Here is a 72089-nt window from a genome sequence, read left to right as displayed (position 1 = left end):
CAAATGATGATTTTCAAGAGCAAATACACGAGTATCGTTATCCTAAATATATCGAAATTATCGTAGGCGTTCCTACAATATTTGAAGAGTCCCCTCGATATCTTTAGGATCCAATCATCACATCCTGATTTGGTGCTTATGGGACTTAATTGAAAGCATTCCTAGACGAACGAAAAAAAAATTTTCAAATCGGTTCATAAATGACGGAGTTCTGAGGTAACAAACATAAAAAAAAATACAACCGAATTGATAACCTTCTCCTTTTCTTGAAGTCTGTTTCCAATCTAAGAATAATCAGTAAAAGTAAGCGAATCATGCCAAATAATACCCCGCAAAGAGCCTTTGGACAATGTAAATAGGTAAGTAGATAGTAGCGATTCAATTTCACGCATCCTTAGAACTAAATAATGATATGTCCAGGGACTCCCGGGTGTAGGAACAACCTGCCATCAGTGTCTGTCAAAAGGTCTTGCTTAAATCGAATTACGATTGATCCTGTGTTGGGACTCCGAACCACTGGACCGTGTCACATTGAAATTGTTTCTTGTTAAAGTAACCCCAGATACATATCGATGTTCAAATATGCCTACTTTATATGGATTTGGTTTGTTGTTCTGCACGCTATTTCTTAACTTCGTTCCTGCCATTTCTAGGAAGTAACGATTTTACGTTTAACGAATTAAATTTTATTCCAACTCCTTGAAATTTTGCTTTACTAAAATAACTGAATATAAAGTTAAATATCAATACCGAGAATTCTTTGGTTGGGTAGTAGGATAGTTCAATCAACAATAACATCGATTTAATGTCTTACGCTTTGAAAATTTTCTCCTGATATAATTCGACTTGTAAAATAAACATTTTCTCTAAATTAAATTACTCTATGTTAGGTATATTTACGAACCAATCGTTAAAAAAAACGTGAAAAGTGAGCCAAATATCTATGCGGACGCAGAAGATTATTCTGTCTGTACATTTACTGACGAAACGCTATTATCAGCGTTAGTTTATTAGTTAAATTATTTTCAGTCTGCTCATACCTTTTCTTAAAACTGGCTCAACCAACCAAAGCAAAGCGCTTCAAAAACCAATAGAGCCACAACCAATAGGTACGCCAGGATTCACAGCGAGTCTTTTAACTTCCGTTTTATGGTTGGTTTATCTCGTGTGTATTCAAGCTTAATGAAGAGGATTATTTGCAAAATAACGCTGTAAATTTCGCAGAAGCGCACACGTGGGAGACATCGCTCTTCCACGACAGAGGACTATTTGATTGCGTCTGCAGAACATTTATTTCTCTTTATTCTTTGAACGGGTTGCTTTTGCCTGGAACAACCACCGCGCTGAGACGCGGCTCATCTTCAAAATTAACTAAACAGGCTTTTAATAAAATTAATGAGAAAGTTTTCGTCTTTTGTATATAACTAGATAGCTGGAATACACAGGAACTTTTATACCGTCCGATAATTAATTTGCTGACTTACTCGCAGAAACAATTTCATTAATTGTGATCTTTGTTATTTTAATAGCAAAGTCTTCTTAGACGGCTGCCCAAAGAAAAATATTTTTTGTCAAGCAACTATGAAGTTCCATTTGAGCATGACGGTAATGGGACTTTTGGGACAATAATATGATAAAAATATTAGTGCCACTTGTCCCATGGGACTACTGGGACGTAATCGTCTCAGTTGTCCCATCAATGGGACAACTCAATGGGACTAGTGGGATAGACGGGAATTTACCTACGAGTACTAAACAATAGACCACTGTCTTCAACGTGTAATTTATTTTGACCTTTTCAAATCCTTACACTGAAAAGTAGTATCTAAGAATATTTAGAGGCAAGCTGGTCGTAAAGAGTTACAGCGTAGTACAAAGACTCATATCACACTCCGTAGTTTTCGTGCTATTCTTGTGCCTTCCTGATAAAATACTCTTAGAGCTTTACTTACTCCATTTATAACACCTCTATATTATTACTCTACACTTTATGTAATAATTCATTGTTTAAATAAATATAATAATAAGATAAGACTATAGAATCTATAGTACAGATACTAATATACGTGCTAGTTACTAGCACGAGGATAGGTATGCTACTAATGAGCAAATGTTATATGTTATTATGTGTGTTTACGATTCGCTCTTAGGTACCTAGCACATGTAATACCTTATAGAAAGCTAAAACTGGCTTATATTAGTAAATACTAATTTCTCTACATGCCGATGTTTTATAATGCACTAGCTCTTACCTGCGGCATCTTACGTGTAAACAAACATTATTAGCATTAGAATTGATATTTCGCAATTTCGCTAAAATTCCCATGGGAATTCAATAAAACTATATCGTAGATTTCATTTAGGTCGCATAAAAATACTCGCGCCTAATTTCACGTCTCTAATCCTTGTGGTTGAAATTTCGCCCCGATCCCGAGCCTTCTTGTAGATTTTCTTGGTATAGGTAGGCCTATTTTCTGTATGCTTCTCAAATTATCTAGGTCCAGTTATTTCAAAGTTAAAGCAAGGGGAAAATGGTAACTTTTTTGCCTGTTTTTTTTTGCTTAAAAATTTCAAATAATGTTAAGATTGGTTTTTTGGATCTTTTTGTATTTTTTATTTCAATTCCAAATTTTTACTTTTACGGTCATCCCGTAAAACCTAAATCATATAATAAATATTTACAGGTGGTAGGACCTTGTGCATGGTCCGCCCGGATTGCTACCACCATCTTGCTCGCTAATCCTGCCGTGAAGCAGCAGTGCTTGCACTGTTGTGTTTCGGCGTGGAGAGTAAGACAGCCGGTGAAATTACTGGCACATGAGGTATCACATCTTAGGCCTCTAGGTTGGCAACGCATCTGCAATACCCCTGGTGTTGCTGATGTTTATGGGCGGTGGTGATCTCTTACCATCAGGAGACCCACATGCTCGTTTGCCATCCATTCGAATAAAAAAAAAAAAAAAGTAAAAATTTGGAATTGAAATAAAAAATACAAAAAGATTCCAAAAAAACCAATCTTAATTTGATTGCTTAGTAACGATATCTCTTGTCCGGGTGAGCGGTTAGTTCCAATGGAATGCCGAAAAAAGTTTCTCGATGAGGGCTACGGCATAGATGTCGCTAGCGTCGCTGCTTAAGTGACTAAGAAACAAAAACAAGCTGAGATATGAGGTGCATAGGGAAATTCGTGTCGGTACCGTTGACCATCAGTGGTGTAGCGGTATAGCACGCGGTACGGATTACCGAGGACCTGGGTTCGATTCCCAGTGATGGTCTTATTTTTCTGTTTTTTCTGTGCATCTATATTTCAGTTTATATTTTCAATTCAAATAATGTTCTTAAAATTATACAAATATTATAATGTATTTGAAATTTCGCCATCAAGGCCCCCTCGTTTGGAGACGCCTGCACCTGCGAAGTAATTTGATAGGGTGCGTGAAGTTCCCATTTCGCACTGGGCCTGCATGGCAACCACGGCACATCTCACTCATTCTGAGAGGAGTCCTTGTGCCCTGCAGTGCGACGTATACCGGCCGAGATGAGATTCTGGATTGTTATAATAATAATAATAAGAAATAAATTTAATTTCAGTTTTTTTTACTATCTTCTATATTTTGATTAGTGGATACATTTAATGCTTAAATCTTATATTACTAAAAACTTAAAAAGATAGCTGTCAACTAGTAACACCTATAGCCTTCCTCGCCTTGTGCCGTACGAGGGAGCAGTAGATAACACACTTAGCAAGCGTCCTCAAGATGCTGTTGCTGCTACCGCGCACACGATGGAGAAGAGAGGCGGCCTTCTTCCGCATGATGATAGCGTTACGTTCTTAAACCCTATATTCGACGGTGACTATTAACAGAGTCGTATCTACAATTTGGCCATTTTGGGGTTATTACGTCTAAGTCAATATAAAACAGTATATTTTGACTTTGGCACAATAATAGCAGATCCGACTCAGTCACTGTCAAATATTGTCTTTGCAGAAGACATAGCAAATAGCGATTATTGAATTCAATTTATTGACACGTCTCCGATATTAAAGTTAAGTGCCTGTTTGAATGTAACATGTATTGAGATACATTTTCGCTCAATACAAATATTTATTGCCGTCATACAAGCGATAATACACGAACTTCATAAATGAGATTAATGCCGCGTGCGTATGAGTTTCGAAACAATCAAGTTTTTAGGAGGCGACATAAACGCGCCTGCGGCAAACTTTGATGGCGAACGATATATTAATATTTTGCTCGTAACATGTACGAGACCCGATATTTTAAAATGTAGTAAGGTAAGGGTACTTTGATTCTTATGAAATTTGGCAGGTGCTAGGACCTTGTGCAAGGTCCGCCCGGATTGCTACCACCATCTTGCTCGCTAATCCTGCCGTGAAGCAGCAGTGCTTGCACTGTTGTGTTAAGAGGAGGGTAAGACAGCCGGTGAAATTACTGGCACTTGAGGTATCCCATCTTAGGCCTCTAGGTTGGCAACGCATCTGCAATACCCCTGGTGTTGCAGATGTTTATAGGCGGTGGTGATCTCTTACCATCAGGAGACCCACTTGCTCGTTTGCCATCCAGTCGAATAAAAAAAACCCACTTATAGAAAGGTCTATAAAAACTCGTAAAAACAAAGAAAATCTCAGTCTACAAAATCCTAGCTTTGTTTGAGATAAAATATAGGGAGGTACAGTGACAAATCAAACGTTTGTTTCTTCTATTTATTTTGTATCTTTATTATTATTATTGTTTTTTATAGATAAAATAAAGGGCTACCTATTATTATTGGAGACTAGAAAAATATATCAATATAAATTATTGGTAGACTAGACGGATATTTAATAATGTGTACCTACGCAGACCCACAGGCGGTCGTGAACATTAATTGTTGAGTCACTATGGAACGCTATCACATTAATATTGCCAATCCTTAGTTAAACTATCGCAAGCTATATCTCACTGTGACAAATATCAGCGCAACAGTCCAAGTTGTTGATGAAACGTACCTACTACAATAACTAATACAGATAAAGATAAAATTTAGAATAGGGGAATTGGCTAATATAGAGTACTCTTGACATAGTATTAAAAAGTCACTTGCCGTCTGTACGTTTAGATTTTTAAACTAATTTAAATGCGGTTTTTGCCATCAGTTAGATATTTTTTTTACAGAAGGTTTATTATTTATACTTATAATAACGACGCGCCCAGGCTTCGCGTGGGTGTAGTTTTTGGGAAATGGAGTTAAAAAATGTGAAGTACCTTTGACCATTTATTAAAAAAAAAGAATTGAATCCATGTAGCCTTTACCCGTGGCTCATTTTGCCACCATTAGGTCTCGTATTTAAATTTGGGGATATTACCAAATTCCCATGGCGATGTCAAAAAATACATTTGTCTTCATTTACGTTGAATGAATTCCCAGCAACATTTCATGTCTATAGACTTAGAAAGAAAGAAAGAAAGAAGACATTTATTTACTAATACGGAAGACACACAAATACAACAAAATTTACACATTTACACACAAATAAACCAAAAAACCGCTAGCGCTGATTTTCCGTCAGAACCGTAGAAGTGGTCATCATCATCACCATCAACCAGAAGACGTCCACTCCTGAAGAAAGGCCTCCCTCTTAGAACGCCACAATGAACGACAACTCGCCACTTGCATCCACCGGTTTCCCGCAACTCTCACGAAGCAATAATAATAGAAAAAATAATAATACTAGAAGTGGTAATACGTAACAAAATCACGAATTAGTTTCGAAATAGTTACCCCGGTTTACCACTCTATAGGTTAACTCCTCTATAATATCTACCTACCTTCTATTTCAGACCATATTTTCTGAGTCTTACATTCAACTTCGGCTCACTAGATCTTTCAGATCAGTCTTACTTGAATATGGACTTCAAATCATATTAATGACAAAATGCAAGTGAAGCGTTGGATTTCCATTTCACGATCGGAGTGAATTTTCCACAATGTCTGCACTCTGGCCATAAAGTAATTATGACGGGATTTGCTTTAAGGTTATTGTTAACGCCTAAAGCCACCTAGCGACTGCTTGCGCAAACTTGGATGACGGCAGGATGAGGGGAGCGGCGGGGGAGGAAATTCGACGATTGTTATTCGCTTATTAGGTTACACTGAGATACATTGTTTCCTTATTTTTAAAGATAAATTAATTGTTAGTCAAAAGTAATCATTGAAGGCTCCACAATAGTCTCCAAATATTCAAAATGAAGGAAGACCAGCTTGGGTGCATAAGGATAAGTAGGAAAAGTTATTTTAGCACCCCATATCTGATGTTTTAGTGGGGGGTGGTCAGCTATCTAGTCAAGTACAACATTATGTATGTATACACCGATTTTATTGTTAGCGGTATAAGGCAGCGTTTTTTAACCTTTTTCAGTCAGCGGAACCCTAGAAAATCAAGCACAATTTCAAGGAAAGTTTGGTCAATTTTTTTTATTCAAATGTCCATAGATAAGACGGCGGACCCTCAGGGGCTGCAGGCCACAGGTTACGAAACACTGGTATAAGGTATATATATAGATCTTTTTGATCGTCTGGTAAAGGGTCGCTATTTTGAAATGTTAGCCTCAACGGCCATCAGTGCTTCAAGCAATGTGTAAGACTGTGCAATGATACTTAAGTTTGGCAATTCTTCGGCCTATATTATCTTTAGTTGAACTCGGATCTCCTGACTTTTGATTTGAATTGCAGAGAAACTCCACTCTTTGATCATGATGATGATGATTTTAGGTAAGTAACAAGTACACCGCACACAGAGTCATATTCAGACTCAAGTTGAAATCGGTCACATTGGTACAAAGTTGTACCAAAATATTGTCTCAAAGAATATGAAGCACCCACCAAAATATTTCTCACTCTAGTTGCTTGACATATTTTTTTGACAGAGGGTTATCACACGTTACCATCTCCTGTAATAGTTGCTCTGTGTTTGCCAGATATTCAGCATTTAATATTCATGTCTAGCACCACGGCAGATTTGCTTCCTTAGCCAGAAATTAGATATTCGCTTCTCAGCAGGAACTTGGGCATTAGCTTCTGAATACTCAAGTTTGGCCTCACCGAATATCTACAAGATTTTATGGCCTATAATTCTTTGGGCCCATTGATTTCGCAATTTGGATCAAGTACAGATTCGTATTAATTAACGACTCCGTGTCAAATGAATTGTAGGTACCTACTTTATCTTAGTTGATTCGGAAGTTTATATATTAAACTAACTAGTCAATTATTTACTAGAGTTCTATATATCTTATGTAGGGTGACGGCACCAATCATGGACATGTTAAGCACCATTCATGAACTTTACCACTTATGATCATAAGTTATCTGCACATAAGCGTTATTAGTTTTTAGAAAAAACGGCCAAGAGCGTGTCGGACACGCCCAAACAGGGTTCCTTAGGCATTACGAAAAAAATAAGTAATATATTTCTAAGGATTTCGTATTTTATACGGAATCTTCCAAGTTTAGGTATATTTTATACCTTAGGCTGCTATTAGCCTTAGCCGTTATAGTTTTCCTAGAAAGTTTGATATATACTTACTACCATTCTGATATTTTTAAAAATTTTCCACCGATCGGTTTAGATTTTAGAGGAAGGGCGCTCGATTTTAATGAAAATTTTCACTTTCAAGTCAAGTTGAATTTTGTATTGTACCATTTTGTCGGCATAGTTTACATATATATCCGTGCAAAATTACAACTTTATAGCATTGATAGTCCCCGAGCAAAGCCGCGGACGGACGGACAGACAGACAGACGGACAGACATGGCGAAATTATAAAGGTTCCGTTTTTGCCATTTTGGCTCCGGAACCAGTAGCGTTCGTTTCTTAATATTGGGTTAGCGGAAAAAATATTCCATTATTGGTTTCTGTCCATGACTGGTGCCCTCACCCAACTGTTAAAAAATCTTTGACATTGTTTTTATATTATCTTAACGATTGCTTATAAACCTACGATCCATGTAATTCATCAGTCATTTTAATACCATGTTCCTGTAAGCCTTCTTTCAATTTTATACAAAAATTCAAATATGACAGCGACAAGGTACTAGTAAAGTGTAAATATATCTTTAACCTCGACCGTACATTACTTCTTACACCTTTCCGATGCTATTTGGAACGTAGGAGTCCTTATTTGTAATATTTTCGACTGATGGCACCACATGCTCTATTGGCGTATACCTATGCAAGCGATCAAGTTGTTCAAGTGGGTTGGTCGGGATGCTATAATTGGATTTAACTTCATTGGCACCGTAAGCGAAGAACCAGTATCCTTAAAATCCCAACAAATTATTTTCTTGATTAAAATATCTTAAATAATATAATAAAATTAGGTTTCGGCAAAATATTTTCAAAAGAATCAACATGTGGTTCAAATCAATTTGTTTGTTGACCAAGATTGATTACCAGAATGATGGGTACCTAATATCAACGAATAATTCGTCCTTTTCGCATCGTCACCGACCGATCATCAATTATAAAGATGCATTTGCTATTATTCCTATCATGTCTTGGTTTTGGACGAACTGGATAAATGTTTGTCTAGATTTCAATATTTTATCTTCGAGAGTGCAGTCATGCTCTTATGAAACCTTATCCTAACAAAAACATGTCGTAAAAAACATGAGAAATCACTTATCAAATTGAGTATCTCTTACTAAGTCATCTTATCAGTACTTCGGGCTCCTTTGGTGTACATTAAGGCTTCAGGTACTGCAGAATTTTGTTCTTGATGTTTGTTTGACTTAATATTTCATGGAGCTTCTTTTTTCTTCTGAATGTACGCGTAGTCGCGTACATGTGTGTTATGCTTTAGTTTTTTTTTTGTTGATAACGGATCTCCGCAAAGTAACGCCTGATTCAATAATTTATACTCCTGAGGTCATATCTCACATGCAATTTATGAAAATAGATTGCATAAATATAATTTCAATAACAACAGAAGTAGGTCAATTATCTGTTCTTAAGAAAGTATTTAATTGAGATTTTCTGCACGAAAATGGAAATTAACTTTCAACAAAAGGATTTTCCTTCATAATTACTCTGAAACCCGTTTACCTTGAAGTTAAAAACAAAATAATATCCAGTTTTTTATGAATTCCATAACAAGAAAAACCTTAAAGGGAGTCAGAGTTAGGTGAATTAAAACTTCGTCAATTTAACTTTTCACGCCCCACGATTTCTTTTAAAGTTTAGTTAGAAGGTAACTTAAATAAGTAAAAAAAAATTAAAGTCATATAAACGTGTGAGCAACTAGATAAGTTAACTAAAAACAACGTTTGAATGCGGCAACTTAATATTGTATAAGAACGATGTAATTTGAAGGATGCTTGAGAAAGTCACTATAACTTACCTAATTTTGAAAAAATAAAACAGAACTGCGATACACAAATGTATCACAAAAATAACTTTTCTTCATGTTCAATAAAGAGTTATTGTATTATATTGTACATTCATAAAATTATATACAGATAACTAAGCAACAACTTCTATTTTTTTCACAATTAGATATTGTAAACTTTAGCTGGTCAGTAACTCACCAACTAAGAAGTTTTGCGTACTTAACACGCACCTACAGATGTACACAGGTACAATACAATGATTGTAGGTACATGCATACATACATACTTTACATACCTTGAATCGGGTAAAAATTAACATTTCTTCGTTTCCCGTAAACCTAAGTAAATCAATGCTTTTGACTCACATTTTTAATTTTAAGAGTCAGTGATTCACAGTAGAATAGGTTATGTACGTTAGTTTAATAAGTCATTTAATAATATTACATAAAATTCTTAAAATTCAACCAGAATTTGTTTCTGTGTAAAACAAATGGTGTTTTTTAGTTATTTTATTTTGTAAGAAATTAACGTTACGTATGTGATCCAGTCATTATTTATTTCTAAAACAACTTCGAAAAAGATTTTAATTAAAAATTTAACAAAAATTACTTTGTTTGAAACAAACAGGTGAATTAGCATTTAACTTTTCACGCCCCACGATTTCAGTTTAAAAAAATTAAAGTCATATAAACGTGTGAGTTTTCATAAGTCCTAGCTAAGCCTTTGTAAATCATGAAATCAAAATTCAACCTTTATAAGTTTTGTTAAAAATGTAATTTGTTATTTAAGCTTTTCCTGTACCTACATTTTGTTGCATTGTCAACCAAACTACATAACTATTCGATATACGTACCTATAAAGTTTCAAGTCGATGTCATAAATCGTTGAAGAGTTCCTTCGTGTATCCTGGCTGAATCACCGAATTGCAAATTTTAAAACTATAACTTACCTACATACGAGCTTCGAAATTCAAATAAAAACACACAAGTGCCTAGACCCATACTTCTGTCACTGCGATACACAATTCTGATAAAATATTAGAGTGTGGTACAAAAAATGAACCTAACCTATGTACTAAGAATTTAAAAAAACTTCTAACTAAACTACGTTCTACATCCCTCTTTTTCTCTCTCTATACACATGTTTTTTCTGTACTGCTTACTATGTGTTGATGTTCAATAAAGAGTTATTGTATTATATTGTACATTCATAAAATTATATACAGATAACTAAGCAACAACTTCTATTTTTTTCACAATTTTTAGATATTGTAAACTTTAGCTGGTCAGTAACTTTGGCACGATCAAACCGGAACGCAGTGGAAAGACGTATTCAATGCCGTTACCATGGCTAAAACCACTATAAGCTCGACCTACAGAACATTCTTTTCACAATAAATGCCCTTGACTTCCTTGATGAGTTGAGTACACAGGTACAATACAATGATAGCTAACTGAGACAACGTTGTACTTCGGTTCAGCTTACGGCGGCTTATAGGCATCGCATAAAACATACCCACTTTCCTAGCATTTTGAATCCTTGTAAGTGATTTGCATACCTCTGAGCAGGCTCCCAGGTGGAGAAGCTAACCGTACCTCAGGGCTCAAAGCTTAGGTTTTATCTCAGACAAGCATCCCTTTCCAACAAGTACGTGTGCGCAAAAGAGATGAATGCCTTATGCCCGCGACGAACGGCGGTGGGCTACGGGGGATACAGGTTGAATATGCACGCGTTGTAGTGCATCTCAGAGGCTCATTCCATTATTTAGTAGGTGCTTACCTCGGCTTGGCTGCTTGTTAGGTTAACCGCGAAAGTGCAGATGGCTGTCGTATTAATCTCTGTCTTAGGACCTGATTTGGGAGCCATTCACTGCACTTTCGGCTTATATCTGTTTTAGTAATAGCATTTTGTAAATTATTCATGCTATCATCGTTCTACAAGTAGTTGGCATTTAATGCCAGTCAGAATAATGGCATCACTATAATAATAATTACTGATAGAAGTTCCAAATCTGCCTTCTCAAGTGAATTCAACCTAATGTAAATAGTTGTTATCATGATTATGGTGCTAAATGGTGTTAGTAAAACTTTATAATATTGTGACTTAAGGTAAAACTAGGTAGAGCTGAGATGGGAAGGTAGCGTTACTGTTTTTGATGGAACCTAGTCATTATTTGGTTCTATTTGCGAAAAAAAGCTGAAACATAATAACAAGCCAAACACCGAAAAAGGCCGTTTGTGACTTGTTAAATCCCTTTAAAGTTAGAAAAAAAAAAACAAGAAACTGCCTTCCCTGCCAAATAGACCGCGTCTTGATACCCAACACTCAAATTCCAACGGTCTTTTTAAGCCCCCAAATAAAAGTGTTTTAACTTAATGTTATTTATCATTATGAGGCTGACAAATCTGTTTTAAGCCTGTAAATGGGCGAGCGTATTTTCCGAAGGGTACTGTAGGGTACCGAAATAGCGTTCGCTTAAGTTTACCCTTCTTTGTCGGTTGCCGGTAAAATGTTACCCACATTACCGTCGGTTGAGTATCCTCATTTATAAATTGAACTTTCTGACCGCCTTAAAAAGGCTTTAATTTAAAAGCTTTTGCGCGAATTCAAATTAAAATAAATCGTTTCTAATATATCACTTTTGCGATATTAGGTATAAAACGAGAGACCTATTTTAATGAATGATTAATTTTCAACAGTATTTGAAGTTATCTCAATATTCAATTGAGAATCTAAAGAATTCTGACTTAGGTTTATCTAGCTTCTGCCCTTGACTTCGTCCGCACAGAATTCAAATTCGAGGTAAGGCTCATGCTCATGGCTCACACGAAGGTACCGAATAATAAAAATTTTCACTCCCTATTTCATTCCCTTTTTTTTTCTGACACCATTGAAATTCCAATTTTTTTAAAACTTAACTCTAAATTTTACGTTTCTAATTTGAAAACTTCAAAACAATAAACTATTATTGGACCACTCCTACTACTAAATAGCTTCTGGTTTAACCTCAAAAAATCATCTTAAACATGGTAGCAATAACTATTCCGACGAACTATGTACATCCTCTTTTGTTTGAAGTCGGTTTCGATGAACTGGCTTGAGATAAACGCATGTTTAACGACTATCGAAGTTTTCGTAGCAGCACGGTCCGAATCGACAGCAACTGTTTTCTAACGATTTGCAATTGCACACTGCCGAATTCCCACGAGCCTACGCGCCAACTCCACCCGTTAACGCAACCACTAATATACATATATTGTACATACACATCGCGTATGCGAATACAAGGGTACTGTACTCGTAATGTCCTTAATTTGAAGCGTGAATTCGGCGTGAGAGCTCTGACACATTAGGCGCACATTAGGGACATCATGGGCACATTCGCGCTTTTACTCAGAAAGGCATCCTTCTTTATTAAAATTTGTAATTTACATGAAGGGCTAGTCCCGAAAGCGTGAGATGCTTCGTTCGGTACCTTACGAGATGTGTTGCGCATTTTGGCGGTTCCTCGAAAACTTCTCTTATGTAAAGCCGTGACTTTACATGAGCTCAAATTAATGTAACTTAGCTTATGATATTACACGTACCTACTCAGCTTAGGGATACTCATTAGGGTAAAAATACAGTGAAATTTCGGGTAAACCGAATATGCGCCGTACAGTTTTAAATAAAACATTATTTTTGTTTTTTTTTCAACCATTTGGTCTCGTTCGGGCTCCAGACAGCTGAGTTAGTCTCCAGGTAGTTTTTATAAAGCTACCTTACGTAATAAATAAGAAAAGCACACGACATGATGCAGTTTAACCTTTTTCAGTCAACTAGTTTCGAACACTTTCCATAATCTATGAAACAGAAATACATAGGTCGAACAAATCGATATTTTGTAGATTTTTGTTGAAAGCTAATGTAATCGTAAACATTGCTAAATATTCATGCATTATTGTGTATGACCAGAATTAGGATGTGGGTTGACATTATCCCATGGCCTTATTAGAGTTTAACTGTGTGGGAGCTATTTTTCCCATGGCCCGGTAAATTGTCTTGTCATGTCATAAAAACTCACGTAAGTAATAAAACAGTTTTTGTGTTCAACCTAGAACGAATTCATGTACCAAAGAGACCCAAAATCTAATCGGGCCATGGGAAGAATAGTTCCCACACAGGAAAATTCTAGCCAGGCAATGTGATAGAGTCATCCCACATCCTAATTCTAGTCCTATCACAAGGATGCAGGAGTATTTAGCAAAATATATGATTATATTACCTTACAATCATTAAAATCATGAAAATAACAAAAAATGGTTCGATATATCTGCTTGTGTTTTTCTTAAATTCAGTAAAGTGTTCGAATTTGTAAACAAACCACTAACATCACTGGTCAAGTGGATTTAAACGGCTGCTAAAGATATTTTATTGGATTTTAAAGCGTGTCATGAATGAAGATCATAAAATAATGTTTTCAGTGATTGATATAATGTTTCGTAGGAGATTTGGAGTTAACCTTGACTATTATAACCGATATAAGATGTGGGTGGAATATATCCCTTGGCCTGATCAAGAATATAATAAGACAAAATCTAGTATGACAGTTCATTACTTAGACAGGCGATGGGATAACCGTAACCCACATATTTATTTCTGGTTTAAAGGAAGATCTCCGACTTTCATAAATACATTTTTTACAAGGCGTTCAATACGGTTGCAACAGCATATAAAGTACGTATTAAGACACGCTGGTTCTTCGGGGCCTGGTAAAGGGTTAACGCAACGTTGATAAATACAACAATGTAATTTTTGGGACCCTATAGTTAATTTAGTAAAATCTCGATATTTTTATTCAACTGCCGGGTCTAGTGTATGCGAAGCCACGGGTGAAATCTAGTGATCGATAATAATCGTTGACCAGAATTTCGTTCTTATTTATACTAAAACATGGATATATTTTTTTATAACGACATTCATGGTATAATTTTCTTGTTTGGTTTATTAGGCAATGTCACTGAAGCAACAATCTTTGACAATATTTGAAATTTGGATAAAATGGTGCTCATAAGACTGGTCTATGTAAATATAAAATCCAGATTTATTGGTCACTAAGGGTTTTCTTTTACTCAATAATATAATACTACAAGGAAAATCAAAATCAACCCATCAGAACATTATTCATTTTACACAGAATCTTCAATTTTGCACTAAACCAAAACAAGTTAAGACATCAAAAGTGAAGTATTCTTATATTTTAATAATTTTAGATCCATATTACCCATAATTTTAATTAAGTATTCGGGCCAAGCCTCATTATGAAAATAAATTTACCTCCGTCGCTTATTACATAACAGATTTGGGCCCGTAATAATAATGTCTCCTTTGAATTACTTAAACAAGGAGTTTACGAACGTTAAAAGCCATTAAAAATATAATTTATTAAATCTAAATAACATTAAAGAAAAATTAGTTCATAGGTCAAATTCTTGGAACCTACATTGATATTATTTAATCAAATTAAATTGAAATATAAACAAGGCATTTTCGTACACACAAAATACAATCTCGCATTATCAAGCCACAGCCAACCATAGGGTTTTTTTGAACTATAGGGAACAATAAAGGAATCACATAGTTATGATCATTCACGTTTTCCTTTACAGTAAAGTCTAGCAGCGATAGAGGGCGTGACAGGCCAACGTTTATGAAAAAAAAGCTTATTCTTGACAAATAAAATATTGACCCCTCTTGACGTACGGAACTCTGGCAGAAAAATAAATGTTACGAATTACCCACTAGTTCAAAATGCAGTCCTTCATATTCCCTCGAACGTCTCTCGGCTTTGAGGTTATGAATAATATTCATACTTAACTATTCTTTTCCGTCGGAATCCCTAACGAAACCCCTTTTGTTTGAAATGAGAAAGTAGATTGAATTGTGTTTGCGTCAATTCGCAAATCTGATTTTATCTTGGTAAAAGCATATTGCGATGATGCGATAGTCAAACTTTTTGTTACAACAGTACATCGTCTTTACTTAGAATGCCATTATGTTTGCATATTTTAGGATTATTAGGGATGGAGGAAAGTTGGTTGAAAAATAAGGTACCATTATGACTAATAGAAGCTACTTACACATGTGCCAAGTAAATTGGTTCCTCCAGTTCTTTCATTTTTTTGGCGTAATTCACGTTCGACTAGCTGCAAAGAAAAGGTACCCTTCAATGCGGAGAGAGATGCAGAGTGAGACAGGTACCTTTTCTTTGCAGCTAAGTACCTATACCTAAGCATAACTGTCTTTGTCAAGAAACATAAACATGATACTACAGTTAAGACCATGACGTAATTTTTAGGTCCATAAAATTCTTGTGCATCCATGAGGATTAAGTAGAATTCCTGAATTCAAAATGTCGCGACAAATTACTGGTGAAATACACTAGCAAAAGCACGGGTAAAATCGAAATACGGCTAATATCCGCTAGACGAAGGAGGTTAAAACCACCGCTACTAACTGTCCGCGTTGCTTGATGGGCAACATGTTCTAAGAAATGTTTATAATTATTTTTTCATCACACTTGCTTGTAAACAGAGTCCCAACATGCAGGCTACCTTGGTTGCAAGCTCCCAAATAAAACCCTCGACCTTAATGTGCTTGTCATGAAACCCGTGGTCGGTAAATGAGTCATTGCCCGGCGCGGAGCTGGCGCTGTCAAGAGCGTAGTCAGCGGTATCGGAAATTTAAAAAAAAAATATTAGTTCTTCTTTTACAAATATACAATGTTACTCGCAGTCGAATGTGACATCGACTCATTGAAGCCTTCGACTTCTAATAGACTCGTTCGTAATTCCTTATTTACCGCCCTTAAGACACAATGTACTATAATCACCGAACTCCCGCGGAAACTGTGCGACATTACTTGAATAAAAACTATCTTAGGTCTATTTCGAGAATCAAGCGCAACTGTTTAGGCAAAAATTGAACACAAATAGAGCAACAAATTGAAAAACTTTGATATTATTATGTATTAATGACACACACACCCCGCTTATTGGTAAGAAATTGACGCTCTTGAACGAGTAATAAGTAACAACGCCGGCACCAACTTTATCTCATAAATCATCAATCTGAGGCAATTCTGCACAAGAACAAAACAACGTTAAATCATGGAACTCGTTGGTGTATTAATAACTACAATTTGGAACTCTGCAGATGGATTAGCCTAAAAGAAGATATGAAAGAAAGAAGAAAAAGTTAGTTCAATGATCAATCTTTAGGGGCAAAGAAAAATCTGGTCTTTGGTTAGTGAGATCTTTATTATGGGCACTATGTAGCCATTTGTGAGAACTTTTATTTATATTGTGAATATTGAGTTCATTCTGTTTGTTTTTATGTATCGACTGCGCTCACTTTTTATATTTCGGGAGCTGATTAAAGGTAATCCCGTTGGAAATATATGTCTAATAGTCGTTTTGTAACGTCGTGCAAGATACACAAACTATACAGGGTGTCCAACGGCTGTGCCGCATTTAGGAAAAGTATATACATATAATCTATAACATAAAAGTGAACCACCAGACCGGAAAAAAAACGAGACAGAGCAGGATGGCGCTCTACAACACTATTCTGACACGTTTCTCCCATACAACGCATTATTTTTCTAGAATTTTAGAGCAATTCGATTCTTTGACCTTGGGAATCGCGAAAAACTTGAGAAAACATGATATTGGGTGTGTACATTTTGTATAAAAATAAAATCACGAGTTCTCTATTACCTATGCCAGTGTTGCCATTCAGGAAAAAATAAATCTATTCATTATCCTGCATTGCAGTCTGTAAAGCTCTTTAACCCACTCATTGCCGCGCGCCAGATTACGTACTTTGCTGCGATGCCGACGCTTCTGCAGAACAGACGCCCATCGGCGTCAGCGACATTCAGGGAAAGCTAAATTAGACCCCATCGGCGTTTTCGACACTCCAGTTGCAGATTTGTAGATATGCATAAGAAACAGTGTTCGTAAATCTTTAGTGATTTTTTTATTATCACTGTTTTTGTACAGAAGTAATGAATAATGTATTTTGTCAGAAAAGTAATTAACTCCTACTTATTATATTATAATTATAAATGCGAAAGTTTACTTTTTATATTATAAATGCGAAATTTTGTGTGTGTGTGTGTGTGTGTGTGTATGTTTGTTACTCCTTCACGCTAAAACGGCTGGACGGATTTGCATGAAATTTGGTACGTAGATAGCTGAACATCTGGAATAACTCATAGGCTACTTTTTATCCCGATATTTTCACGAGATAGCGATAAAATCTGGAAATGACAGCCGCTAGCTTAGAGTCATGAAATTTGGTATGTGTAGCTGGATGTCTGAAATAACACATAGGCTACTTTTATTCCAATATTCCCACGGGATAGTTGTTCTAAACACAACACCTCAACGAAGATTACGATATAAATTTTGGGATATCCCGCGGGAATTTTGTAAAATCTCGGAATTTCAATTGTAACTACCAGATCGAATAGTTTACGCGTGCGAAGCCGCGGGTAGATTATATATAATATTGTAGATAGACAATTTTACTGTAAGAGCAGTTGGTTGAAAGAAAAATTCATTTTTATTTTTAAAACAATTTAAGCTGCATTTCAAAGAGTTTTAACAATCCTCCGGCTGAACCAGGGCAATTGAACCTGCCAAATAGTAAACAAAAACATCTGTAATTTGCGGTACTGATCAAAAGCTCAATCATAAGGATTCATTTTTTTCTGATAGCATAGCATCTTACAAAGGAAACACCATGAAATTTTGATATTTATAATTTGAGAAAAAATTATACAATTGCATTTTTTTACTATTTAGTGGGTCCCGGTTTAGACAGGGTATTTTTCAATAAAACTTTGAAAGCAGTTTAAATTGTTTTAAAATTAAAATGAAGTCTTCTATCAGTAAAATTGTCTATCTATAATATTTAAGATACTTTCCTTCCAAGTGGCATAGCCGTAGGACACCCTCTATAACATAGCAAGGTTTTGCTATTTTTGTATTTTATTTTATTTTATTTAGCTGTAGCAGCATGCCAAGATATTAATATCCTATAATATGCCTTTTATTGAAACGTGAGAACGTGACTGACTAATAACAATGCAGCACTTTACGGCCGCCGCATTCGTCGCTGTGAAAGTATCATTACTGAGAAGAGAAGACGCTGGCACTGCGGAAATGTAGCTAGTTCAGAATTGTATAAAAATAGTGAAAAGTAATTTTAAAAGTATTTGACTATTTTACTTTAAGAGAGGAAAGAAATTTTCAACAAATTACTACTTTATATTACTATTTATATTGCTACGTTATAGCTAAGTAGACAAATGAGCACGTGTGTCACCTGATGGCAAGCCGTCTTCGTTTTCGCCGTCCATTATGCTATACGTACCGCTACTCCGTGAGAGTGAGAGTTATTCCTGCGTTCTCAACTTTTCTTGGTACCTCTTACTTACACGTCGAGTCAAGGTTCACATCACTGTAAACTTACTGGAGACATTTAGGGTTCAATATTTTCCTTAAACTACAGTCTATGATCTCCTGAAAGGCTTTCATGGTTATTCTGAACAACCAGTATAACTTAAAAATTGGTCATCGAGACAAATAACAACAAAGAAAATCATACCTAATCCCAAAAATCAATAAATTTAATACGGCCTAAGTTAAAGTAGGTACACCGATCAAGAAACTCTTATAATTGCTCACAAAAATCACCGTAGCACAACTTTTCTACTAAATACTATAACCACAATTAAACTACCGTTCACAAACTGTTCTCCTGATATAGCCAGTGCATGGTTAAAACATCACATCTGGAGAAAGATAATAGCAACAGCACATTAAAATTTACATCTTTAAACTGCCATGTTTAAACATGAAACCAAACGACCAATTACATCCTTGCTTCAAACGCGAGTCGGTCACGTTTTTGCTTCGTCAGCGACCACTTCGGAGATACTGCATAAGCACTGGAACAACGCCAAATGTTTATAAATGCAGCGGAGAGTAACGAGCGGATTCTTCGGAGTACCTATCGGTGTAATTGTGCATTCTGATGCGGCAACAATTAAAATTCCAGTATTTTTGCTTAAATTTAAATCTATGCCAAACACGAGCTTTGCAATTTCCTACAACCTACAAAAAAAACGTGAGTAAAAAAAAGAAAAAGCGGCAATAAGTCGCTTGTCATTATCCTGAAGCTACAACAGGCTTCTCTCAAACTACGCCATTGAACCCGAGCTTCATCAGCATGTTCTCAATCCAAGTGCTGGTAAGCATCTTACCTTCCACGTAAACTTAGTCTGTGTCACAGAGTACTTTTATGTGGTCCGCCTAACACGTTATGCTTGTAAGTGGTGGCGTGTTAAAATATTTCTACTCAGTGTATATGCCACAAAATGTTTATCCCACAACCTGTACCCAATAAGTGCAAAACTAATTCATACCCATGCATATTGTGCTCCTGAATAATAAAGCTGAAGCTGAAATACACCAGTGCCATTTGAATGCGTGACACGTAACCAGGGCGCGGTGCACCGTTCAACATACAGTTTTTATTTCCTGCTCCATTCAGGCGACAAACAAACATTCGTACTTTCTTTATAACGTACAACGCATGTAATATTAAAATGCTTACAAACTTGAATATAGGAGCAAGTTTGAAAAGTTTATGAGTTGAGGTTCCGCGTGGAATTCAGTTCCTGGCAAGAGGCACGTTCGCCACTGGGAAAAGACTTGGTTGAGAAACGGACGTGGACTGGAGTGAAGTTTTGAGTACACTCAAACTTTTGCTGTTGCGTGTTTGCGTAATGTAAAAGGTAAAATAGATGGGGATGACCTCGTATAATCGAAGATGCTCATTAGAAAGAAAGAAAAAAAGGGTTTATTAACGGTCCCAACAGTCCCACCACCAAACACAAAAACAAAACACCGTAAATCGTATGAAATACATAAATTACGCGAAGTTTTTAAAAAAGGAATGAAAATGAGCTGCGGTCTAATGTTGCAGTATCAACCCTGCACAAAAACAAAATAAACATCGAACAATAGATACTTACTGTTAACTACTTGAAAATAATAAAAGTCAAAACATTAAATAACCAGTTCAAAATTTGCTTATTGATTGGTTTGGGCATTACATTGAGGAGGTTCATATAAATCAACTACACCATTATCTGGCTTCTCCGATTTTTTTTCAAATTAGGGTAGTTTTTAAAATATGTTCTACGGTTCTACCAATAAAAACATGCATGCATTATGATAACTGGTAAACTGAAAAGTATGCATGTGAATGTTTTTTTTGTATAGATCGTTCTCGGTCTACCCTCATGCTTGGGCGTTGACTGTTTCTACTTTCACTACCATTTGAGTCTCACATTCACCTTATCACTCTGTGCAACCGAAATGGACTCAGGATCAGGTGAGGTCAACACAAAGAAATCACAGGATTCCAAACATTCAACAGTCACAACTCATATAATTTAAATTATATTTTTTCTATTACAAATATAAAATTTTACTTGCAAATGTGATGAAAAACATTGTATGTCGCACGGGCGGTACTACAATTACGAACATCGACTCATTAAAGCCCTCAGTCTTCGACTTCGGGCTTCTAATAGACTCTCGTTCGTAATTCCTTATTTACCGCCCTTAAGACACAATGTACTATTCTGAATTTCAACCGCTTAACTAGTCTTAAAGTAAGATTTTTTTGGCGAGATGACCTTCAGGCTGTATTTATAACTCAATTCAGTGACAGTTCCCGATTTAATAAAATGTTAAGCAGATTTGAGTGTCATTATTTTTGACTGCAGAAATGTGCTTTATAATTCTGCAGGCGATCTGTTTATTCTACCTACATCCTATAACAAGTAATCGAATAAATAAGACTTTATTGGAAAGCTTGTTAACCTCTAAAATAGAAATTTAGAAATAAAAAAAATACATCTCATTCTTGAGTAGCTTCATATTAACAAAAGAACAACTTAAAATACTACAGACTGCGGGTTTCAAGGAATCCTGCAAATTAAATTGGTATCCTGAAGAGAAAATAAACGAAGCCAGCTAAAGATGTGCACCACAATTCCCCAGGGCATGCTTCCCTGCTTTCTACACCCACGCTTCTTATAACGAGAACTTTCTAATATTTTTTTTCTGATTCAACTCACTTCTAAACAAGTGGTAGAAATATCAAGAAACTACTTATTAAGGGTAACTCATTCTAAATGCTAAAACCTTTAAAAATAAAGATTAACTTGGTGAATTATACAAGGTGCTAACAAATTAAGTACCAATATTTAGGAGACGTTAAATTAGATCAAAACAATTAACTTTAAATAAAGATTAAGAAAACGTATATACGATATTTTTCTTTTAATTTCTTGGAAATAATAAATAAATTATAATTCCGCCCAAACATAATCTGCCTGTGTATTTGAGTGACAAGATATTTAACCCCTCGTGAGGAAACCTGTAAACAACTGTGAAGTAATTCAATGGTATGTGTGAAGTTCCCAATCTTCACTGGGTCCGTGTGGGAACTACGGGCCAAGCCCTCTCATTCTGAGAGGAGGCCTGTACCCAGCAGTGGGACGTAAATAGGCTATGATGATGATGATGATGATGATGATGATAAATATCTCACTTTCTGTCAAGTAAAACGTCGTTTATCATAACCGTTAACGATTGGCGCGAAAACTTTTTTTTAAATAATGGCTCTGTCCATTGGAGGACAATTTTGCCAGTGTCTAATGTAGTAGGTTTTGCCGTTGTACGGTAAAAAAAAACTACAAAATTTGTTTGTGGCTGTTTACACCTGATTGCCTTGGTCTTGGACGAAGATTTTACTTTATGCACTAGAACATAAAAAGTCATTTTATGTCGCCTAGATCCATTATAAACACGAACTTTACGAGCATGAGAGGTGAAAAATATATTTATATATGGGTATTTTTAAACATGAACTGAATGAAGCGCGCTCAGGGACGCATAACGTTAACAAATTGCGGCAATTTCCAATGTGTAACACATTTCGATGGCAATTTACCCGTTCGGAATGACGCTCAAGTGCCTCCAACGGGCGCTTTTCGTTTTCATATGTCATCAGAAAGAATGTTTTTTTACTTCGTTATTTTAAATTGGAAGGCTACTTGTAATTAAAGAGAAGAGTGCACAGTGTGGGACCAAATCACTAACCAATTCGTGTAGCACAAGAAGTGCAACAACAAATTCGATTGCAATTGTTTTATTTCTACATTTATTTTGGCTCAACGGATCAACCTCTAGTATTATGAAAAAAGTAAGTTTGCGATAGTCGATGAGCTCTCTTTGTCCGTCACTCTGTTTGCACATGGGAAGGTACAGTCGGCCCAGGAAAATGATGAGCACTTTAGTACTTTGTCAAATAAAACCAGATCAAGGCAGAGTGGTACGCGTGATGAAATAGGTTGTCAATGTCAATGTGATATGATTTTATGGTGCATATCATTTTCATGGGTCGACTGTACATGCCATCAAATTTTGTTATCGATTTCATCGACCTCCATCACGATCTTGAGATTAAACGTTACTCTACTTTGAAATAAGTTCTAATAGCTCTATGGCGTTCATGTTGAAAGTAGAAATTTAAATTGTATGCTGCCAGTCACAATTGTCTTAAAATCTAGGTTTTATTGTGCACTCTTCGTTGCTATTGGGTATCTATTACGCTTGGCCACGGTGTTGGCAACTAATTGATATTAAGAAGAATAAGTTTTGAACTTCTTTGTAATTTGCAGTTTTACATTAAGTTAATTATTTTTAATTTCCTAATAGAACAACAAAGAAATAGACATCTTGAGTTTTGTTTCTCAATGAAAGAAAATCGCGTCATAATATACTATCTAAAGATTTTTAAATAAGAGCGATGTTTGAGTGGAATCAAGTGTTTGAATAATACAACCTATAGTTTAATCTTATATTTTATGCAACCCATAAAAAACTTACTTTTTATACCTACATTTCATCTCATTCAGAATGCATCTAAATCTCAGTGAAAAGCCAGACAAGTTTTAATCAATTGAAATTTTCACGAGTACCTAGATCTGACAAATAAAATTTGCTACAATGAAGTGCAAAATAACAAGCATTTTCTATGAATATTTTGGAGAGGAAAAATGTCTGCCATGAATCAGGAGTATTTTTTCCGGACTATAAATCACTAAGGTTTTTTTGTTGATACATCCCTTTCAGCATGGGCGGGAATCACGTCGATTCTACGGCAAATGTGCGAACAATGTTTTTCTAAGCCATGGTTTTAAAATAGGTAGGCGCAAAGTAAAAGAGTTTCTCGGCTCGTCAGTGAAAGTCCTGATTAAGGTGTTTGGACAAGATTTAGAATAGTTTCAACTACTGTATCTCTAGTGTTAGATAAATCGGGGAATATGTCCACTGGGCACTTGGGGATTTTCGTAACAGATTGCTCATCTACCACCAAATGTGGTGATTGGTGACTAATCACTGACGATTACAATTATAATGTTACTAAACCGTGAAGATAAAATAAAAAAACTAAGTCATGTCCGATCTAGATTTGAACTCTAAACCTCCAGTTTACAAGTCCAGCACTATATACCGTTGAGCCACCATGCTGATGGCAGAGCTATCGAAAATACTTATCTATCTTTTTGCGTGCGAAATTTTCACTATAAAAATCATTAATAAATGTGAACAGTGATAACACTTTTGGAAAGTAAAATTTGCTAAAAATATTTTGCTCAAAAAGGCAGTACACCAATGTATCTATCTTCTCATGCTAGTGCAAAAAAACAGGTCACCTCAGGTGCTAGCACCGAATTATACCTTCGTTATGACTTCAAATATGAGTAAAATTTAAATATGAGATGTAGGTGCCTGAAATAGCAGAATTTTAAGACTGACTTTTCATTACATGTAGCATGGAACTCGTATGAACTACTTGTTGATAAGTTAAAACCAACATGTTGAATCAACGAGCTTTCCTGGTTTAATTTTGCAGTGGTTTAGGTTTTTTTTTATTTATTCAGCAAAACTCTTATAGAATTACGCGTAGACATGCTTTACATAATAATATAATTAGTTTTGGTTTTAATAAAGTTTTTGAAGACAAAGGGATAATTAGGAGATAGTGGCGATTAATTTGATACAGACCATACTGATTACTGATACTTTGATTACACTGACCGGCTCATAAATATTGTGTGAGAAGGACAACCGCAGCTACCAAAAATTTCATAAAATAAACTAGCTTCCAGCCCAAGCTAAGCACGGGCGTACCTACTAATTAAGAAAATTAGATCAAATATTTCCTTAGAAGCATTTTGCCTGTCATGGACTCACTTATTATATGGTTATTTTTTAACCCTTCACTTTTCTGTATTTTTTTTATAAATTGTATTCGTACATAACTTATCTTGACAAGCAGAACCTAAAAGTGGGACGTATAAAGACTGAGATGAGATGCATTGGCTTGGCTATTGAACACCCAAATGTTTTCACTGAATGTAGGCAATTGGCGACCCAGGATGGATTGCTGTGGAGCTTTTGGGGAGGCAGCCGTGGCCGTCTACGTATCAGCTGATATGATTGATCGTGCAGTCCTTCCGAGAAAGAAAGTTTTTCTTGGCCATATCAAAAAATGTAATAGTTAGTAACCACTTCTAGAATTAAAAAGGGTCGCTCGACTAATGCTTAAATAAATAAATCTTTTAATTATATGTGTTTTATGTACAATCAAAAATTACACAAATCACCAAAAAAAAGTAACAGATTGCGTCCTTATACTTATAATAAACTTTTCATCTATTTAAATGAAAAACAATTGCAAAATATATGGCGGTGCATCGTGCCAGATTACTGGCCTCTTTGAATATAATATAGGTATTTAAGTAGGTCTGAATGAAAGAAAATGTATAAAAGAGAAAATGAGTAGGTACACCCATGAAAAGGAGGCACTTCAGTTGGTTTTTATAAATTTTTGTTTTGCGTATTTTTTTTTGGGTATGTTTGTTTACTATATATGTTGCATATGATTTCAGATATTCCTTATATGCATATTGGTATATGCCAAAATGGTCATATATAACTTCATGATTTCTACGAAAAATGTACGAAACCAGCAAATGTAATATAAAGTAAATTTTACTTATTAATAAAAGGAAAATGAAACACACAGTCTTCGCATGTAAAAGTTATAAGCATCTGTTACATAAACAAACAGTCATCGATCATTTTCTAATTAACATAAGCTAAATGAATTGCTAAAGCCGGGCACAATACAATACATATCATGAAATTCACTATATAATTTTACGATGTACAGATTTCAACCAACTTCTCGTGCTCAGATTAACTTCATATTTGTTACAGGATATGGCTCCAATGACAATGCGATAATGGAAGGACCAATATAACTTCATTTCTACGAAAAATCTACGAAACCAGCATGTTTACTCTTTTTTAAATATTTGGTTACAGTCAAATTTACTTATTAATAGAAAGGCCATTCATGCCAAAAATGAACCGTACACAGTCTTCGCATGTAAAAGTTATAATACAAACAGATGGGTCTGGCAAGAACATGAATAACATCCCATCGATCATTATTAGCAAACAGAGATTAATTAAGCCAAAGCTAAATGAATTCACTAAAGCCGGGAGTTGATATATCACTCTATACAGTGCCATACATTACTTGCCTCACTACAGATTAATATTGCTTACAGAGTGCGTCGTGTGTCACTTTGTGATCCATTTTAGTCAGTCTATTCCTAAGTCTATTCATATCATATTTTTAAGCGGAATAAGTTTATGATTCTTATATGTGTTCGCAAGAATTTTGATCATGTTAGATTCAGCATCGGTATTGTCATTGGTTTTCATGAAAAAAATAATCCCGAGCATCAATACTAGCCGAAACGGTAATAGGCTGCGACACAATACTATCATACACATTCTGTTCGGGTCGAGGACACCATGTGAACGTGAGTTAGACATGATTTCGAACTCTTTTTCTGGGTCATGTCTATAACAAAGTGTCGAAAATACCCGAGTGACGCGGGACATCGACATAGGTAACCGAAGCTTATTGGTTTTTAAATAGAAAAAAAAGTAAAGTACTTACGAATATTTATATTTTTAGCTAATTGGGAACCCTAGCGCTGAATTTGGAAACGAAATAGCAAAACATGCTGAACACAAAACAAATTGAAATTAATACATTTCACTTATCTGTCGATGTCTCGACATAATTAAACTGAACTTAAATTGACTATGCTCGTTTATACTTAACTAAAGTTTTATGTCATCTAGTGTATATTTCTACGAAACTAGAATTCAAATACCAATAGTTGTTTTTTTATTAGATTCGTTATCATTAAAAACAAATACTGCTCACAAACGAAATCATAATATATAACATACATAATTATATAATGACATTATGATAATGAGCTCGCGTTATTCCGACGCAGTTGCATGCATAAAGACAACGGTTATACACAAAAATCGGTCAATCGGACTCGCGCATGAAGGGTTCCGCACCTCCTCCTCCGCACCTCCGCACCTCCTGTTTCAGTAATAGTTTTTTGTAAAAAATTCTAATACAAGCATTTTTGCTGGCGGTACTTTTTGCCCCTGGTTACCAAAGTAGGTAGTCGTCAAGATGAATCAAATGAGACCAAAATCGATGCAGTCGTGTCGTTTTATTACAGAGTTCCTATGGCCAACATCTAACTTCATCATCAGATCAACTCTACGTCATAATAATATTGCATTGTCATCGGATTTATACATGCATGCAAAATTTCAGCTCAATCGGTTGAAGATATCCACTTCAAATTTAAGTTAAAATATAATTTCCACCCGAACAAACATAACTAGTTCCATTACATTACAAGTTAATAAAAACATATCACCAAAATGTAAGCACTAGGTGCAAGTATTTTGAATAAAAAACAATTTTTAATTCTCATCCTCTTTGGCTGTCGCCCTCTCGGAGGCTGAATAGCGCTTCAGACTCTTGCCATGCGCAGCAGCAAAAAAAAAATAACTTGTCAGTTTGGTTCATACGCGGGAAATTCAGTGACTTCGTATGTTGTGTAATTAAATAATAAGAAGCTCGACTAGTGTGAATAAATTTTAAACTGTATTATAAACCTTGTAAATAGTCTTAAATTCTTAGTATGATTTTTTTTAGTGTAAAAAACAACAGGTAAACATAGTGATTATACGGTGTGGATTTGGCGAGCGCTTTATCAAAGTTGCTACCTTCATTGAGGTTTGTGGTTCATAAATTGCTTTATTAATTTTGCACCAAAACGAATAAAGCACACAATCAGACAGTCACTATATTATATTATCGAAGTTTTATAAAACATCATTAAAATCGCAAACTTAAAAGGTAAATATTCAACCGAAATGAAACCGTTTAGCAACCAAAAAACGCTGAAAAAAAACACGTTTCTTGTATGACGACCCCCTTTAATTTGTAAGTTTACTTTAATTTTAGTATTTGTTGTTATAGCGGCCACATTAATACATAATCTGTGAAAATTTCAAGTGTCTAACTTTTACGGCTTAAGAGATAGAGCCCTGTGACAGACGGACAGACAGACAGATAGACAGACAGACAGACAGACAGGCAGGCAGACAGCGGAGTCTCAGTAATAGGGTCCCGTTGGCACCCTTTGGGTACGGAACCCTGAAAACGGTTATTACGGTCTCCATCCTACCCATAAAAATATGCTTATTTAGACTTAGTAGTACACTTATCTCTTATCTCATACGGTGAATATTTAGTGTCTTTAATATTTAAGCGGTTTCTAAAAGTAAATCGAACATTTTCTTAGTTCCACATTCGAGTAATGGATAGCTCCTGATATATCAGATTAATGTTTGGCTTCATGTAATGAAGGACGTATCTGACTCGTTAGCTAAATAGCTTAGATGGATTACAGGCTTCTATTTTCTGAAGATAAGTGAGTATTATGTTACCCGTCGCTTGAGTCGGTAATTATTTACCGAAATCTAAGATTATTGACAATTTAAGATTGTTTTTTGGAATCTTTTTGTATTTTTAAATTTAATTCCAAATTTTTACTTTTACGGTCATCCCGTAAAACCTAAATTGAAAATAATAAATAATATAAATAATAATAATAATAAATTTTCAATTTAGGATTTACGGGATGACCGTAAAAGTAAAAATTTGGAATTGAATTTAAAAATACAAAAAGATTCCAAAAAACAAACTTTACTTTGATTGCTTAGTAACGACATCTCTTGTCCGGGTGAGCGGTTAGTTCCAATCGAGTGCCGAAAAAAGTTTCTCGATGACGGGCTACGGTATAGATGTCGCTAGCGTCACTGCTTAAGTGGCTAAAATAAGAAACAAACAAGCTGAGATATGAGGTGCATAGGGGAAATTCGTGTCTGTACCGTTGACCATCAGTGGTGTAGCGGTATAGCACGCGGTACGGAATACCGAAGACCTGGGTTCGATTCCCAGTGATGGTCTTATTTTTCTGGTTTTTCTGTGCATCTATTTCAGTTTGTATTTTCAATTGACAATTTAGTTTCAGCTGTTTTTTTTTATTCCTGTGTTTATTTTTTTCTCTAGTGTTTCTTGTTTTAATAGTACAGGATGTAAATAATTTATAAAAGTTTCGATTTTTTGACAACAGATGGCAGCTGCTACCGAAAGGGTAATAGGATAATGGAAAGAAATCAGACGTTACTTTGCGTAGGTCAAAATGTACCTTTATGATCATGTAGGTAGCTCGAAATTTTCACATACACTACTTTCAGTCCCAAAATCAAAAATCAACGTTTTCAACCCCTGACGCAAAAAGAGGGGTGTTATAAGTTTGACCGCTATGTGTGTCTGTGTGTTTGTGTGTGTGTGTCTGTCTGTCTGTGGCGCACCGTAGCACTTAAACGGGTGAACCGATTTGAATGCGGTTCTTTTTATTTGAAAGCAGGTTTTCTAGGGAAGGTTCTTAGAAATATTTCATCAAAATCGGTTCAGCCGTTTTTAAGTTATTGAATTTTGAATTGACAAAGTCGGGGGTTTCCAACTTTTTGTTGCTTTGGTTATTTTTTAGGTTGGTTTTTACTTGTTGCTTGTTCGTCGATCGATACGAGACAGCCAAGCGAATTAGCTCATTGAAGTATAAAGTAGGCAGGCCATATACGAGTAGCATGAACGGCTGTTAGGGCCGAAACGTCAAGCGCAGCGTAGGACGTCCACCAACGAGATGGACGGATGACCTGGTTAAAGCCGCGGGTTAAAGGTGGATGCAGGCCGCGTCTAACCGAAGCAGCTGGAGGTCTATGGGGAAGACCTACGTCTAACAGTGAACGTTCTACGACTGATGGCTGATATGACGATGATTATAAAATCGGTACGAAACCCTTAGAGCGCAGCTCTGACTGGCACTTGGTCCGTTTTCTCTATACTGCAAGTAAAATATCCTGTGCAATCACTTTTAGACGCCATCTTCGGGGAGTCTGGCGCGCATTGGAACGTACAATTTTCAGTCACAAAACTAATTTCGTCTAACGTTCCAGCAAAATGGGTATTTGGTAAAGTCGGGGAAGGTTGAGTAAACCGTTCTACATGGAAATTTAGGTAGATAAATTTTCTATGCTATCTGTAACTTGTTTGATCGCTTTGGTTAAAGTTGGCGTAGTTGAAATTTTAAACGTCTCGAAGATCGGTCGGATATATGCCCAGAACTATTTTTGGTCTCCGATTTCTTCTTTAGCACAGACGTCACAAATAAGCATTTTTTTTGTAAAATCGCGCGTTAGCTGATGCCTATTTTTCGGGACAAAAACGATCCACTTCGCATATATGGGTATAAACTTAATCAATGGAGGTAAGGACTTGAAATTTAATAATCATCTTCACTAGCCAGAGAACTTCCACTGCTGAACAAAGACCTTAGAACGCGACAGCGAACGTCACTTGCATCCACCGCTTGTCCGCATCTCTCGTGATGTTGTCAGCGCACCTTTTACCTATATCCGTTTACGAGCGATATAGCTATCTCGATGATGATATTTGGCAGATATTTCCAAGAGAAAAATTTGTACTCAGGTTCATTTCATTTATTTATTTGCATTAAATGTGGTTAACACACACACACACACACACACACACACACAGTTGGCACATGAGTATGCATATGATGGTCACCGCAACCCGTTTGCACAACAAGTGCTTTAGTTATAAAATAAGAAATTTTAACAAAACTTTTTATGGTTAGGCGTACAAAATGTAATTTAATGTTGAAGAAAAACGGAATATATTTCAAAAAAAGATAATGGGACCAACGTGAGATGAGTCAGACTTTAGTAATAAAGTTGCAAGCAGAAAATGGCTTCATTACAACCCGAACCCGACCCAATTTTCAGGAGCGTAATAAAAACGGATTTAAAATCGTCACACCATTGCGTGGTTTCTAATCCGTTCATTTTCTAACCGCACTGCGTCATGTTGAACCAGAAAACGTTACATCACGTAGAACTCTTCTACGATTTTAATGTTCACTTCGTTAGGAAAGGGTTCACTTTACGTTGTGGATACCTTCGGGGTAATTACTCCACTAGTTAAATGGAAAACGGTCTAGGTTCTGCCTAATGGCTATTGTTAGCTAATTATCACCTTTTAATGAACTGTGTTAGCACGAGACACCAGACTGTTTTATCGTTAACGTTGATAGTGAACTTACTCGGAAATAACTTGGCAATTTTAGACAGTTAATGAGTAAATACACACTTAATTATATATCTCCAAAACTACTGCACCAATTTTGATAAAACTTGCACTATTTCTTAAGTTGGACTATCCCTAGTCCAAATAAATTTGTATGTATGTTTCAATGTATGTATATTTTGTATCTCTTAAACTATAAATGGCATTTTATAGTTTAAGAGATACAAAGTATACAAACATTGAAACATACATACAGACACTTATGAACTTACAAAAAAACAAAACACAAAAACTATGAAACTACACTGGTCCTTGACATCCTCCTTTTTTTGAAGTCGATTAAAGTATGGTATGCGGTCGTGATGTGAATGCCCGCACGTTATAGGTACAACATGGAAGTTAATTAGTGATTTTAGTTTATTTATGATTCATCATCATCCATCATCATCATCATCTCAGCCGCAGAACGTCCACTGTTGGATATAGGCATCCCCTATAGACCTCCAGTTGCTTCGATTCATTCAATCATTCAATTATTTTTTCTCGATGATTCATTCAATTATTTAAATTATTTAACACAACACTTAGAAGATGAACTAGGCTTAAACGATCTGGGAAGGAATACAGACTTCTGAAACTTACCTGACATGAGAACCGTTCGGAAACTCATCTAATATTCTCAAAGTAAACATAAAGTTATCTAGTACCTACAGGTTATTCTGAACTTTCTATTCTCGGGCAGACAACCAAGCAGGGGTTGTCTGAAATAGAAGTGACGTAAAGTTTCATTATGGACGTAGGGGTAGATCTATATTTGATTCATTTTAGCATACAGAATTTGGTGAATTTTAAGTATGGAGGTTCACCTTGGCGTTAACTTAATTTACAAGGTATTTAAGATACGTTATGCAAAATGGATCACAACGTATCAGATACGGCATATTGTATGATAGTGTATCTTTTCACGTCAAACCTAAATGTTCATGATACTCGTCGGTTTTCATTATTCATCACATCAGTTCCACTATCGTCACTTTGTTCTTGTTAGACAAATACGTCACTTTGTCAGAAAAACGACGCTATGCATCAAGTGTTTTTTTTTTGTCAATTATTTAGATCCATTTTCTGAGTCATTGTGTCCTTTAGTTCCATCTACAAGTATATGACGGAGATACGATAAGCTAAAGTGATACATATTTGGATCTACCTAGGGGGTAAATCCTGGCTTGTAAGATTAATTACCAGAGCGGAATTTCCGCGGTATTTTTGATCTGTCAAAGTGACTGCTCACTTCTCGACTCTACCTCATGTCGATATATATGACTTGAAATTAGATTGTCATAAACTTATCATGTTATAATTCATTGAATCAGGCGTAACTTTGCGGAGGTCCATATCAATGAACTAAAAGAATTTCTATTTTTTTTATCATAAGGTCGCGGGTGAACAAAGGAATTATTTTAGTTCATTATCATGTTATGTAGAGCGTTCTTTTTCCGAATACAAATGGATATTTGACTGTAAAAGAAGCAGTTTAAAACCGGAAAATATGGAAACAAATCAGAGACAATAATGGAACACTAAGCTTGTTTTCCAATAAAATTTCAAAATAAAAACTGAACTGAATTTATTAAATTAGACATTGTTTATTTATTTATTTATTTCATTCGGTACAATTACATATTGTAAACAACACAGAGGAAATGAACATACATAAATGGAAACAATTACAGTGTCTACAATACAATTACAATTGTACTCAACATTCATGCACACAAATTTTTAAACTAAATAAGAACTACAAAAGATAATTTGCCAAGTATTATCTATTAATTGTTCATTTCATATGTCTATTTCACATTTCAACTGCTCAAAAGTTAATTGGAAGAGATCGTTCTTTAACTTAAGGCCGCTTGTATACCTCTACTTTCATTTAGTATCCTATGTTGTGTATGTGATATACTTATGTATAGCTGAAGTCGATAAGTAAGAAGTCAATATCACCGGTCAAAAGTGCCAAAAAAACTCCGCTCTCTGTTAATTACAGATTTTGATCACGTCTTCGTTCGTAGATCGGGCAGTCGCATTTAAATTCCGGGATTTTACTAAATTATTATTACCAAAAAAATGTATCGTGATTCGATCGATTATTGCAAAATCGAGAATTTGCTAGAAGCCGGTATACAGAAGTAGTAAGCTTATATTTTCTGAGAAAATGATCATGACCTTGCGACTAAAGTGGTACATTAAATATTAAGTAGTTCGCAATTTGCATCCCACTACTCGTAATGGAATTATACGGAAGTCCACACAATGACAACGAAAACAAAAGTTTAGGTATCAATATAATCAAGAATCCTTTCACAATCCTACCCGTTAATTTTTTAGAGCAATCAACGACTAATGTCAATGTTTGTTTCGGTTTGGTAGTATGGTGAACGGTTATATTGGTCTGAGGACGAGTTCTGCTTGAATTTTAATATGTATGTTTAATTCAAATTCAAATTCATCATCATCATCTCAGCCGTAGGACGTCCACTGTTGGACATATGCCTCCCCCATAGACCTCTAGTCGCTACCCGCCGATGAGAATGAGTTTCTGCTTGAATTTATTATGTATATTTAATTCAAATTCAAATTATATCGTAACATACTTTTTTATAAGTAAATCAATGATAATGACAAGTAAAAGAAAACAATCCAATGTCACAGACACGACACCTCCGCCGCAAATTTGGATGATGTGGAGCTTCTCATCTTAATTTCAGTTTTAGTTGTAGGATGCATTCTTCAGGCGTATGACGTTGTTAAGTTTCCGTATCAATATCTTGCGAATGTAATTCTATTTCGCTTTGAAGATTATCTAATTTTTTATGATAATTTTCTAGGCTTTTTAGCCGTTGATCGTAGGTGATTGCAACTGCGTATACTCTGTGAGCTCTTAAAAAAACCTTCGGATTTTAGAAGCATGTTTCGGGTATAGACAATGACACGCGATCGTGATATGCGGTTCTGTTCTGTTATCAACTTGCAAAACTTTTCTAAGTTACCATAAAAAGTTATGGAAATAATAACCATCTGTGCAAAATAAACCCTACTGTATTAATATTACGCATCTCTATCTTTTTAAAATTTTAATACAATATGACTTTTTGTCATAATACAAATAAAACAAAATCAGCATTTTCGAATTCTTCCATCTTCAATTTAAAGAGAGAACACCCTGCCTTAACACACTACTTTTATTTGGAAGTATATAGAGCTCTTGTTATACTGTATCTACTTCTCTTGGGTATGTCAAATGATATTGTTGATCTGCTTTCGTTTAATATCTTTTTAATGTACTGTTTGAAACCCCCGTTGCTTCTATAACTCGGTCTTGAACCTTATTAAAATATTTACGATCAACGCTTTTCTTAAAACTTGCAGCTTCTTAACAAAATATTTATAATATACATTATAAACAATTTCCCGTGATTGTCTATTTACAGAAATACCCTGTTTAAGTTGACTCCCCATGAAAATCAGTTTCCGAAAAATAAAACACTAAATAAATATGTAAGTGGTGGTTTTAACTGCTCTAAGTATATAAATCAATGAAAACACAACGATTGCACTCTTCGCGTGATGGATTGCTACTAAGTCAAAAAGACAATTGTCATTTTCTACTAACGAATCCTTCCGATTTCCCCCGAAACCAGAAGGTTTTTCTAAGAGCTCACGGATTGTAAGTTGCTGCTGTAGTTTTGTAAGTTGTCCGCGAATTGATGATGCGCGTAAGCGATTAAGATGTGTTAGTTTTGCCTCCGTCGTCGTCATTTATTATGCATATTTAATTCATATTCAAATTATATGTAACATATTTTAATAAGCAAACCAATCATAATGACAAGTAAAAGAAAACAATCCAATGTCATAGACACGACAAATTTGAAACGCGTTATTGTTGTGTGGTGGTGGCGATAGTTGGGTTTGTGTGATGTGTGTTCTTACCCTGAGAGCTGCATGAATACATCTGTTGCATACACGTAGCTATCATAAGGTCGCGGGTGAGCAAAGTAACTTTTTATGCTGGTTGATATTTTTATACGATATTCAGAGTGGTCAGCGTCATCACCAATTGAACTTACGTTTAATCAGAATTAATAAAACCAGTCGCAAAACACCGTTAATTAATTATCCTGGCAGTGAAAATTTACGATCAGCACGTGTTGCTAATTACGGGCGGTCGGACAGCTGTAACAACCGCATACGCAAATTGATAAGTAGAAAAACTGTTATTTTGATTGGTATTCAAACCTCTTGTTATCCGTACGAAACTAAGTTATATTACCAGCCCTTATTCTGTCGTCATACGGAAAAAACACGCATCTGAGACTTTTTCCCGAAACTGAGTAACATATAATAAAATTTAAAAATGCGCCATTCTTTTACCGAGTCTAAATATGCATGCGATAATTATAATTTCGAAGAAAAAAACGTCAGATGTGTCTTTATTTCCGTGTGGCGGTAGTATTATTCACTCCTGAACTTTTTATCTACGTTCAGTTGCAATAGGTAGGCATAATAAAAATTAAAAACATGAGTAACCAGTTGAAAGTATGTTTATTGTTGTTCAAAATGCACTGTGAAACAGGTTTATTATCGCTGTCAATATTGAGCAAACCCAGTTCCTGGTCTATTTGAGGTCGCCCAGTCACGAATTACAAATTGTGTTGTATCAGATTTAGTTTGAAACACCCATTACACTATACATAATATCATAATATGATTTTTTTTGTTTTCCTTATGAGTCCGTCTTAGTCGAGTTCATAAACTTGTAAACAAAATTTTAATCAAAAATATCTGAACACGACTCTATTGTTAACGGCGTAGAAGTGTGTTCAGCTATTTTTGATCAAATTTTTGCCCACAAGTTTATGAACGTATCAACATGTTTTAAAAGTTTAAAATTTTTTTACTGATCTGATTTTGTACTAAGCTCTAATAGTGACATTATTGATATAAAAAAGTACAATAATATTGCGTTATTTACCGTAACCTGTTTTACTAAAAAAGGTCAAGTTATACTTACTGTATGTTTGAGGGACTACGTGTTAAACTCTTATATTGAAGAATGTAGCGATAAAATATAATTACCTACTTAATGTAAATGTAATAATCGATTTGGAGGTGTTACTACAGTTATTAGAAACATAAGTGAGAGCTTGTTGGGTTTCTACAGTTCCAGCATAGTGGGTTTTAAAGAGAGCCACATGCCTGTTTCTAAATAACTAAGTACGAAAAATCAAGTAAATACAAATTAATTGTCTTGTAACATTTACCTTGACCAAATTCTTTCCTTTTTGTAAGGTACTTAAGTAAAGACTTAATGAAAATTAATGAATATAATAAAGGTTTTTTATTTCGCTTGTCCGACCCTAGCAGGAACTTTCGCAGATTTGCTGCGTAACTACATACTTACCTACACATGCGTGTTGATTGCATTTAAAATTAATGTAAATAGAAAATAAAGTACTCAGCTGATGAAAAGTTAACAATACGACAAAAGTAGTGTAGTCGTCATGTATGATGCAGTAATTATATGAAATAATTAAGATTTAAAAAGTCATTGAACCAGTAAGTTGCATCTGGCCTCATCTATTTGCTCTCTCTATCAGATGAGATAGGGGGCACACGCATGCAAAGAACCCGCTAGAAGAACTTTCTTTCTTGGTCTACCTCGGTCTCAATACCTAGTTGACTACACTGAATCATGAAGCAATGGAGAGAGCTATGCTTGGACTTTATTTTCGCAATAGAGTCCGGAATACGGAAATTCGCCGAAGAACTAAAGTCACCGACATAGCTGGTAAAATATGCAAGTTGAAGTGGCAATGGGCGGGCCACATCGCTCGAAGAACAGATAACCGTTAGGGGAAGAATAGTCTTCGAGTGGCGACCACGAACCGGAAGACGAAGCGTTGGCAGGCCTCCCACCAGGTGGACTGACGACATCGTGAGAGTTGCGGGAAACCGGTGGATGCAAGTGACGAGTTGTCGTTCATTGTGGCGTTCTAAGGGGGAGGCCTTTGTTCAGCAGTGGACGTCTTTCGGCTGATGATGATGATGACGATGATGACAATGAGTCAAGCACTATAGCATATTACGTATCATAACAACTAGGTATGTATATTATGTACCAGAAAACGTCTGACGGTAGCGTCATGTCAAATTGTACTTAATGATCTTCATTTTTCCTGAATCAGAACAATCAAAATAAATTTCACAAAATTGGCAAAACATATGGTCACAAATAAAATTATAAATCATTCAGGGTCACTCGAATAATACTACATTTATTTTGTACGAATAAATTAACTTAAATAACGGAAAGTAAGGTGATCTACTCTATGTACTATCAGCCAAATTATGTGGTCTACCGTCCTAAAGTTGATAATTGTTTGCATGTCATAGAACAATAATGCCAATAGACGTGTCTGTCAACTTGAAAGTTCGACTTTAGCGACATGTTCATTTGATAAGAACTTGTTTAAGAATTGATAGACCACTTATTTGGCTGATGGTACGTCCCCTGGAAAATATGTCTAAGATCTCATTGCTCTAAAAATTAAACTAAATAAATTATACTCCTATCTGACGTGCTCATACGCAGTAGATGACACCTCGCTGTCACTTCGATTATCAATGACAAAAAATCAAGGATGGCTACTAATGGGACCACTATTTGATTGCCCCATCGGCACTCGAACATTTACCTCATACAACATATTTTAAATTATTTTCTATAGTTTATTGAACTGCGCCGGTGATGGCTTCTTAATAAAATCGAAATTGATGCGTCGCGTGCGCACTATCTCGCGGTAGTTGATTGCTGACTGTTTCGGCGTGCGGGTCTTTTCTGGACTATCAAAATCCACATAGTATAAGCCAAACTTGGATCTGAAACAAAATTGGTTTATTGAGAAACTATAGGAAGGCAGCATCAAAATGTTACTATCCTCAGGGGTCATAATACGTGAGAGCAGGTCCCCATAAGTTTTGTACCCTAACCCTAACCTAATCTAACCTACACCAACAAGATGCTTGATTGTCATCATTCCAGCATATATACGTCCCACCCACTGCCGGGCACAGGCCTCCTTTTAGAATGAGAGTGTTTGAACCATATTTTCCATGCGGGTCTGGTGCGGATTGGGAACTTCACACACACCATTTAATGTGCAGGTTCCACGATGTTTTCCTTCACTAGTGGTAAATTTCAAATTTAATTTAGTACATGAATTTCATAAAATTTAGAGGTGTGAGCCTAAATTTGAACCCAAGATTCTCTGCTTGAGAGCTTAGGCCAATATGTCAAACCACTACTACACCACCACGTTTCTTTACAAGCTCTTTGTATTATACCAAGTAAAGACTGTAAATTCATATTTAAAATTCAATATAGACAAGTGTCTTAGCCGACTTTCGAAATCACACTATTAAAATTAACAGGTGTGATTTCGAAAGTCGGTTCCCTGTGGATTTTATAAATGTATGTAACAGGGCACAGGTGACTACAAATGCGAAATACATTTGTGACTTCAAGAGATCGGTGTAACAGAAGTTTCATGTCAATTATATTTGTGTGTGTGTATGTATTCCTGACGAAACTTGTTGTGGATTAGTAGTACCTATTTTTAGTTTGTTTATTCCTTCATTTTTTGATTAAAGAGCCACTAAAGTATACTCTACAGTATTAGGCAAAAATGTCGACCTGTTGCCTTTCCACGTTTAAATAAGACCTTTATAAAATCCTCTTAATTGTATCACATGCACATCTGTTCTTCAATATTCTGTTTAGATCAGTTAGCCATATACCTAATTATAAATAATACAATAACCAGTTCCGGCCCTTTTTATTCATAGCTAATTTACGAAAACAGAAGTTTGATTACAGCCAGTATTTAACTGTGTGTGATCCAAACTCATCCACGAGGAGTTTCTATATGAACCATGCACCTTTTCCATTAATTATACAAAATCGTGACGCACGTCACATCAATTACAACTGGATGAATATTATTACAGCCGTAATTGTAATTGTTCATTTATGCCACGCCAATGGCGAGGCAGTAGAAATAGTTATTACGCCCGAGTGCTTAATAAACGTCAAGCATAAATGATCAATATCAATAGAGCAGTAACAATAGGCATCTAGATTTCGAAGTTCATTAATGTTTTGTCAATAATATAATTCTAGTAATACAATAGCCCTTTTATGTAACTGATAACATAATTCTTTATTCTCTTTATGTTAGCGAAATACCAGGGTCATGTTCGGCATAAACTTTTATCTGTACCTATTGGTAGCAAAAGACAAGGGTTTCGGTTCGTTAAAAAATGTTATTCATCAGATAGTTGCAAAAGCGTGTGGTCTGCTCTCCACGAATTAGCATCGCTATTTAACGAGAACACGCTGTTAGCCTCTTGGACACAGCGCATGGGGGCCATTTCTAGATTTTATTTAGTCTTAAGCAACAAGTTTTAGGGTTCATTTATTTTTACGATGACTTTTCACTCTACTACTCTACTCTGTTTTGTAGGATTTTAACACATTGAATAACATTTTCAGTGGACTTGATCTTGGTGATTGGTTATCCCTGAAAACAGGCTACGTTGTTAATAAACACACATTAATGTTACACAACCTTTGATGTTAATGTGTGTGCCTCGTGTATTGTTTTTAACCCCCGACGCTAAAGAGGGGTGTTATAAGTTTGACCGCTATGTGTGTCTGTGTGTCTGTGTCTGTGTGTGTGTGTGTGTGTGTGTGTGTGTGTGTGTGTGTGTGTGTGTGTGTGTCTGTCTGTCTATCTGTGGCACCGTATCTCTTCAACGGATGGACCGATTAGAATGCGGTTTTTTTTAGTTGAAAGCAGGTTTTCTAACTATGGTTCTTAGATATGTTTTATCAAAATCGGTTTAGCCGTTTTTCAGATATTGATCTTTGAAGTGACAAAGTCGGGGGTTTTTCAACATTTTGTTGGTTAGGTTATAGTAACAGATCTGCTAAAATGCCATAGAATGGAAAGTAGGTACAATTAATTGTTCCCAAACTGTATCAAAATCAAAAACTAGACTCTTAATTGACATAATAGTTATAGTACCTACCTTTCGACTGGGAGCCCACTATGGTGTTAAGTGTTTGAACGGCAGCCGCCCAACCGTATGTACCCTGCACTCGTGTCAATCTAGTTTGCATTCATCGAACAGTATAGGTACGACCGGCATACCTATTTAGTGAAATACTAGCTAACGTCTGCGGCTTCATTCTAGTCACAGAACTCGCAATTCTAAGTTGAGTCAGAGACTCGTCGATATAATACATTTTTATTTATATTAATACTTAGTCATCTTCATCCATCATCATCATCATCATCATGATCATGACTTGTCAGCCGAAAGACGTCCACTGGTGGACATAGGCCTCCCCCGAGGCTCTCCACTCAGACTAGTCTGAATATTTAGTTCCGACTATTAACCATTTACCTACTGGAATTATGATCCGCTTAATATGCCAGTCTGTGTTAAAATTAACTCCTGTATTTTTCTCTTAAATTCAGCATTTGGTGAAGTGGAACTGATGATGAAGACCACATTTGACCAACGGAGCTACTAGGTACTCAATAACAAGTACCGCCTTCACAGGTTGAATTTCAATTACTTTAACACAATTGCTAAGCAATTTATGCTCATCGTAATGCATATTATGGTGAAATAGAAAGGGTGGTGAAGCACCAGGACTCATCAATAATGAACGTCACTGCATCGGAAAAATCAATCTTTCGTAAAAGGTGACGAGCAGTTGACATTAAACTATTGTATCTTAGATTATTTACACTAAAAAGCGTGAAAAAAAAAACATTTCAATGATTTTATTTTCGGCTCGTTCGTTCGATTTTCGATGGTCTACTAACTAGACTCTAGTTGGTATGATTCTCGTGCGTAAAGCTACAAAAGGAGCGGGTAAGTTGAAGTAGCAATGGGTTGGTTACATCGCTTGAATAACGGATAACTGTTGAAGGAGAAAGGTTCTGAAGTACATAGTGACCGCGAACTGGAAGACACAGATTTTGCAGGACTTCCTCTAGATGGAATGACGGAATCGCAAGAGTTGCGGGCAACCGCTGAATATAGGTGACAATTTGTCACATGTGGTTATGTTCTAAGATAGATCATTATGGTATAGTATAGTGGGAGGTACATACGAGTATATACACATTTGAAGATACAACAAATGCAAGAGGTGAAACAAAGAAGTTGTGAATCAAATACTTACACGTAACCATCCTTCCATTCAAAATCATCCATCAGGGTCCAAGCAAAATATCCTTGGACGTTACAACCGTCTTCGTAGATGGCCATCAGCATCTGAGCCATGTATTCGTTGTAATAAGAAACGCGTAGGTAATCATTGATACCGCCGAAATCACTCATACCGTTCTCAGTTATTATGATTGGAATTTCTTTTCCATATTGGTTGGTCACCCAGTTGATGAGTTTCCGGAAACCTTGCGGGTATATCTGGAATACGTATAAATAAATATTATGGGACAATTGACACCAATGAAGCAAAGCTTACGGCTACGGTCCAAGCCCTCTTATTCTGAGAGGAGGCCTGTGCCCAGCAGTGGGAGGTATGTGTGTGTGTGTGTGTAGGTGTGGGATGATGAAGCAAAGCTTGTACAGTCGAACAAACTGATTCATGTACCAGGATTGAACCTTATAGTTATCAATGTTGACGTCTCTCGATGAGAGCGAAACATAGATGTCGCTAGTGCTGCTGCATAAGTAGCGTAGTAGAAATAAGCAACCTGAGATATGTATGCATAGGAAAAATTCGTGTCTAAATTCCTGTCCAGCGGTGGTGTAGGGGTTATAGCACGCAGCACGGATTGCTGAGAACCTGGGTTCGATTCCCAGCGCTGGTCTCTTTTTCTGGTTTTTCTGTGCATCCATGTCTCAGTTTGTATTTTTGTTATAGTTATCAATTTCACTATGATTTCCTTGAGTATGGGATGACATAGTAGCACAAAGGTTCCACCATGGTACGAGTACATGCTTATGTAGTTACTAATGCTCGCGTTAGACAATGAACCTACATGTCAGTGAACTAAAATAATTTCCTTGCTCACCCGCGACCTTACGATAGCTAAGCTTATGCAAAATATGCGTGTTCATGCAGTTCCTCCACCTCCACACTGTAAAAACACACACAAATCACACAAACCCATCTATCACCACCACCACACATATTTTGCATAAGCTTAGCTATCGTAAGGTCGCGGGTGAGCAAGGAAATTATTTTAGTTCATTGATATGGACCTCCGCAAAGTAACGCCTGATTCAATAAATTATCTACATGTCAGTCTTAATTTTAAGCTCATATCATACCGTCCCTCTTACTGGAGATTGTATTAAATACTATTAGCGAGAGCTGGATGGTACGATACGAAGTTCGAATCTTGTAGCATAAGGCGTATAAATGTACAAAGATAAGACTCGTTTTCAACGCTTTATAGTACGTTTATTTGCTTTACATTAACATCTTGTACGTCTACCTCTGCATACTTTTCATTCATCAAGAAATTTAGAAGAGTAAATTTTAGCTAAGGTAAAGTTGGGATAGATGTCACCACTTTTTTTAAATCGAAAAAAAAAGCTTCATAAAGCGAAAAATTCCGACCTCTGTGTTTTCAGACTATCGATCCCATAGAGGATAGTTGCTTAAATCCATATAAATTACGTTTAGGATAAATGACTCGCCGAGAAACAGGGCATCTATGGCAATGCTACTTATTTGCGTAACTATGTAGTATAATTGCAATCTGGGCACCTATACTTCTGGGGTATTTAATACAATTTTACCCTACTATAATATGTTTAACGAGTGTGTAATTATTACTTGTTTACACTGCATTCAAATTTTATCAATGCGTATAACAAATTGTGTTAATTGGTGTCTATTGAAATTGAATCACTAGAATAAGTAAATTAGAGATTAAATTATTATCCGAGTGATAAAGCATAATCACTATTGCATGTTTGTAGTTATAAATGGTTCTGCATTTGAATGTTACATTGTAAAACCAATAAATTTTAATGATTGTCAGTGTCAGATAAATAATTTATAAACCTTTTATTCTTGAAGGTAATAAGTGCAGTTATTTTTGATTGCATTTACGATGCCTTAGTACCTACTAAATAGTATGTATGTATGTATGTAAACTCTTTATTGTACAAAATAATTAAACAAACACAGATGACAAACAATGAAATATATGTACAAAGGCGAACTTATCCCTTTAAGGGATCTCTACCAGTCATCCTTTGAGTGGATGAGAATAGAGTACTTTTAGAGTATAAGGAAAAGGTATTTAACAGGAACATGAATAAATTATAAAAAAGCCGCACAAAGTGCGTGTTGAACTTGGGTGGTCTGTACTATAAAAAAAATATATTTTTCTAATTGTTTTAATTGTGCCCCTATTTAAATCATTAACGTATTTCTCTACAGGTTCCTGCTATCTATAAGTAAAGAACTATGTAATTTATGTACTTATCTATTTAAAAAATGCAGAGTAGGTGGTGGGAGATGAAAAGGGGGAGGTTAATAGACTTGATAAAGTATATTTCATCAGAATTAGACAAATTTTGCCATGCGGGCTTTTTCGGAGACGACCAATCAATCTAGCTTCTTGGTCTTATGTCTGGCAAAACGCGTGTTTTAGCCTGAGCGAAGCTCGGTCGCCTAGGTAGGTATGCTTTTATGATTGAAAACCGGATAGCCTTAGCGTTCAGTGACCCTGACTAATGGAGCTAGAGTTATCTTGAAGGAAGATTTGTACTATATGATTAATACAATTTTTAACGTTCCAACTTTTCTTATTTACCAGAGACCAGAGGCCGTATTGTCTAACGCGCTGATGTTCGCGATCGCATTCACCATCTCTTTCTATCCTCGTCTTATACCGCGTGTAAGAAAAAAGTGGAATGAGATTCCAAGTGTGATTAATAAAGACAAGGCCACTTGTAGACGTCCGTTGTTTCACCAGACAACGGACCGTTTTTTTGCCGGACTTGCGGTGTTGTATGGCTAAGTCGCCGGACAAGTGTCCAGTGCATGTTTACACATTAATTGTAAGCCATACAAGACCGCAAGTCCGGCGAAAAAACAGTCCGTTGTCCAGTGAAAATTAACTAACTACAAGCGGCCTAAGACCTCAGATCAATTGGTATAAATTGTCCCGTTATCACCCATCAAACTGATGTCATTGAATTAAAAATATATATTTTGTTGAAAAGTACTTGGTAGTTTCTTTATCTCCCTCTAAATAAATTTGTGTTGTGTGCGTTTATTGCTTCATAACACACTTTTATCTCGCCGTGAATAAGTCAACGGTATGTAATTTCTTTCACTTTTATCAATATAAAATTAGGGTTTATTGTACGAGGAAAATATTTTTCATATTAAATTTGCCGCACAAGTTTGCTGCCTTCGGGCAAATGCCAAAACTTGTTAACATAAATAACAAAATTTCCATACTTAACGATCGTAAACACAGAGATTAAACTAAAGTTTGACTTTGTGATTGACAAATATTTGGATTTAGTGTTTGGAGCTATGCAAGCGTTCGCATAGTTATTTTGGTAAAAACAACTTACATTGTTTGCAGACTTGATTGTTCAAAATATTTAGAACTTAACTTCGATAATGATAACCTCAATGGTTCAGCAAATCTTTAAAATGCAGCTTAGGATACAATTTTTGTTTCATAGCAAAGGCTATGCAGAATGACATGCAAAATCGTAGAAGTAATTCAATATATGACATATAATACCAAATATTGTTGTTTTACGTATTGACGAGATGAACGAGATGGACGGGTGACCTAGTAAAGCTGCGGGTTCAAGGTTGATGCAGGCTGCTTCCTACCTAAGTAAGGGAGGCCAATGTCCAACAGTGGACGTCTTATGGCTGATATTTACGATGATGATGATGACGTACGTTCGTGTTATTTATATGCTGTGAGAACTAAACAACGAATTAACAACTGTAAGTATGACATAAATACGTTAGTATTATTTATTTCCTACCAAGTCGGTATAGTTAATTTGTTTTTTCCTAATTACAAGAAGAATACACTGTCTTAGTTCACGCGCGCCTACGCTTGTACCTAATTTCGACGCTCAGAAATAAATTCCTTTATGTCGGCTAGCAACAGAGCGTTAACAATTCTGGGAAATTCTATTTAGTCGGGGTATGATACGAGTGAAGAATGGAGTGTTTATTCTTGGTCTTAAACTTAATGGAATTAAAATACGTATAGCTTTATCTAGATATTTGCCTGTAACCATGAACGAAAATAGTCTGCTATTCACATACTCGTACGTATAGTACGTATAGTTACAATGTCTTATCAAATTTTATATGGGATCCTAGTTCCTAGCACCCAGAAGGAATAAAACGTAGAGAGAGAGAGAGAGAGAGAGAGAGAGAGAGAGAGAGAGAGAAACATTTATTTACACATATTCGATACACACAAAAATACATTAGATGGAGAAAAAAAATCGAATAGTATAAAGGTAGCAGACGCTACGCAGACGCTTGAAGTAGGTGCAATTAGTCTTTAAAATTTAAACAAATATTTGTTAAATTGATTAAAAGGGGCCTTGAACTTACCGAAAACCACTCAGCTCCAGGTTTGATCCACTTTGCATCTTGCTCTAATTTGACGCCAGTATCCGAGTCCAATGATGGTATTAACCACGTCTTCTCCCAGCTCGATGGCGACATTAAAAACGTCGTGTAGTGATTTAATCCAAAGAAGTCAGAACTGCCTCTTAAAGCATTTACCTAGAAATGAAATGGAAATTAAATAATGTCTTTGGATTTAACCATTTTATTGATTTAGGCGTTAGTTTGTAGAGAACCATAAACTACAACTATTTAATGGTAGCGATGTGCAACCATTGTGACTGCCCCAGTCCATATTTTTTTTTTGAAAACGTGAAAGAGTAGTTAAACTAACATCATAATTATGAACATACGGATGTTCAGTGGAACATATACAGTCTGGAAGTGATGTCAACAGTTGACATCACTTCCAGTCTGTATACGTTCCACTGGCTAGCCACACACGCCTCCTGAATAGCTTGGGCTTTTTAGCTCTCATGCTTTTGAGGTGTGCGCAAATCTCTCTCACGATGTTTCCTTCACCAAAAGGCTAATGTTAAATGTAATTTTGCACATAAATTAAAAAAAAAATCTCAGAGGTGCGAACCCGAGCTTGAAGCCAAGATCCTTTGATATCATAATAAGTCAAACCACTACGTTACCACGGCCCACGGCTCTTGACGTTATTACATTCTGTAAATAGTTGGGTTAATATGACTGCATTTTCAATTTAGATGAACTAAATAGTAGTCTCTTGTGCATAGTGCACTTGAACTTCGATCAATTCATGAAAACATTTGTCAACCGATATCAAACATTCTGAAGCACATTGTCAGGGGTATCAGGCAGACTAACCCAAACACCTAGTGAAATATTTCAAATTAATTTTAAAACACTTTTATAGCTCTAAAGAAAATAACGTGAGCTTTGCTCATTAATTTCTAGGGAACTATTGACGTGATTCTAAAAAATATGTTCTAATAATAATATATTAACTCTACTTTTCCATCCAGAAAAATGCAAAATTCCCGTGGAGTTGCAGGCAAAATTGAGGGCAATAGTTAAATAACTAGAGCTATGCTCGGAGTTTCTTTACACGGCAGAATGCGAAATATACGGAAATTTGCCGAAGAAATAAAATCACCGATATAGCTCGAATAATTGTGCAAGTTGAAGTAGCAATGGGTAGGCCATCATCGCTCGAAGAACAGATAACCGTTGGAAGAAAGAAGTCCTCGATTGGCGACCATGAACCGGAAGACGAAGCGTTGGCCGGCTTCTTAATAGGTGCTTGATGACATCGTGAGAGTTACGGTCAACCGGTGGATGCAACTGGCGAGTTGTCTCATTGTGGCGTTCTAAGAGATGATGAGTTAAAGAACAATAACTATACTTGGCAATATTCTACAAACCTCTTCTGGCGAAAATGTAGGAAGCCGTGATCTGGTGTACCCTTCATGTAAACTTATGGAATCAACTCTTTTACGTGCAATATCAGGATAATCACCTTCCTTGGAGTAGATTGGATGCGCGAAAAGTCCTAGCTATTAAAAAATATTAATTTTAATTAGTGATCTCACATGAATACCTATAATTATAACATGATAGCACAGATTTTTACCGACATGCATTTGTAAATATCTTTCGGCTGCTTCTATGTCTTCTGGTTTGGAGTTATTCTTTGGTTTGGCCCAAAAGGCATCCAGCGTTATTCCAACTTTACCTGCAACCAATTACACATTGAAATTGATGATTTCAGAGAATGTTAGATTTGCTACAAATGTGGGTGAAGAAATTGGTTTATTTAGGCATTGATTTGCAAAAAAAAACCGTACCTATTATTTAAAACGATAACTTCACAATCACGAATATTGTGTTTGCGAAGTAAATAACAGAGTAATTGATATTTAGCGTTCCGTGCCCCAAGGATGACATATTGAACCCTATTAATGTCGCCGCATCATCCATCTCTATGTCTATTTGACTGTATGTCTGTCAAAAAACTGTATTTTGAGAGCCATTATAGATACAGCTGAAATTTATGTGATGTTTATTTTTATTAGCTTTACAACAACAAAAAATGTAAATAAAATTAAATTAAAAATGAAGGGGATCCCAACTACCTAATATTAAATGACCCCACATTGCGCACATTTTGCTAAGAAGCAGGACTCTCCTGGCGCTGGATTTTTATATACGATCGTATATTATAGCGTGTATTCTGACAAACTTATTTGTTTAGTAAATAGTAGGTAAAGTCATTAATATCTGACAAATATTTATTTATGTAATGTTGATATTATAATATATTTATAAGATTTTGATTGGTTTTTTGGAGTCTTTTTGTATTTTTTATTTCAACTCCAAAAGCAAAACAAGCAAGTGCTGCTGCTTAACTAGCGTAGTAGAAAATAGCAACTTGAGATGTGCGTACATAGGAGAAATTTGTGTCTAGACTCCTGTCCAGCGGTGGTGTAGGGGTTATAGCACGCAGCACGGATTGCTGAGGACCTGGGTTCGATTCCCAGCGCTGGTCTCTTTTTGTGTAGATTAGATTAGATTTGATTGTCCATGTCTCAGTTTGTATTTTCGATATATTTATAAGAATCATACCTTTTTGATTGGGTCTAAATTCTTGATCATAAAGATGATAGGCTGCGGCGTGTGCTAACAATATGTAATGGATGCATAAGTATTCTCCTACTCCGTGAGATTTTATTGCGGGTGCAAAATAATCGCTTCCATATCCCTAAAATAAAAAAAAAAATAATAATAAAAAAAAATATGGTACAAATCAACTTGAATCAAAATACAATGCTCAATAAGTATGGAAGGTTTCTACAGAGAAGTCGAGAGAATAGTCAAATATTCTGACCCCCAAACTAGGTAAATACCTGTCTTGGAGGCCAAAGTGAAACTAATACACAATCTTTGTGTTGTTTTTCTACCTGATTATTGCAAAAACAAATAAAATATTATGTAAATAAAGCTATTTTGGTAGTGTTTACAAAGAGTTTATCCGTTTCCATCGAAAAAAATGTTAGGACACGAGACTACAGAAAAAGAGAAATTAGTTCTTAAAACAAACCGTTTCCCTGATTTTTTTTAGCAAATTTTTAGCCAATCTGACCAATGAAATTGGGATAAATTCAATTTGAGAAATTTGTACCACACTAACATAGCGCGTTAAATAAAAGCTTAAATTGTAGTTAAATTTTTCCATCAATAAGTTTTGGGTAAAAGATTTATTTTTAATACAAGCTTTTTTAGCTGACTGTACTTTTATAGACTGTACTTTTGTCACTCAAACTACATTTGCATACCAATTTCAAGTCGATGCCATTAACCATTAAAGGGTTCCATCCTGTTGAGACGATTCTGGCCTAACTACCAGGATGTCACTACCAGATTATTGTATTTACATAAGTATACCACACACACACACAAACATCACGCTTGTATTCCCAAATGGGGTAGGCAGAGCACACGAAACGTTACCGCTTCGGAGCCACTTTTAGCAATTTTAGGTTTAAAGTTCATGACAAAAAAAGTACTTACCTACAAATATAAAGGTACCTCTAAATCTAACTACTGGAAGTGGGTCGAATTTAACTTGCAAGATTGATCACAGACAGACAAACAGACAACGGGACAGGTGAAACTAAATAAAAGCTTGTAAAAACGCAACTACGTAATTTGGCGCCGTTCATTTATTTAATCGAATGTCATGTTTAGTAGGTACCTATTACTGTTTGTTTATTGCATTTCATGTCGCTTACTGCGTTAACCGGTCTAAAATACACAGAAATTATGTAGGCGTTTTTAACATTCGAGCATAAATTTCGATGCGGCCGTTCCAGCTATGTTAAGGGCTCGTAACTTAGAAAGCACAAAGCGTGCGCTGCCGTTAATTCGAGAGCCCTAATTTGGAACAAATGGTCGTACCCATGTAATTTATGAATGGATTCGATCGCCAATAATAATATTCGGAAGGGCAATTACTTTTTAATCTGCTAATGATATAATCTTAAGCGGGCTTGCATGATCGCCTTGAATGTTAATCTGATCTTGATCAAATATCTCATAATTTTATATCGCTAAGGTGTTCGTATAACAGTTTCAAATGATTCAAAGTAAGCCGTTCCCGCTTGTTTGTAATGTAAGTAGTGACGTCAAAATATCCGGAGCTGATAATGATTATTATTTCACAAAACATATCATATTATTAATGTAGACTATAGCCTAATGGCTAATCCCACAGCTCAAACTATTACATTTAGCAGTTGAATTTAAATTCGGAGATTTCGCTAAAAATCCAATAAGAATTCCCAAAAATTATATCATTGACAACCGTATTAAAAGTAGCCTATGTCATATTCCATATCAAGCTATCTGCATTCCAAAGTTCATATGAATTTGTCCCGCCGTTTTAGCTTTAAAGGGTAACAAACACTTAACATACTCACAAACTTCCATATTTATAATATGAGTAGGATTTGGGTAAACAAATGCTCAGTAAAACATGACAAAAAACAGCTTCTTTTGAAAGCAAATTTAGTGTAAAATAGTAACCTTCTTATATTTGGTTATTGTTGTTGTTTAACGTAATTACATACCTAACATACTATGGAATCTCACAAATAAAGCTAAGTACATCTAGTATTAATCGTCTCATTTGTGGAATCCGAAAAAAGCTACGACTTGGATAGCCAAACCGTAAAAAGAGACGTGAATATAGTTGTAATAAAATCCTCATGTCATGAATGAACTTACGTTATAACAGTGCTGATGCGGCTCATTCATAGTGGTCCATATCTTAACCACGTCACCAAACAGGTTGAAGGCAACCCTCGCGTAATCTCTAAAGTAATTCACCATGATAGGATTAGCCCAACCGCCCAAATCCATGAGAGGTGTTGGCAGGTCCCAGTGGAATAAAGTAACAACCGGCGTTATGTTAGCACTCTGGAGCTCCTTTATCAGTTTGCGATAGTATCTCACGCCAGCTTTGCTTATGTTGTTGTCCGTGCCGTTTGGCAGCAACCTGTGCGAATAAATTTGCCATTGTTGAAATCGGTTGGCCGGTGAAACTGAATTGCTTGTTATAAGGTTAGCTTTTATTGAATACAACACGTCATGACGTTAGTTGCACTTTACATTTATTCATAATTTAATTTATGGAGAAACTATTCGAAATTAGGTGTATTTAGGTATTTTTGTTGAGCAAATTATAGCTACCGTAGAAGATGAAATGGATCGATCTCATTTAAATTACAATTTAAGTGAAATTTATGAAATGGATTTATAACTTTTCTGTTAAAAGAATGATATAAACCTATCTATTTTACCAAATCTGTCTTTAATTCAAATTATTGCTAAAAAAATCAGTCACTAAATAAATCATTAGGCTAATTTTTGTGGTCATGGAAAGATCGTTAATGAACTTTTTCCATAAATTGCCATTTATTCAAAAATTACATTTAATCGTAGGTGCATTTGGGATCTTAATACTTCATTATTTTTTTCATTTTGAATCTCCTTGCGACTATTACAACATTTTTTTAAAAAATTCCGGAAGGCTATGCACTCTAGGCTAGAAATAAATAAAAAAATGTGATGGCCGTGAACTCAAGTAGTACCTTGGCCATGATATAGACAATCGATAGTACTCCACACCCAGATCCTTGATCATTGCGACGTCGTCCATGTACTTGTGGTATGAATCTGCCGCAACGTCCGCATTAGACCGGTCCGGCGTGTAGTCGGGATGCTTATGCAGAAATGTGTCCCACATGCTCTCGCCTTTACCTGCAAAGAAACAAATAGGTTTATAAGATTCTGCATGTAGACTGTATATGTAGACGCAATTAGCAATATAAATGCCATCAAAACATAAAATATATGCAACACAATTAATACGCAATTACTTACATATCGTCCCATGCGACGAAAAAGGTTCTATGATAATAAATGACTAAATTGATTTTATTGTTTGTTTTATTAAGCTATTCTCCAGCTTCATTTCTGTATATAAATTATTTCTCAAATCCAAGTACTTTTTGAGATTTCAACCCCTAAAAAAGTTCCATGTGATATGAGCTCGACGTAGAAAGTTATACATCTCGATAGAACTTTACACGCCGGTCGCCTCGCCCCGCGGAGTAGCGCGTGCGGGGTTCTATCGTCAGTCGTCACCGGTCTTCGCGGGAGATGAGACGCTTTATTACTTTATGTTATTTGGCACGTTTTCTTTGGTGTGGGTTTCTTTATAATTTTATGTTAATTTTGTGGGGCATGAATTTAACTCCTAATAAAACGAATCGTCGCTCGAGACGACTTATAAACTTGGCACTAGACCAACGAATCAACGAAATACAAGTGAAATTAATGATTTAATTACAAATGGTCCAAAAGAGGATAGTCATCATGGTTGAGAAAGACGTAATTAGCTATTTCTTCTATTTAAAAAATAATAGTGAGTGTGTTTTTATGTTTTTACGGTTTAAGTGCTTCTGCCGTTAGATTCCGGAGTAAAAGGTAGCATATTACCTCTTAGAACTTTATTTATAGTAAATCAATATAAACCGGAAAAAAAACATTCGTAACGTATTATGATCTTAGCAATAAAAGTTTTATATAGATTTCACGATCAGAAAAAGTTTTAATAAGCACGATGTATATAGTTATGTACCATTAATCGATGGAAACTAGATAGAATTTCAGAGTTGTAAGAGCACTTGTAACCATTTACGCCGGAACAGACACGCGTTGTCGAGTTCACTTGTGCATATGTCACCTTCTTCTACGGAACTCATTTAAGTTAACACCGTTTACGTCTCAAATTTTATTTTCTATTTATTTTTATGGAATAAAATATCATACATACATACATATACGTGACGCTTTATTCCCTGTATGGTAGGCAGAGACAATAGAGCGCCATACGCTTCTATTCTGACATAGTTCTCTCGCTTCATCACATTCATCACTCCTCATACATGCTCGACGCTTTCGGGTACTTCTAACCTATATAGCCTCTCTTCAATATGCCGCCGATCTGGTCGGTGTACGTTTTACGAGGATAATATAATAAACTAATGCCCCAGTCATATCTTCTGCAAATGTAGAAACATCACACAGTACGGAATCATGTTTGTATGTATGTAAACTCTTTATTGCACATAAAAATAAAAATACAAATAGACAGAGAGGAGAAAAAAGGCGAGCTTTTGATCTAGAGCGTGATGCGATGTAAAATCTAGGTAAAGAAGTAGTGTCGCCGTTCAACCCGTCACTTTCTGTAGGCACATCGCCAATATTGGAACCATCGCCTACAAAGGAACTGACGCCTATAAATGAAATTTCTGATACCGAAACGGTTACTCTAACTCTAATTATGTCGCAAGTATCGTCTCGAACGCAGGCTCGATGACTTCCAGCCACCTGAACAAGCCGGGTTCCAAAAAGGCTTATAGTACCGTAGACCGCATACATACGCTGCGGCAAGTCATACAGAATACCGAAGAGTATAACTTGCCACTATGTCTAGCGTTTGTGGATTACGAGAAAGCCTTTAATTCGGTCGAAACGTGAGCGGTGCTTGAGTTTCTCCAGCGATACCGTTGACTATTGGTATATCGAAGTGTTAAAGTGTTTGTATAACAACGCCACTATGTCGGTCCGAGTACACGAACAGAATTCGAATGCGATTCTTTGAAAACAGGCGTAAGATACGTAGATGTCATATCTCTGAAACTGTTTACTGCCGCTTTCGAAGACGCCTTCAAGCTTCTGGAATGGAAAAGACTAGGCATCTCATCGGCGAATACATCACTCACCTTCGGTTTGCCGACGATATCGTGGTTATGGCAAAGTCGATGGAAGAACTCAGTACGCTACTCGAAAACCTCAATCGAGTGTCAAGAACAGGTGTCTACTCCTATTTTGGTTGAGAATTCGGTTCTTGAAGTTGTTGACGCATATGTATACATAGGAAAAACCGTCAAATTAGGTAAGTTCAACTTCGAGAAGATTGACCAATCGTCGAATCCAACACAGATGGGCACCGTTTGGAAAACTCAGCAATGTCTTTTCGTTCAAAATTCCTTAGTGCCTTAAGACGAAAGTCTTTTTAAACCAATGTGTGTTGCCAGTGATGACAATACATATGGATCAGAGACGTGGTGCTTCACTATAGCCCTTATAAATAGGCTCAGAGTTGCTCAGCGAGCTATGGAGAGAGCTCGGGATTTCTCTACGAGATCGAATTAGAAATGAGGAGATATGTAGAAGAACAAGGGTCACCATTATCGACATGGCCAAACAAATTAGCTCGTTGAAGTCGTGGCAATAGGCAGGCCATATAGGATGGAGAACGTATGGCTGTTGGGGCCGAAAAGTTCCAACGAGATGGAAGGATGACCTAGTTAAAGCGGCGGGTTCGCGGTGGATGCAACTAGAGGGCTATGGGGGAGGCCTATGTCCAAGAGTGGACATCCTGCGGATGTGATGATCACGATGATGATGAAATACATTACTTTTAAAACTTTTTATATAATTTTCATGTGCGATCATAACAAACAAGCACAAGGAACAAGTGTCATATTGTGAGTACATAATGGGCAATGTCGTTTGTAATAAGCATTAATTATTATTTATTTCGTCATTGCGAATAATCACGTACAGTCGAGTTCATAAACATGTGAGCAAAAATTTGATAAAAAATATCTGAACATGACTATATTGCTAACGGCGTAGAAGATAGATAGATAGATAGTCACATGTTGTTGAAAAAATTATCAAAATATCCGAGGAATAAAGTTTCATATGCCTATAGACCTCGTTCACAAAGTCAAACTCCGACAAAGATAGTTCTATATTCTCTTAACACCGAATTTTTGGCTGTGCGTTCCCACGAAAACAATTACATATTACTTTAAGACCCAGAATTCCTTGAAAGCCTTAACATTTAAAAAAGATTGCTACTAAAAAGTAATCCTGACAACTCTAGTAAAAACTATACTTAATTGCATTGACGAATTCCTATTACTTACAAAGCTATAATCAAATTAAACTAAGCGAAAATTCAAATGCCCCTAGTGAAAAGTAACAATTTTGCAGAAGTGACTTTATTCGTCGGATGGGACGATATAATGTTCACACCGTAAAAAAGTTGTCTTATAATAAATAAGTTTATGTTAAAGATGTCATTTTTAATACAAACATTTTTGCTGACTTATTTTTTCTGTTATCTAAGCTACATTTTCGTACTTAATTTAAAGTCGATGCCATTAACCATTGAGGAGTTCTCTCCTGCGGAGATGATACTCGATGGACCATTAGGATGTCATTACCAGATTATTTTAAAGTCACCAGATTTACATAAGTATGTCAAATTTAAAGTCAATCCGATCACTGAAAGTGGGCTAAATTAACTTGCAAGATTAACCCGCAAATTCATACATAGGTACGTACGTAAATAGACTGCAAGTTAAATAAAAGCTTGTAAAACCTGAATAAGTCACTATACAAGAAGTATGCCATTTTTTCTAAGATAAATACTACGGTATAGCTTGTCTAAAACTACGTCCCAGCTCTTAATATTGCTCGATTTATCGAGAGGATTGCCATGTCCACTGATCTTTTGCCTAACCCTACAAGTAATCCGGTCCGTTGTCATTGCTCTTGACTGTACTACGATCACCTTGTTTGTATGATTTTATCTCGAAAATCGTATAGAGAATGGTACAGGAATACGGAAGGAGGCTGTTTAGACAGATCGATTTTAATGGTATAGGTGCCTATTAAGAGAGAGGTGTTGTGGCAATTAGACTATTTAACTATTATAGAACAGAACTGTGCATAAGTATGACTGACTGTGTTTATTCAATGCTTTCGTCTTCCTATTTACGAGCATAAATATAATATGTTTAAAAAAAGCAAGGTTTTTTTTAACTGTTCTTTTTTGCATTTTTATCCAAACACACTAAAAGAGGGTGAAAATTAAAGTGTTTAAATTAAAAGTAGAAAGTAATGGCTTAGTTTAAAAAATTGCTCAAAATTTTATTTAATGAATAATGAATGTGAGAATGATAAGTAAAAGTCGAGAAAATAGTTTTATTTCAAAGTTTTAAAATATAAGAAGCTATTACTCTTTACCGGAAGAGGGTCTCCTTATAAATATCTTATACCTACTTCGGCGGCATCTGGTCAAATATTTATGAAAGACGACAGTCAATATACCGGACTCATACAGCCCTGAGCTTTCTCTAATATCAATGACAGTGATTGATATAAGGGAATTTATTGCGTTTTAATAATCAAAACACGTAATTGCGCTCTAAAACAGGTACAGTGCTAAAAAATCTCAGCATAAATAAATGGGACTGGGCTGGTTAAGTTTGCCACATGCACCGAAATCGATGGGCCCAAATCGATACCCATTGAGTTTTGTGAGATGGCCATAGAGGCAGAAGCAGACCAAGACCCGGGCACAAACATTTGTATTGATCTGATTATACAAGAGCCTACCAAAATTCGAACCCAGAACCTCATGCTATACGAGCTGTAAGCTTCGCCTAGTTAATATTAGTAGCTCGCAAATAACTTGATTAGTGCTTTTAACAGAATAAGTGCTTTATTTTAATTTTGTCTTGGTCATTGACCACGTTAGCCATTATAATAGTAGTATAGTATGAATATACATAACAAAAAAAAATACAAACATTGGAACATAGAACCTCCTCATTTTTTGAAGTCAGTTAAAAAGAGGACAAGTAAGTTCACTGCGAACAAAAGTAGGTACATCGCGCGGCTTAAATGTGTGCGCGCCGGTTGGCGCCAGTACCATAGTAAAAGAGAACAAGTAGGTTTCAGTATATGTATAAAGTACTCTGTGGGTCCATTCCGACCGTTTAGGAGACTTAACTGGCTACTTCGGCGCGGACGCTTAGGATTGTCGATGTCTATTTTAGATTAATTACCATGACAAGCGACAAAATTACAGGACGTTCAGACATGGAATAGGCACTCATATTGACTCCCACGAGATAAGTCACGGGTCAGTTTGATGTAGAAAAAGTCTATCAAAGTTTAATACGCTGAGTCTAGTTTTTCTTTAGATCGATAAAATAGGTAGGTATTCAAATTAAGTGGTTAAGCTGGCGCACGCGGCGCTTTGTTAGCCACGTAGAGCACCGGCCTGCCGCCCTAGTCCTCCCCCCCCCCTAAAGCCGGCACTGATAGTAGGTACCTAGTCGTACGAGACCAGCAAATGCAATTTTAAACGAGAAAAATAATATCTCTCTAAGTAATTTAACCCGTTTTGTTCTAGACTATAATTATGTAAAAAAATTAAATCAAGTAAATGAATTGGATGTTGATAATTGATCAGCATATTCTAGTGAATAATATAACGGGAAAAATTTTATAATGGCAAATTGCTGAAGGTCATTTTATGCATAGAGTTTTACTAATCGGTTATTAAAAACATGACAAAATTTCAATGAAATTAAATAACTTAACCCACTTTGGCAAGTTACCTTTGACCTACTTTCTGATAGCAATTTTGCAACATCCTCAACACATATTTTGCATTAATTTGGTTATTCGCACATTATCAGCCCAATAAATTAACAAATTCAGAGTATGCTAACATTAAATGGCCTAATGTAATGCAAATAATACTAGGAACTGTTTAATATTATAATGTAATAATAATGTAGTAATAATTGGTGCCTCTCATAATTCGCATTTACCTCTCTCAGTAATTACGTTACTGCATTATAACGATATGCTTTTATACCATTTTATCGTAGGTACTCTTTAAGTATGTACAGTCAGCAACAAAGATATGAATACAGCCAAAGTGCCAAAAATATGTATACTTACAGGACTTTATTGCCGGAACATTAAAGTCGTGTATACATATTTTTGGCACATTCGCTGTAATCATAAAATAACTTTGTTGCTGATTGTTACTTACCTAAGTACCTACATTAAAATGCCAACACAATTATAAATTCAATGTAGGTACATTGAATTTGTAATTGTGTTGGCATTTTAATGTAGATACCTACCTATCTAGTTTATATTCCTTATTTTTCTGTAGCTTGTTGATTCTGTTTATTTTTATTATAACTTTAGTAGGATAGCAATAACATTTAATAACTTAATTTTTTAAGTATATAGTTACATTTTATTTCATTATCGATTTAATTTGAAAATATAATTCTAGCTTGACACTGCAATTTTATTTTGAGTTCATATTGTACTTTATTTATTATTATTATCCATTTATAATTAGGTACATTATTTGTTTTTATCTGACGATCTTTATAAACGTTAATCAACTTAATGTTTTAATCAAAAATTGTGCATCCGCCAAATATGTGGTCTACTACCCTAAAGTTGATAATCGTTTGCATGTCATAAAACAATAATGCCAATAGACGTGTCTGTCAACTTGAAAGTTCGACTTTAGCGACATATCCATTTGATAGGAACTTGTTTAAAAATTTATAGACCACTTATTTGGCTAATGGTACGAGCGCATATATTATACCTACTTACTCAGATTATTGACTCTTTGTAAGGTCGATGACCTTATTATCTTATTTAATTAGGTACTTATCATAGCTTATCATAGCTAGTAGCTTGTGGCAACGTCAAAAATGTTGGGGAAGTTTTGGAAAAGATAACTGCATTTTGGTATTGGTACTTTATTTGGACTTGTTTTTCCCTTTACTAATTATTTATAATCTGTTTTATAACGTCGTTAAGAGATTTGCAGGTATGAAGTTACACTCAGTATAACTCGTCGTGTTCCCGGCGGTTTCGGGGCACCATGCAGCAGATGAATGCGACGTCAGCAGGGCTACTTCGAAACTCGAAGTTCGTGTCATGCGGTCCCTCTGACACTTATACTATTTAATACGAGAGCGAGAGGGACGTACGATACGAACTTCGAGTTTCAAGTTTCGTAGTAGCCCAGCAGGGACGGTGACTCAACGGGGTCACCTAACTAGTTTTAAATATTATGGATTATATGTATGGTAGTCTGTAAGGTATTTATTGTAAGGGCCAAGTTGCCCGAAATAAATGGATTTATTATTATAATTATGTGTATAATGCCAATCAACTGTAAATACGAGTAATATGCTAATGCATCCTTAATCATATCAATGGTAGTAATTGATAGTGACTCCTTTTACATACAATTTTGCCTATGTACTAATTTATTGAATCAGGCTTTACTTTGCGGTGGTCCATATCAATGAACTGAAACAATTCACACTCACCCGACTCACCCGCGACCATAAGATAGCTACGTTTATGCAAGAAATGTGTGTTCATGCAGATCCTCCACCTCCACTGTAAGAACACACACAAAACGCACAACCCTATCTATTACCACCACCACATTACACTGACGCGTTTCGAACTCAACCAGAGCTCATCTTCAGAGCGTCACAACTGTTCACCACGCTACCAGATGTTAGAATTCAGGTGTGTTCTTACAATGTGGTAGAGGTAGAGGTAGAGGGGTGTAGAGGGTCGCGGGTGAGCAAAGTAATTGTTTTAGTTCACAAATAAAATCATCAAAAACTTACCATCTTCATTCCATGCACCTTCAATCTGGTAGGCAGCAGTGGCGACGCCGAACATGAATCCATCTGGGAACGAGTAGTTGCTGGGCCCGCCGACCGCTCCTCGCACCGAACACACCAGGCTAATAACAAATTGTATTGTTTTTAGCGTTAATTATTTATAACCTCAACAATTATTTTCTGACAGTTTTAACACTCTTCTATTTGTAACAAATCTTGCAACTTGATTTTATCCATTTTTAACGGACCGATTGGTTCCGATGATAATACAATAATCAGTACCGTTAGCAGAAATGATTTATCAAACAATATTATTTATCGTTAAAATCGTTTAAATAGGTAAAGTCAATAGAAAAAAAAAATGTTCATTGGTATGGAGTCGACAGTTTTCAATACACTTGTACGGAGCAAAGTGGTGAAAACTTAGGGAAACTGGCAAGAATATAATTGTTTCGAGGTTGCAGTCACTGGTGTTTGTTTTTTCATCACTTTTAATTATTTATTAGACTGAAAAATTTACTTGAATATAACGACACATGGAAATGATAGTTAACCACATCTTTGAATTAAATTTAATGAACCTAAGTAAAAATTGGAAGCCTTCAATTGTGAAATGAAAAAGTTTATTTATTAGAACAAACAATTTAGTTACGATTGTGCGATAACCTCACCTAAGGCCCGTTAAAGCGGCCCCGAGTAGAGCGACTCGACTCGAGCTCAGCATTGTACAAACTAAGCCAACTTTGAGGTGTATCGCCTATTCTGTGTTAACAATTAAATCACTGCTTATAAACGAGAAGGTAAGTCCCAACTCGTCTTAACCGAGAGATAATTATTTTTTCTACAGTGTTATCGAGAAACGATTGTGGAAAATAAACGTGGGAAAAACCGTACCTAGCAGGTTTAATAGAGTCGTTATCAATTTATCAAGTTTTCGGGGATTTTTCCAACTACGTTTTTTAATTTGTATTTGGATGTAATTAACTAACAGTAACGCGAGATTTTTACTCATTTATCCATGATGCGATTGACTTGAGATTTGGTAGATATGCGTGTGTAAGTTTGATGTCAAGTCTACTTTCTATACTTTCTAGCAAAATTGATAGATGTATATTCGTCAATGTAAAAAATTTTGAAAATATTTTGATAAAAATCGGCCAAATATATATTTTAACCTGGATTAACACACATGTAAACTAAAGGATAAAGACAAAGCTGCGGGAAACAACGAGAAGAACAGACTCGCTAGAAAAACTACTTGCAGATTTCCCTATCTTTATTACTCCTTATGTCATAAAATGCCCTATGCAAAACTTCAGATATTCGTAAGTTCAAGAATTTTGATTGGACGTTAGTAATTTCATGTATGTATGTATGTATGTATGTATGTAAACTCTTTATTGTACAAAAGAAAATTAACAAAATACAACTGACAAACTTTAAGATACTTGTACAAAGGCGGACTTATCCCTTTAAGGGATCTCTACCAGTCAACCTTTGAGTGGATGAGAGGAGAGGAGCAATACGTTAGGGTCCGACAAAGGGTGAGTTTAAGAGTTTCATTATTATTATTTATTTATTTATTAACATTATTGTCAGTTATAGTATTATATCTGTAGGAGGATGTCCACTGATGGATATAGGCCTCCCCATTAACCGTAGTTAATTCAGTTAGAAGCGGGTGCATCCACCGCGGCTTTAACCGGGTCATCAGATGACGTCGGCGGCGTCGGCGGTGACGGCGTCCACCAACGAGATGAACAGATTCTGTTCATCTCGTTGGTGAACGACCTACGAGTACGATGTGCTTGCCGATCTGCGGTCTTCATTCCAAAAGTTTTCGGCCCCAACTACCATCAGCACTCCATGCACGATTCCTTAACTTACTTAGAATAACGATCTTATAAACACAATTTTTAATGATGAAATTATATCTAATAATATTTACAAGGTTTAGTTTTTATCTCATTTAAAGTCTTACCATTTAGTAGACCATCTCACTATGTTTAGACTACTATTGATATGCATGTATGCATTACATAATTTTATCAATGCTACAACAATGTGTAAAGAAATAAAACATTATCTAATCTTAAATCCTCAAACACTAAAACTGCATTAGGTTTTTTGATAAAGAAGTATAATAAAGTTCAGTTGCAAACAAAAAAAATAGAGAGTTTAGTCGGTAGTAACCTAAATTGGCAAGATCAAGGTCTGTATTATAAAAAGAAAGCATATAATAAATATTTTTTTTACTAATTATATAGTAGTTTGGCCTCCACTGCCTTCAAAAGGCAAGTTGACGTAGGTGAATATGTGGTTTCCGCATCACGTCAAATGCAACACATTCGTTATTTATCATATTTTAACAAACTCATAAGCTTAGCCTTAAAACAAGTAGGAATCGGTCTTTAATTAATGCGTATCAGGAAGCATACTTGCTTTGACAGTAAAAAAGCTTAGTTTTGATAGGTTAGGGTCAAAGATAATGTTAACATTTTTCTACCTTGTCGCTGTCACATCGTTTTTGAACTTTTGTATAATAATATACATAAAATATCACAGTGACATTGCATTGTCTGACGAGGAGAATCATTGTGATGCTTATTGTGAGAACATTCTACGAAGGGCCAGGAATTACATGGTTCGATAGTACTTTAGATAAATTATAAGAATAAGAATAAGAATGGTTTGGCTGATAAAATAGATACAAATACAGAAACACTGAAATATACACATCCATGCCTATTCCTACCAGCCAAAATGGCCACCACTCGGCTATGTAAACATCGTTCACCTAATTATGTGGATCAAGAAGTATGAAGCATGATTAAGTCAGGATTAGGTCTACCTACCTAGTTCGCTTTATCAAATGTTAATCAAGCGAGCGCGAAGCGTCTCCGATATAGATTGATGGGCTTGCGTTCGCGTGTCTGCAGGGCTACTACTAAACTCGAAACTCGAAGTTCGTATCGTACCGTCCCTCTCGTTCTCGTATTAAATAGTATAAGTGTCAGAGGGACCGCACGACACGAACTTCGAGTTTCGTAGTAGCCCTTTCTGTTCTCCTCCACTGGTTGCATATCTCAACCGATTCTAAAGACATTTTGTGAGCAGGTTCGGTAATTATTTTATGTTTTTTTGTCGACTCAGTTTTTTTTTCAAAATGGCGGCGCCATCGAATTGGTTGAAATCGTAAAAGTATTATATTTAGATCTCTGTATTTGAACTTCTACCGCGCCATACAAAAAAATACTATTTAACTAAGTTTAGTTGACATCCTTATTTTTTGTTGCGTCCTTTGTTTTCTTAAGTACAATATTACTTTAGATTGCAATCATCACGCATGTGTTCGCATTCTGAGAAGAGGTATTATTATATATGTGCCCATCAGCGGGACGAATGTAGGCCATAAATGAGGTAGGAGTATTGAAAAAGTTTTTAGAACCGGTTCGGATTGTCTTTTTGTACAAAAAAAAACAACATGTATATGCTCAGAACGGTTTGTATATTTAAATCAATGAAATGGCTGAAATATTGGAACTGCTACTATAAAAAGAAAACCATTTCGACTACAATTACTTAAATAATCGGTGACCGTTCTAAAACTAGCTGGTTAATGATCTGAAATTTGAGCATTATCACTTTATGGCAAAAATTAGCAACGGAGTTGAATTTTAAATACCTTTAAACAATAGAATACTTATGTATAATAAATGAGGCAGATAAGGAAATATATTATTATGTGCCTATGCGGAGTTAGGTTCGGTGAGCGTCATAAAATATGCTTAAATTATAGTTTTAATATGACGTTCGCAAAAAAAATGTTAAGACATTCAAAAAATAAAATATATCATAACAATTTAGGTATCAAATGAAAATTAGCAATTAGCTCATTCTGAATAACACTTTTGAGCAAACGAAGAAATATATATTTTTTTTAAACAAAACAAAAGCAAGAGTACCGTAAAAAACTTAATAACCTAACAAATCTAACTTTTTTTTGACGGTGGGAAAATGCGTTACGCATACGACCAGCGCGCCTTGAGGACGACGCGGAAGTTATGTGGGACTCTCTCCCCCGTAACCTCCTTCCCTAATGGAAGGAGGGGGGAGGTTTACCCACTAAAAACCCACCGGTATTCCCTCTCCTGCCATTTGCGGATGCAATGGCAACATTTAGTGGCACCACGACATCCGCTGGCCGCCCCAGCCTACGCCAGGGCTCCCGCGCCAAGAGGGGATGGACCAGGAATACTTGGTTCTCAACCAAACCTAACCTAACATAACCAACTTAGAAAAGTTGAAAAACCCCCGACATTATCATTTCAACGATTAATATCTCAAAAACGGCTAAACCGAATTTGATAAAACTAAGAACCATCGCTAGAACACACACACACAAAGCGGTCAAACTTATAACACCCCTCTTTTTGCGTCAGGGGTTTAGAAGGGAAAACAAATCTTACTAGATTTTTTTACTAGAATTGGGTACCTTAAGTTTTCTAGGATGGTCCATATTATATTTTTTATCGACAATAAACCTATAATGTAGCTCACTCCTGCAGATAGATATTTCGCTCACTGAATGCAAAAGGGCCACAAACGAGAAACAGCATTTTTTACAGGAAAGCCAAAACAAAATTTAAAACGTGTTTTTTTTTAATATTTAAAGTTTTTTTTGCTTATTATTATTATGTTAATATATCATTGTGTTCGTTATTTTTTACTCTATCTTATAAAAAAAGACCAGTTGTAATAGCTGTCACCCACGCAGAGCAAACAACATAAACGTCCCTTTTGCATTCAAAATTTTTAAAAATGTTATAAAAATTATGTCAAAAATAAAACTCATTTTAATAGAAAACACGCTTTATTTATTGTTTTCTTTATTTAAAGTAATCAAAAAAGTGTAGGCTAAACTTAGAGGAACTGTGATCATACATGCAAATAGCAAATAACAAAATTAAAAAAATAACAAAAATAAATCAAAACTTCACATTCTTATAAACTACTAGCTGTTGCCCGCGGCTTCGTCCCCGTTGTATTTTTTCTGTATTTTCTTCCATAAAAACCTTCTCCTGGCAGTAACGAACACACCAATAAAAGAATTAGCGAAATCGGACCAGTCGTTACCGAGTTTTGTGCTTAGCAACACATTTTACGATTCATTTTTATTTATATAGATAGATATTTATATAGATGGATAGATAGATTAAATTCCGGTGAAACATGACATCAATATTCAGTCCTATCGAATACTACATGGGTATTATTTTGCCATACATTAATCACATTTAAATAGTATTAAAAATCACTTAACACAAAACAAAAAACTCAAAAAGTATTCAGAAACTTTAGAATTAATGATTTTTTTCTAAATAGGATAATATGAAATTCTTATGGCGAAGTAGGTACTACATAAAAACAGTTTACTTATTCTATTTAAAAAAAGTAACAGCCAGACATTTAACATCCAAAAAATTGGCATGCGTAAACTCATGAACTGCAAAGAACTGCTTCGACGATGCAGTGTTAGCTTTTCTTTTTCGGGATAACAGCTGCTGAGGTTCCACGCTAGGTGGTTGACTGTCAATGCTAGGCTGAGTCTCAATGCTGTGTAGCTGAGTCTCAATGCTCGGTGGCTGAGTCTCAATGCCCGGTGGCTGAGTCTCAATGCTCGGTGGCTGAGTCTCAATGCTCGGTGGCTGAGTCTCAATGCCCGGTGGCTGAGTCTCAATGCTCGGTGGCTGAGTCTCAATGCTCGGTGGCTGAGTCTCAATGCCCGGTGGCTGAGTCTCAATGCTCGGTGGCTGAGTCTCAATGCTCGGTGGCTGAGTCTCAATGCCCGGTGGCTGAGTCTCAATGCTCGGTGGCTGAGTCTCAATGCTCGGTGGCTGAGTCTCAATGCCCGGTGGCTGAGTCTCAATGCTCGGTGGCTGAGTCTCAATGCTCGGTGGCTGAGTCTCAATGCCCGGTGGCTGAGTCTCAATGCTCGGTGGCTGAGTCTCAATGCTCGGTGGCTGAGTCTCAATGCCCGGTGGCTGAGTCTCAATGCTCGGTGGCTGAGTCTCAATGCTCGGTGGCTGAGTCTCAATGCCCGGTGGCTGAGTCTCAATGCTCGGTGGCTGAGTCTCAATGCTCGGTGGCTGAGTCTCAATGCCCGGTGGCTGAGTCTCAATGCTCGGTGGCTGAGTCTCAATGCTCGGTGGCTGAGTCTCAATGCCCGGTGGCTGAGTCTCAATGCTCGGTGGCTGAGTCTCAATGCTCGGTGGCTGAGTCTCAATGCCCGGTGGCTGAGTCTCAATGCTCGGTGGCTGAGTCTCAATGCTCGGTGGCTGAGTCTCAATGCCCGGTGGCTGAGTCTCAATGCTCGGTGGCTGAGTCTCAATGCTCGGTGGCTGAGTCTCAATGCCGGTGGCTGAGTCTCAATGCTGTGTAGCTGAGTCTCAATGCTCGGTGGCTGAGTCTCAATGCCCGGTGGCTGAGTCTCAATGCTCGGTGGCTGAGTCTCAATGCTCGGTGGCTGAGTCTCAATGCCCGGTGGCTGAGTCTCAATGCTCGGTGGCTGAGTCTCAATGCTCGGTGGCTGAGTCTCAATGCCCGGTGGCTGAGTCTCAATGCTGTGTAGCTGAGTCTCAATGCTCGGTGGCTGAGTCTCAATGCCCGGTGGCTGAGTCTCAATGCTCGGTGGCTGAGTCTCAATGCTCGGTGGCTGAGTCTCAATGCCCGGTGGCTGAGTCTCTATGATCAATGGCTGAAAGTCAATGTCGGCTGGTTGAATATCAGGATTGAACAAAAGTTGTTGTACGTTGCGTACCCAAATCGAATGATTCTGTCCAAGATGGTCCAGGTTCAGGTGAAACACAAAGTTGGTCGGTAATACGTTTTGACTGTACGTCTTCCTCTGTATCTGGCTGATAATTTGGATCCCGGACACTATCGTCAGAAGAAAAATCGGATGAGCTACTTGATATTGTAGAATCGCTAGTCACTGTCAGAGTCGGTATCACAGTACTCAGCTGATGAGTCGCTGGGTACAACTATTTTGACTGGCTTTTTTTGAAGTCCTGTGTCGGTTTGTATGAATATAGTTTGTAAGTAGACTCACGGACCATTATAACCCGTACACAAGCACACACACGCAAGCAGAAACACACATACGCATACACCCAAGTGATTTAATGTGGTTGGTGGTGAACCCATCGCCTCTAGGTGGCCTCATCTTTTAATATTAGGGTTTCCTCTGTATATTTTCCTGCACCGTAAAAGCGTGATAAGCCAAACACGTCAATTTTGTTTTAAAATATTTGAACATTCGTAACAATAATTTTCCTACAAAACGCACGCAATACTAAAACTGCGTTTTAGATTGAAATAAATTTTGGATAACATAGTATATAGTTCTTTACAAAACGGACACATTTCTAAATATGGCACTGGTTTATGTAATATATCAATGCAAAATGGACGTGTTTTTAAAAATGGCTCTGTTGTATTACAAATTATAACCATACTCACTTGATTTTGGAATGCAAAATGGACGCATTCCGAAATATGGCACTTTTACACAGAACAGTGAACTCGTTATGCGGCATTTTTTTGGAATGTGGCCGTTTTATACGAAACTCACGTGCGTTCGCTCCGAGTTCTGGGTCGCAACTGACAAAATGGCGGCTTTGCACTGACGTTACCTTGCAAACCCGCCAAATGCAAAAAAGGCGGTTGAACGATTCGACAATAAATGACGCAAAAATTATGGGTGTCTTCAATTTAGTATAAAGTTATGGTCAATTAGACCACGATTTTGCAATAAAACAATTTTCTAATTTTTTTGATTTGTGGCCCTGTTGCATTCAATGAGCGATTTATTCACTCCGTTTTTTTTTTTAAATAAATTGTTGCTTTATTTCGACAAACCACACGTTTCGTGAGATTAAATAGGTTTTGTGCCTTGGTCTGTTTTGACAGCTGTCACTTGTCAAATATGTCGCCGTACGTACGTACGTTTGTGCACGTGTGTGTGTGTACGATGTGTCGTTGTACGGCGACATTTGACAACTGACAGCTATCAATCTCACGAAACGTGGTTTGCCGAATCAAAGTTTCAATTTATATTTAAATAAAAAAGGCAAGTGAAAAAAAATATGTATCTACAGTAGTAAGCTACATATTATAATTCTACTATCAATGAAAAATATAATATGGACTATCCCAGAAGACTTAAGGTAGGTACCCAATAGTCCTGAATTCTGTAAAATAACTAAAACTTCAACAGTCGGCACCTATTAGGTACCTCTACCTACTCAAATTTTCCAAACCAGTCAGGATTTTGGGGTCCCGGTTGTTGTGTTACCTTTAAGTTAGTTAACCGAGTTCTAGATTACTACACTTGTTTTTTTTTTTTATTTTTTATTAAAATGTTTTTTATGCAGTCGGGATTTTAATTTTTGTTGTGACAAAAAAAATGTAAGGTAAACGTCCGAGTGGTCGACACGCTAATGCCCAATAGACGATGTCCTGCTGTCATCTCTATTGCTAATGACATAAGATTACAGATGCCAACTATTGGTACAGCGACGAGCAGTCGTACGTTTACCTTAAAGCAATCGCTTGGTCGACTATTCTCTGGGTGCGAAGTACTAGGCGGGGGTAATGAAATCTATTGCAGCGCTAATAGTGGCCAAAAGTAGAAATAATGTAGGTTCTGTCATGTGTCATACTCATTAATTATGAATCTGTCATTAGCAAAGCAATTTGTGTAGACTTAACTGCCTGATTTTAGTAATAGATGTTTGTCTTCTTGAATTATATATTTTTACTATTATTCAAAGAAACCATTAAAGTAGCTTTATCTTTTTGTTATTAATAAACTCAAGTATAAATGATAAGGACCAAAAATGAATTCACAGCCCTTTCATCATCATCATCCTAGCCAATATACGTCCCACTGCTGGGCACAGGCCTCCTCTCAGAACAAGAGGGCTTGGGCCATAGTTCCCACGCGGGCCCAGTGCGGATTGGGAACTTCACACGCACCATTGAATTGCTTCGCAGGTTAGTGCAGGTTTCCTCACGATGTTTTCCTTCACCGCAAAGCTCGTGGTAAATTTCAAATGTAATTTCGCACATGGATTTCGAAAAACCCACGACCTTCTGTTTGAGAGGCGATAGGTCAAACCACTAGGCCACCACGGCTTTTTTTTCACAGCCCTTTGGTCCACCCAAATCACGGTATCACAGTAATTTTGTATTATAAATTAATACCTGATGGGTTTGATTTTTGTCACAATTTCGCAATGAAATTTCAAAACGTCAGAACCTCAGACAAACTTGCGGACGCTAGGTGGCGCTGATGTCGTGCACAGAGCCAACACATCAGAGCTTAAACGTGGATTTGTGTAATACATAGCAAATTCCTAATCTGTATACAATCTGTATTTGTAGAGACATCAGTGATGCCATTGTTTAAGTATTAGAGTTAAGTAAGATTGCGTTATTGCACGATTAGTGTGCTCGCATTTGTTATCAATGATTTCAAGCTACGTAAATAAACCATTTTTATTTTACACACACACACACACACACACACACACACACACACACACACACACACACAAACATCACGCCTGTATAGTAGCCTAGTAGCTGTAGCCTATTGTCAAAAAACATTTTAAAACTGTTTTAATTTTTTACAGCTAAAGGGGGGCGCGAGAAAAAAATTAATCTACCCTATCTAGGGTCCTACAGTACTATAAAACCTTAATAAGAGAGAAAAATCACAAAACAAAGTTTGGAACTGTACTGTATCGTGTGATGTAATATGGATGTAATTTACTTTTGTATTTAAATTTAAGAAACTTTACAATACAATACAATTACTTTTTATTGCACACCAACACATAGCAAGCAGTACAGAAAAACAGGTATATACACAGAGATATTCTGAGGTAGCTTTACTGGAAAACATAGAAATTTCTGCACTAAAGCTCAAAGGTTAGTATTTTTACTTTCCTACTCTACTTAGAAGAAAAAGAATAGTAAAATCCGAATCGTCTGAGCTCCCTAAGCGTCGATTAACGAAAATCAACATTACCTGTACGACATTTACGCAACGTATTAATCTCGGCACACCCTAATTCAATTTATTCCTCCACAAATCAGCAACACCGTTCTAAATACGCTAAAAGGAAAAAAAGAGCAATAAACCAACCGGAGTGGTACTGATTTCTGTTATAAAAAATTCAAACACTTTTAACGGTGAGTAAAGCGTGCACGTAATGAAATGATTAAATGACAATTCCGATGCATTTCTGATGGACGATCAGGCCTTATACTACCTGCAAATACTAAGTGCAAAATTCGAACTGCGTATCTCACTGTCCCGCTGATGCTTTATTTAATAAGAGGGTGAAAGGGACCGTACGATACGAAATTCAATTTTAGAATTTTGTACTAGACCCTGATTTTGAAGCTTGTGGCTCCAAGTGTGAACATTTGCAGGAGCAGTTAAGCTAAAATTTATAATGTCTGTGTCTGTGCCTACTATTTTCAACCTGTGGTTTCGTCCGCATTAGAAATATCTTCCCGAGAAACATTTACAAACTTAGAGTTTGGCCTGAATAACAGTCTATGGTAATATTTTCAAAGCACAATAATGTGCATTCATACAGGCGCCATCTATTGATCGCAGAAGAAGTTAGCGTTTAATCGTGAAGAACAAGAGTAAGGTTACGTTCTTAAACAGCACCCTCTTGTTCAAAAATTATCGAACTGGAACGTGTTTAAGAACATTAAGTATTTTATGTCTCAATCCAAATCTTTGCTTTATCTATTTGCACGCTAAGTTTCAACTAAATCCGTTCAGTTGTTATGTAGGTAACAAACATCCAAACAGCCAAACCGTCAAACGTTGATTTTCCTTAGTCTATGTTAATCCATTTTATAGCATGCATTAGTATTCGATTAGTTAGGGATTAGTCCATGTCTCCACTCACAAGTTTCTCTTAAAAAAATACATTTGGACTACACATACAAGTGTCTTGACGAAAATAAATAAAAGACAATTATTTTCTGTGTAGGTACTCCGGATGGTTTAACACTCTAAAGGAAAAAGAAATCGTAAATAACGGTACGACACCCCGCCCGGATGCGTGTGACACTCCCTCACACTGAATATGAATAAATCAAGGGAAAGCGTTGAAGTAATGATTTATATTCAACTCTTTCTGCCCCACGGAAATCGAGTCCGATCCTTACCTACCCTCACCTTGATTTACTGCTAGGGGTAAATAATGATCGCGGAGCGTTTTTAATATGTTTGCAGATAGAAAAACCTTTTAGAAAAATACGCTGTCCACGCGTTTTCCAGGGTGAGGTAAACAGGTTTAGAGTAAAATAAACAAAAAATATTTTTTCTGCTCCTGTACTTTTATTTAACAATTAAAGGTCCACGAACACGAATACAATGATATAAGTCCGGGTAAAAGTCTATGACTCTATGGCTCATAAAAGCATACTCATGGATGCTTTTAAATTTCTTTGAAATTCATAATAATAATACAGTTCAATATGACCTTCCTTTGAAAGTTAACTTTTTAAATTTAGGATTCCGCTATTTTGAATAAATACAGTATTACCAACATTACATTGTAATTATTTCACAACATTTTTATACAGTTGCACAACAGTTTTATACCAATGGCAAGCAATTTGTAAAGCGTTTTTTTTAATAACCTTTTTTTATTTGCTATGCAGTGTCTGGATAATACATTTTATTACGTTTTAAGTGTGGCATTATCTTCTGGGATTAACGTGCAGGATTCATTTGCTATTGTTTTTTTTTTAATGTATTTGTATTTTGCTTTATGTAATGCGCGAATAAAATATTTCTATTTCTATTATTTTTCCAACAATGGATAATGTTTGCGCAAAATCAATTTACGGCGTTGCGTTTCCAGAATATGTAATTTAGCTTTTAAAGTAAAATATTGTAAATACCTACACTACACAGCTTGGTAATTTTAGTTAATCATCCAGAAAATAAGATTATTGCTATTACAGCTTAGTAATATCCGCTAGAATATTACGTTCCAAGGATAAATTGTGAGGAGACCGATAGAAAAAACTGCCATCTTGCTTTTCTCTGTGTTGCCACTTGTAGACACAAAGCTTTCCTTGATTACATAAGTCTTTTCGTTCGTTAGTGCTTGTAGGTGCAAAGAGACTGGCTGACGCTAAGAATAATTTGCAAAAGGATGTATAATTATTTCTAAATAAATGCTTGTTAAAACAAATTTATGTTTTTATTAACGTTATGTGATAAATGTGATAATTGAATCTTGATCGACCACTGGAATTGGGTAAAAATTTAATTGCGATATAAATAATTAAGAAAATGTATATTTTAAATTGGGCTTAATTAGATTTAAAGTTTTTGACTAGTTCTAATCGTAAATTTTTCATGAACTTCGGTTTCTGAACTGCTTACAATATTGTGGTGCATAATAAAGTGTCAATATACCTACTTAGTAGTATTGTATTGAAACTATTAGCACCAAGAAGCCTTTACACACCAGTGGGATACTCAATAAGCCAATAAGAAATAT

General features: G+C 36.1%; 2 protein-coding genes across 3 annotated transcripts; both read right to left on the bottom strand.

Moving 5' to 3' along the window:
• Window positions 1-35741: 35741 nt before the first annotated feature.
• LOC141427403 (myrosinase 1-like) lies at window positions 35742-67347 on the bottom strand. 2 transcript variants are annotated; one of them, XM_074086771.1, is made up of 10 exons: window positions 67003-67347; window positions 59485-59603; window positions 51514-51682; window positions 50648-50918; window positions 48488-48623; window positions 47500-47597; window positions 47287-47418; window positions 45881-46054; window positions 41477-41721; window positions 35742-38097 (listed from the first exon to the last, which is right to left on the bottom strand). In XM_074086771.1, the coding sequence occupies exons 1-10, from the start codon at window positions 67077-67079 to the stop codon at window positions 37941-37943; spliced, it is 1578 nt and encodes a 525-aa protein (XP_073942872.1). In that variant the 5' UTR covers window positions 67080-67347; the 3' UTR covers window positions 35742-37940. The 2 variants fall into 2 exon arrangements, with proteins under 2 accessions (XP_073942872.1, XP_073942873.1); XM_074086772.1 differs by lacking the exon at window positions 67003-67347 and adding an exon at window positions 60153-60244.
• Window positions 63504-66687, bottom strand: LOC141427131 (uncharacterized). The gene is made up of 3 exons (XM_074086368.1): window positions 66646-66687; window positions 65330-65777; window positions 63504-63577 (listed from the first exon to the last, which is right to left on the bottom strand). The coding sequence occupies exons 1-3, from the start codon at window positions 66685-66687 to the stop codon at window positions 63504-63506; spliced, it is 564 nt and encodes a 187-aa protein (XP_073942469.1).
• Window positions 67348-72089: the final 4742 nt, after the last annotated feature.

Source organism: Choristoneura fumiferana, chromosome 4 (assembly GCF_025370935.1).
Source record: "Choristoneura fumiferana chromosome 4, NRCan_CFum_1, whole genome shotgun sequence".
Taxonomy (NCBI): domain Eukaryota; kingdom Metazoa; phylum Arthropoda; class Insecta; order Lepidoptera; family Tortricidae; genus Choristoneura; species Choristoneura fumiferana.
Note: the sequence above shows the minus strand (reverse complement) of the source record. Positions and strands in the feature narration are given on the sequence as shown.

Excerpts from the sequence above, each read along its gene's own strand:
- LOC141427131 (XM_074086368.1), bottom strand. The coding sequence starts at position 66,687 with ATGGGTTCACCACCAACCACATTAAATCACTTGGGTGTATGC. Across the intron at positions 65,778-66,645 it reads TAAATCACTTGGGTGTATGC|CCACCGGGCATTGAGACTCA; the intron begins GTATGTGTGTTT and ends ATTGAGACTCAG. Across the intron at positions 63,578-65,329 it reads CATTGAGACTCAGCCACCGG|GGAAGGAGGTTACGGGGGAG; the intron begins GCATTGAGACTC and ends TCCTTCCATTAG.
- LOC141427403 (XM_074086771.1), bottom strand. The coding sequence starts at position 67,079 with ATGCCGCATAACGAGTTCACTGTTCTGTGTAAAAGTGCCATATTTCGG. Across the intron at positions 59,604-67,002 it reads ATTTTGCATTCCAAAATCAA|CCTGGTGTGTTCGGTGCGAG; the intron begins GTGAGTATGGTT and ends ATTTGTTATTAG. Across the intron at positions 50,919-51,513 it reads TTGTCTATATCATGGCCAAG|GTTGCTGCCAAACGGCACGG; the intron begins GTACTACTTGAG and ends TTATTCGCACAG.